The 57,799-nt window shown below is 39.2% G+C and overlaps 3 protein-coding genes across 3 annotated transcripts; all 3 read left to right on the top strand.

The window, feature by feature from the left end:
• Positions 1–9,849: 9,849 nt before the first annotated feature.
• On the top strand, positions 9,850–13,470 carry LOC124088815 (olfactory receptor 10D3-like). Its single transcript, XM_046438593.1, has 2 exons — positions 9,850–10,754; positions 13,368–13,470. Exons 1-2 carry the CDS (start codon positions 9,850–9,852, stop codon positions 13,468–13,470), a joined length of 1,008 nt encoding a protein of 335 aa, XP_046294549.1.
• A 1,234-nt stretch (positions 13,471–14,704) lies between these two features.
• LOC131423953 (uncharacterized) lies at positions 14,705–16,866 on the top strand. The gene is made up of 2 exons (XM_058577156.1): positions 14,705–14,754; positions 15,864–16,866. The coding sequence occupies exon 2, from the start codon at positions 16,048–16,050 to the stop codon at positions 16,864–16,866; it is 819 nt and encodes a 272-aa protein (XP_058433139.1). The 5' UTR covers positions 14,705–14,754; positions 15,864–16,047.
• On the top strand, positions 14,748–16,575 carry LOC131423952 (endogenous retrovirus group K member 113 Gag polyprotein-like). Its single transcript, XM_058577155.1, has 2 exons — positions 14,748–15,928; positions 16,500–16,575. The coding sequence occupies exon 1, from the start codon at positions 14,834–14,836 to the stop codon at positions 15,872–15,874; it is 1,041 nt and encodes a 346-aa protein (XP_058433138.1). The 5' UTR covers positions 14,748–14,833; the 3' UTR covers positions 15,875–15,928; positions 16,500–16,575.
• Positions 16,867–57,799: the final 40,933 nt, after the last annotated feature.

The raw sequence follows: 57,799 nt of genomic DNA, 5'->3' as shown, positions 1-57,799 counted from the left end.
TCATATTTATTGAATTTGACCTAGTAAAATTTTGTTAAAAACTTTGTATCTTTGTTTATAAGGGATGGAAATCAGTAACTCTTTATCTCCTAATGTCTTTGTCAAGTTTTGGCATCCAAGTAATGTCGCGACCCCTTGCCCGCAAGGAAGACGCAACTCAGGAATCTTTTTTCAGCAGTTTATTCAGGCCCTTGATATTTCTTCTTCTCCCTCTCTGATGCCCCTCCCAGCCTTAATAAAGCATCCCAAGCCCCAATGCAAAGCTGCCGCGTGGAGCTTTCTCACAGGGTGGTGAAAAATCATGTGCCAACTCTCCCAAATAAGGAGTTGTTTGTCACAGACCACAGCGGAGCCAGCGCCATCTTGTAATGGCGACCATAGTCTGCAGAAACGGCAGAAGCGGCTCACCACAGTTCCCCCTTTCTGTTTTCTTAAAACAATACAGGCGAGAGTAGAGGTCCTATCCCACTGTGCAGAAGTGGCTGCATAGTATGGCTCAGTCCTAAGGAGGGCCCTTCCCCAGATCTGAGGCCATATCAGCCGACGCCTTTTTTCGTGGGGCGGGGCGTGGACGCGTCTAACCCGCATGCAATAGGACATGCTCTCCTTGAGGTCCACGTCAAGGATCACTCAAGTGCAGTGCCTTGCCTCGCATCCTGTATCGTGACGATGGTGGACGAAGGGGGATAGCTGAGGCTGAACTGTGGCTGTTTATAACGACAAACAAGTTGACAGCACCCTGAAAGAAAGGCACGGACTTTAAGACGATAGAAAAGCACTAGTGTGGAAACCCATCTGCGTGCAATGGCAGTAAGACCGGCAGAGTGCAAGGGCTTTCCAACACTAAGAGAATAACAAGGAAAGTCATGTCGATCCCAGTGCAATGTTATAATAACTTGGGGTGTAACGACCATGACAAAGGTTTACTGCTTAAGATGCGCAAGCCAGACTTGAGGCGAGTTGCCATTTTCTAAAGCTGCAAGAGCTTGTATGATCATAGCCTTTTCTTGTGCATGGCAAGTTTTAAGGCGACAGAGAAGCCACAAACAGAGCACAACACTGAAGCAACACATTGCACCAAAAATGCCTACTCCCACCCACTCTTTGAAGAAGGAAAAAGCAGAAGATATCCAATCGGTGAATTGACCCAAAGTCACGGGATCGACACGGGTACTGTTCAAGACAGCTATCTGGGTTAGTTGAGACTGGATCATGTTTTCTGCTTCCATGGACCAGGTTCCGGATGGATACTCCCCGATGATGTGGGAGGCATTTCTGGAATCATAAAATCTGACAGAGGTTATACATAAATGTGCACGTTGATCAACACAACCCAAATGTACTAGGTCAGACAATTCCTCAACTTGAGCTTGAAGCAGATCTATCCTTTGATTAGCAGCTAGAATCCCAGATAAAATGTGTTGATTAATTCTACTTTGAGATTCAAGTATGGTGGATGTTTGTTGAATAACCAGATTAATAGTGGCAGCAGTTTGTACCTGGCTGGCCATGGCTACTCCAGCTGTAACTGCTGCAGCAGCAGATACCGCCACAGCTGTCACTATAGCTGCCGTAATTCCAAAATCTCTGCGGACTCTAAGTAGCTCAACAATGGGGAATTTATCTGGGTCCGCAATGACTGGGATTGGGACAAAAGTTGGAATCTTCATAACCACTGCTACAGTCCAAGAACCATTCCAACACTCAGACAAATAACAGGTAATATTAGAACAATTAAGCATCCCCTGTAATGTAACATTAGCCAAAAGAAACAGGAACGGAGATTGGAGACAGACTACTGTGGAGGGTAATGTAGCATTAGATAATTGTGAATTATTTGCAGAAATTTTAAGCCTCCTACCTCGCTCCGAGTCTTGGGTACTGCCAGAAACATTAAACAGCCAACTTTGGACTCCTAATATTTCCCTGGAGAAACACAAGCGCGGACTAGACTAGCCCAATCTGAGGGAGTCATGCAAAATCTAGTAAGTCCCTCCACCTGAGTGAGAGTGAAAGTGGCATCTATGCCATAAGTGCGGACAGATTCTACCAAGGTTTTAATTATCTTAAAGTCTAAAGGCTCATGATATCTTCCCCTGTTATTGTCCTGAAATACAGGGTATGCAAGTCCCATATCTGTATTAACTGTCCTCCAAACTTGTGCATGAAAAGATCTCCCGGAACCTTGGTTCCCCCCCACATACGGAGGTGGGGCAATCCGCACCATATCTTCTTCTAGATATTCTATTTCCTCCTCCTCAGAGTTTTGTTGACCGATGTTAACTCCTTTCCCCTTCTTACAGTAGGCCTGCGTGCCCTGTGTCTCCTTTTTCTTCTTTTTCATTTTTATCTTATGTAGTTGTTGTAACAATATATCAAGGTCCTCAGAACTCTCTGAGTCGCTTGTGTTCTCAGGCGTTTTTAATTCGGTCAAGTCTGGGTAGAGCCTCCTCCTATTTTTATCTTCAGGCTCTTTTGCCTTCTCACTACTGTTACTTTTAATACTCTCTGCCACTCCACTACATGATCCTTCAGATTTTTCCTCATGCAGTTGCTCAAGAATAGCTTGACCCTCACTCACAGCTTCCTGGCATTTACCATCTGTAAGGCAACCACGGACCATTTTCCAAAGGGGGATCACCCCACCCTCTAATATGCCCTGCTCAGAAGCAAAGTCAAGATCTTTGCCTAATTTATCCCAACTAGGCACAGTAAGGCTGCCCGAAAATGCAAACCACGGTGCAGCGATATCTATCTTCTGTAAAAATCTCTGTAAAGTACTATGTTTCACTTCCAGTCCCTTGGAACGTAACAGGCCATCTAGGGCCAGGAGAAGCGGACTTGAAGATGCGGCACCCATGACACAACAACAAAGGAAGCACAAAAAAAAGAAAGCGAAAGTAGGAGCGAAAGTACACAGTGCAGCTGCAATAAAATGTAAGGCTCTCTCTTTCATTACAGAGGAGCTGTCCCGCTTTGGTCGCGGATCCCACTTACTAGGGACTAACCCCGCTTTGATCACGGATCCCACTTACCTGGGACTAACCGGTGCACCACCCCTGACTGCTGAAAGTTCTGGTTCCCGGGTCTCGGCGCCACTTGTCGCGACCCCTTGCCCGCAAGGAAGACGCAACTCAGGAATCTTTTTTCAGCAGTTTATTCAGGCCCTTGATATTTCTTCTTCTCCCTCTCTGATGCCCCTCCCAGCCTTAATAAAGCATCCCAAGCCCCAATGCAAAGCTGCCGCGTGGAGCTTTCTCACAGGGTGGTGAAAAATCATGTGCCAACTCTCCCAAATAAGGAGTTGTTTGTCACAGACCACAGCGGAGCCAGCGCCATCTTGTAATGGCGACCATAGTCTGCAGAAACGGCAGAAGCGGCTCACCACAAAGTAATATTAGAATTTCAAAAGAGTTGAGAAGTTTCAACCTACTCAGTTTTTTAATAGACTTTATATGAACTTGTTAGTTTTGCTTTGTAAAAATGAACTCCTGGACCATGTCCCCTCAGGTCAGCAGGATTGCTGAGTTCTGCTGAAGATCCTGCAGTCCAGAGCATGCCTCACGGCATGAAGGCTCACCTCATTTGTTTTCCTTTCCCTGGGATTGCAGGATTCTGCTGCCTGCTGTCTAAGGTCTGAAAACACCTGTGTAGATACATTTGGGGTGTAATTTCCTACTTATTTAGGACATGAGGACAAACCCAATACTTACTACATCATGGGCTAGAATAAAACAATCTGTAATTCAATTATTTTTATTTTAGTCATTTGCCTTTGTTATGGGTGATTTTTAGATTCACCCCGATTTTATTCAGACACCTCACCTTGTGTGAAATTGATCCCCTTCCACATGACCCCTCTCACATAGAAGGCTAACACCTGCACCCACACCCACTCTCACCCGGACCACAATATCTTTGATCTATGGCACTAATGCAAGATTGCTTTTTTGAGAGTGTAAGTTTTGCTTTTCTGAAAATGTAATTTCAGAAAAGAAATTAAATAGAATGTTACTATTTTGTAGTCTATTAAGTTTCCACTTTTATGAAATGTATCTTGTGATTATGATTGCTTCTCCTTAAGGTTTTAAGTCTTATAAGCTTGTTCCTACCCTCAGTCAACATCAAGGGGTTGCAGAACTGTTTGGTCTCTGCGCTCATGACCACTGGCCAGCAATATAGCCTTTGTCTTCACTTCCAAGAGACCTGGAGATTTATTTGGGAATAGTGCCTTAACACCTTGAGTTGTAAATATAAAGCATATAGACAAAAGTACAGAACCATACATTTATTATAAAGTAAACACCTCTGTCCATCCACCCAAATTAAGAAATTAAATATTGACAGCTACCTTTGAGCCCTCTTGTCCCCCTTTGAATGTAGTCCTCTCCATCTGTCATCATGACTTCTATGGTTATCCTGGTGTCTTAGTAATTTTAATGGTATCTCTAAATGACATCATTAAAATTTGCCTTTTCAAATTTTGTATGTGTAGACCACAAAGTAGTACTATTACTTAAAATTATACTCTGAAGACATGTAATATTGCTATACATAGCTGTGAAAATTCTTTTCATTGATATTCAGTGTGCTATCACAAAAGATAAATGGTATCTAAATATTTGGCAAAAATTCCGCCTTGACCAGAAGAAGATAGACAATCGATAAACAAATATATGAAAATATGTATTACATCTCTAGTAGTTAGTGAAATGCAAATCAAAATTATTCTAAGATTTTATTTCACATCAGCCAGAATGGCAGTTATCAAGAATACAAACAACAATAAGTGTTGGCAAGGATGTGGGGGGAAAAAGGCATATTCATACATTGCTGGTGGAACTGCAAATTGGTACAACCATTATGGAAAGTGGTATGGAGATTCCTTAGAAAACTTGGAATGGAACTGACCCAGCTATTCCACTCCTTGGTCTATACCCAAAGGACTTAAAAACAGCATTCTTTAGTAATGCAGCCACATCAATGTTTATAGCAACTCAATTCACAATAACTAAACTGTGGAAGCAATCTAGATGCCCTTCAATAGATGAATGGATAAAGAAACTGTGGTATATATACAAAATGGAATATTATTCAGTCTCAAAGAAGAATTAAGTTATGGTATTTGCAGGTAAATGGATGGAGTGGGGGAATATCATGCTTAATGAAGTAAGCCAATCCCCCAAAAACAAAGGCCAAATGTTCTCTCTGATAAGTGTATGCTGATTCATAATGGGGGGGCATGGGAAAATGGAGGAACTGTGATTAGGTAAAGGGGAGGGAGGTGGGCATGGGGGGCAGAAAGATGGTGGAATGAGATGGACATCATTACCCTAGGTACATGTGTGACTGTACATATGATATGTAACTACATTGTGTACAATCAGAGAATTGTGTAAAATAAATCAAAATGCATTCTGCTGTTATATATACTTAATTAGAATAAATTATAAATAAATTAAAAACATTTTGTGGGGCTGGGGTTGTGGCTTAGTGGTGAAGTGCTTGCCTTGCATGCATGGGGCCCTGGGTTTGATCCTCAGCACCACATAAAAAAATAAACAAATAAAAGATACTGTGTCCATATACAACTAAAAAAAAAATTTAAAAAAACCATTATGCCTTAAATACTACTAAGTGTCCTGATGCACACGTGCCTGAATATCTACAGAGAAACTTCTCTATTATGACGAAAATACCTTGTAGATTATTTGAAATTGACATATCATTTTGTAACGTCATTCTAGAAATTTATTCTCTCTTCAGCAATTTATATAAGTTCTAGTAATTAATAATTCTGACATTTAGTTGGAAAACATTTTATTACAATTTTAATTTCTTTAATTCTGAAAATGGATGAATAGGTTTTCTGTATTTGCCATTAGTTCATTCATATTGTGAAGGCTGGCTTAGTCATTTGCCATATTAGATTCCTTGATTCTTTAATACAAATTTTAGAAATTATTTTCTTATTTCAAATATGAATCTTGGTAGTAATTTATACTCTAATTAATTTCTCTTTCACTTTTTCCACTTGTTTGATATCTATTCCATTTGTCTGTCTTATCCTATGTCAAATCCACACTGTTTTTGTCATTTAAAAGAAAAATAATAAACAGAAGTTGCAAATATAGTTGACCAGAGGAATAACCAAAAATGAATATTAAAAATAGTTGTTTGTTAGTTGCATATGAAAAAAACTTAAGATTTAAAAAATACATTACTACATAATAATGGAAAAACTAACTCTTACAAACACCACTATTAACAATTTGACAAAAATCTTCAAAACCATAGTGTCCATCAAATTTATAGTATTTATATGTTGGTGAAGTTATCTTCAGTGCAGTCTTACAAATAGACAACTATATCATCATAGTTCATTATGCACACCTACACATCTATCTATATATATCTTTCTATCTGTACTTTTTAACTTTGATCAATTATGGAAACTACTGAAAAACTAAACATCCAGAAAAATGAAGATGGTGGAGTCAAGAAGGCATACATACAATATGTAGAACAAAGGCTAGCACTAACAATGATAGCTCTAACAACTGGGTGATATGGAGGATATTTTGAGAATATTTGGAATTAAAGTTAGGATAACCAAAGAGATGTAAAACTGCATATATAGTGTGATCGCACATAGTTAAAAATAGACCATAACCATGGGGTAGAAGGATTATAAAGAAGACACTAAAATGCTAATATGGGTATTAGCAGGAAATGTGGGGTTATTTTTTTTTAGAATATGTACCAAATAATTTATAAACTTTCAAACTACTTCTTTAATGATTAAGCCAGATTATAAAAGAATGGGAGAGGGAATGGAAAATGACATAAGGAAAGAGAGAAAATTCTGTAATTATTCCCTTTGCTCCTTCATGCTTCTTGAGTCTGGGAATTGGACCACTGGGGATATTGTCTCCCAAGAATCCCAGTCCATTACCGACATTAACGATTTCCAGGTTGAAGTCATTATAAATTCTGAATTTAAGGACCCGACTAATATCAGGGCAGAGTGAGGAACGTACGTCTTGGATTTGAGAGGAAAAAGTGCCAAATCTTGGCTCTACACCATGGCATCTTAAGCAAAATAGAGTTCAGGCTTTAGGAACACATTTTTTTTTCTGGCCTAGAAACTTTAGGAAAATCACTCCTCACCCACATCACACGTGTTTTCCATCAGCTGGTAGGTGTCTAAAGCTCTGCCTGCTTCTATTCATCTTTTTCAGCTTCCACTGCTCTCTTTACTTTCCTCCATCCTCCTGAGGTGCACTCAGTGCCGGTCATTTCACCTGCTCAACCCAGGCAAGGAGGAGACCTGTGGGCCTGAGGAGACTCTTATCTGTTGTGGAGTTCAGTGAACCAGTAGTGAGCCAGCACAGAGGAAGCCATGGAGCAGGAAGTGTGTGTGTGTGTGTGTGTGTGTGTGCGTGCGTGTGTGCGTGCGTGTGTGCGTGCGTGCGTGTGTGAAGAATGGTTGGTAGGGGAAGGTGGGTGACATGGAAGGACACAGGTTCTCTGTTCAGGGATCCTATTTTGCAGTTAGCATAAATATTAGAAATCATTGCCAGTAAACATCTAGTCATTTATCAGTATAAACTTCCCTTGATCCTCAAATTATTTTTGAAAATATTAGTGAATATGGTAATAGTGAAGCTCAAAATGTTTGTCTAAAGTTAATGTTTTAAAGTTTAGAATCTAGTATTAGAAGAAAACATCTAATTTGCCCTCTTTAAAAGAGACTGACTCTATCTGTTTCCCTAAGATGTGATCCTCATATCCTCTGTGGTAGGAAATTCAGTGTTTCCCCCAAATTCCTCTTTATGGTGAAGTAAAACCTGATCTTAGAGAGTTTTCCTTTGACTGGTTGTACATCCTTTCCTGAGAAAAGGTTCGGATGAAGATATGGTATTGAAAACTGCAGAGGGCAGTGAGGAGGATCTTGAAGATTTTGCCTAAAGCAATTTGTGACTTGTACACTTTGCCTGGTGCAGGTTTGGAGCAGGCGTCTGTGCTGGTAGTACTACAAACTGGTTACTGAGCTAGAAACAGAAAAGTTCAGACTAAAGGGAGACTTTATGCACCTCTAACTTACAAAAAGTTCTTTTAATTCTGCCAGGATATTTATATAACACACTGTTGAGAGTCTGAAAAAACAACATTTCCCTAAACTTCTTTCCTTCTCTGCCTTTTAAATCATACAAATCCTATAAATATGTAGTTTCCATGTGATGATTAAAAAATAAGTAGAATCATTTAAAAATCCACAGATTCTTTAGTCTGTTGTAATTGTAACTTCATCACATCTCAAGGCTTTTGCTGTCCCCATAGTATCATTGCCTCAGTGGTACATGGTTGAGATTTATTTGTTTCATCTTATTACCTATTTACTACAAAAACTGAAGCATTGCATATTCATTATCTCAGTCCTCACAAAGATCCCATGAAGCAGGAAGTACCCAGCTTTCTTTTTAGCAAATGAAGCTAAGTTGCTGGAGGCCTGAGAGGAAGCAAAGGTAGAGTCAGTAAAAATCAGTTTCATGTACCTCCAGGGAAAGCTCTTCAAGAGATGGTACTTTATTTTGCTTTTCTATTTCTAGCAAACAAATAGATAATAAATGTGTTTGATATTAAATTTGACTGCCATGGCCCAGACTCAATGTAAATAGCATTTTGTGCTGAAATAGAGACTTCCTGTCCATATCTTTGCTGGGATTTCAATGGATTCAAACCCCTTTGATAGAACCAGCCTCACACAGGCCTGGCAGCAATAGTCTGAGCAGCAATAGTCTGAGCAGACCCCACCTCCTTCACCTCTTCATTCTTTCACCAATTACTCTTACTGAAATTTTATCCATGACATAAGACTTTATTCTTACCAAAATTTAAATAATGAAGGAAAAGCTAACAGAGCAGAAACCTAAAAAGTGGTATTAATAGATTTATTAGATTATTCCTTGAGTACAAATCCTGTTCACAGCTGAGGAAACTTAGCTATATCTTGTGGAAATATAGAAACAGTAAGATAAAATGAGATGAAAATAAAATCCCAGAAATTTAGGATTCAAAAAATATAATTCAGGTTGTTTCTCAAGTTTATCTAGTGCATGTATTAACTAATACACTCAATAGTAGGCATGCTTTTGAAATTGCCATTGTTTGGCCTATACTATGTAGAGAAAAACTCACTGAGCACAGAATGTCTAGTGGTGTGCTGTGGTTATTCTGTCACCCCTGCAATGTCTTCTTCCAGACCCAGATCTCTTTTCCAGGGGTGTGAGTGGGTTGTAATTATGAGTTGTGTGTTCCTGTTTGAATACAAATGATGGAGAATATAGACTACTGATGAAAGTAAAATACGTAGTAGGTTGCAACATTCCTGCTTGGGTTCAAACTTTAATGTTCACATATTTGGGTCATTGCCTATTTACAAACAAACTATGGCTTGACTGATTGTAAAATGACATTGTACCTGTAACAAATACCTGTAACAAACTTTTCTTGGGGAAGGTAGATGGCTCTGAAATACACCAGTGTGTTTGATGATCAACCAGATCAGGAGAAAGTAAATAAATTGCAGATAAGTTTTGATTACTGTAAGATATTTGCTAACTATAAATTACTGTTTCCTCACTTAACAGGAAGAAACTGAGGCCAAATTTGACACATAATTTAACTACAAGTCTAGATTAATTACTGGTCTCTTTCCCTCCTCAGTCTTCTTGCTGGCACCCACTGCCTGAGGAAGAAATCACTCTATGGGGAGGGTGTTCTCAGATCCTCCAGGTCTTAGATCATGATTATTGCTTTGCTTCCAGGCCTCCCTGGTGCCCAAGCATGAACAACTACACCTCTGTGAAGGAGTTCATCCTGTTGGGAATTCCTCACACTGAAGGGCTGGAGAACATGATCTTTGTCCTGTTTCTGGCCTTCTATCTCTTTGCCTTGCTGGGGAACCTGCTCATCTTTGTCACCATTCTGGCTTCATCCAGCCTGCACACCCCCATGTACTTCTTCCTGGGAAACCTGTCAGTGTTTGACATCTTCTTCCCTTCTGTGAACTCCCCCAAGATGATGGTCTCCCTGGCAGGGCGAAGCCGCACCATCTCTTACCAGGGCTGTGCCTCCCAGGTCTTCTTCTACCACACTCTGGGTGGCACTGAGTGTTTCCTGTACACAGTGATGGCCTACGACCGCTTTGTGGCCATTTGTCACCCCATGCGCTACACTGTCATCATGAACCAGAGGATGTGCACCAGCCTGACAGTGTGCACATGGCTGGGGGGCTGTGTGCATGGGAGCATCCTCACGTTTCTCATCTTTAAGTTGCCCTACTGTGGGCCCAATGAGGTGGACAGCTTTTTCTGTGACATTCCAGTGGTTCTGTCCCTGGCCTGTGCAGACACTTCTCTAGCACAGATGGTGAGTTTCACCAACATAGGTGTGGTTGCCCTGGTGTGTTTTCTTCTTATCCTCCTTTCTTACATCCGCATTGTTCTCTCTATACTGAAAATCCATTCCTCTGAAGGCAGGCGCAGAGCCTTCTCCACCTGCAGTGCCCACCTGACCTCCATCCTCTTGTTCTATGGACCTGTGATTCTTGTCTATCTCAGACCTGCTTCCAGCCCCTGGCTGGATTCTGTTGTCCAGGTGTTAAACAATGTCATCACTCCTTCCCTCAATCCTTTGATTTATTCCTTGAGAAACAAGGATGTGAAAGTGGCTCTGAGGAAGATGGTATCTTGGGTATGAGACACAAGAGCAATGCCTCTCTGATGTTCTTTGGGTGAGTTTTTCAGATCTACTCCTTTTATACCAGGATTATTGCCAAATAACAAACAGGGCACAGTCACTATCTCTCATTTTTTGAGAATTGCAACACTCACGTCATCTGAATTTAGTGGACTTGGGCACACATTTATACCTTCAAAGAAGCTTCTTCCTGTTAACCTAACATTTCCTCTTTTTATAATTTGCCAAAACAACATATCTCTTCTGCTCTGCACTCTGTATTTGATGGAATTCTGCTTTGATTGTTTATCATTAAAATTGCAAGTGTCTAGAGGCCATGGCCTGGTTATTCCTCCATGTCTTTCTTCCTTCCTCTCCAAATTTATGGCTTTTTCTGTTCTTCAACAGTGTCCCTTTGGCTATTCTATAAATCTAGGTTTTAGAGTTGACAAGGTTGAAATTTGTAAGAAAACTACACATTTTAGCAAATATAAGTTTATACTGTCTACTGAGATAAAAACAACCTCATTGAGAACAAAAAAGAATTATGTTTCTATGGATCCTTTAGGATTGCAATCCTTCCAAGAGACACCAAATTGAAGTAGCCTGGAAAACATGTTTCAAAATATTACAGAATGGTGGCTGTTTTTATAGCTTTAAGAGAAAGTCTGTTGGAAGTCATGTGCATTGTTTGTCAAGATTTGTGTTGGATGTGTCAAGCGCACACTGCCTTATAAGAAAAGCATCACGAGGTCTCAGGAAGCATGGGAGCTGTTTCACACACTATCCTCAGTCCAGTTTACCAGGTCAGCATGAACCACGGTGGCTTTGTGCAGAGACAGTTCTATTCAAAGTTTCAGCCATGGTTGTGCCTGGAGCTTGGTTTAACAAGGTGTCCCAACTCCATTTTACGTTCTCCAAGTCAACCTGTTTCACGTTTCTACCATGACAGCACACAGTTTAGAACCTCTCTGGCTTTTACCAAGGTCATCAGAGAATTATGTGCTGAATTTTATTCATTGTGTTTCAAGGGAGAAGCTGGTCACTGATCTATTTGTATAAAATGGGAAAATAGATTTTTAAAATCCATTTGGAAAGACTTTTAGAACCAAAGATTTGTATCCTGGGCAGGCACTCCTTATTTCCTGAAAATCTAACATGTGTCTAGTTAATTAAAGTTAAGTCATTATTGTAGTTTCTAAAATTGCCATGATGCCTTTATGGGCAACTCTATTGTCTTTGTTGAAAGTTCTTGAATCCCCTGCACCATCTATTGTATTATAGTATATTCTGTTATACTGCAACATATCAATTCAAACCTTGCCAACTTAAATCAAAATTATTCATTATCTTAGGCTTGGATGGTCAAGAACACTGAAATTTTCACTACCATTTTCATAATATCTTCTCTTAACATCCCTCTCCAAGATAGTCCCTTTCTTCTCTTAGTTGATTGTTCTATTGCTTAATCATTTCATCAGCATGACATGGAAATTGTGATACCTTTATTATCATTTCAAATTATTCTATGATTCTTAAATTATTATTCAACATTGAAAACACTGACTTTTCTAGAACATAGTTAAGTCTGACATCTATTTAGATTCATCCACTCCAATTCTTAGAACAAGAGGTAATGTGGAAAACCTGCTTATTAGGTATACAACAGTGTTAAAAGTAATTAACACGTATTGATTAAATTAATCAAAGTTTTAAGAGGTATACTCTATGATATATTCGTTTTATAGCTGAAGAGAATAAAAACAGAAAATAATCACATCTGAACCTATAATGAAATATTTATTCTTTCTTCTAGTATCCTGCTTTGTAAAAAGAACTAAAAAATCATAAATTCTATATAATTCTCACATCTAATTTTCTCCATATCATTCATTGTTATATTAATTTGCATATGTAAACTAATGCAATCTGCAGCACATCTCTTTTAGTAGGTATGATTTCTCCCCATAATTATATATGGAAGAATTAAGATACATATGGAAAATTGTCTGATGATACAGAATATATATAGGAAAGCAAAATAGATAACATTCACAGAAATAGGCAATGAGTGAAAAATAATAACTTCAACACTTTGTACTCTCTATATATGTATGTATGTGTATATATATATATATATATATATATATATATATATCCATTCATTCATAAGTCTTTGATTCCTCATTTAACTTAAAATTCTAGTGTTAGAAGGAATCTTGGTAGAATGTTTGCGAAATGACCCATGCAAAGACTAAACTGGCAAAAGCATTTAGAGCGCCATCTATGTGTGATATAAATCAAGCTTGTATATGCAGTTACCTGATTTACTACCATAGTTGATAATATCACCACATTGGCTTTCATAAACAACATCTGTTATCTTATATGAAGGTTCTTGGATCCCCTGCACCATCTATATATGACATTGTATTGGATATTTATTGTAATGCGACAAATTCCTCCAAAACTTGGCAGTGTGGAACAAAATAATTTATTATCTTAGACTATGTCTGATGGTTAATAATACTAGTATAATTTAGTTAGTTATTCTTAGCTGGGACTTAGAGGGTTGCAGTCACTCTGTCAGCCAGGGCAACAGCCATCTAACATAAAGTCTCCTTGCAAGATGCCTCAGTACTGGGCCATAAGCAGGAGGCTTTAGTCCCTCATTGCATAGGGACTGTGGGCTCACTTGGTCCAGCTGAAATGAAGCCCACCGAATAGCTTAGGAGGGTGTGGTGACCGAGTCGAAAAGAGACCTTCGGAGATCAGTTTCAGAGAACTAGATCCACTTTATTATTGCGTGGGCAAACCTTTTATGCATAGCCTGTTACTGGGCAAATTATCTGAGGGCCATAATAATCCAATGAGCTAACAATACCCTTAGGAGTAGCAACTAATGGGCTAATAGGTCAGCAACAAAAAGCAAAAGGGAAGGAACATGCTGTGCACCTGAGGGAGGCCAGGTTATCATGATGATGGGGCTGAGTGTGGTTAGTGTTCCAAACACAATATCCAGATTCAGTGTGCTGAACCCTGAGGGCCCCTCACATAGTCAACACAGGCTGCTTTCCAACTCACGGGCCCAACAAGGGGCCTCTACATATAACCACTTACATCTTCTCACACCATGGCAGCTGATTACCTCATAGTAAGTGATATAAGGAAGGGTCTCAACAGAAGCTTGCAGAACATTTTATGACCTATTCTCCATAATCACATGCAGTCATTTCAGCTTTTATTTTCTCTTCATTAGAAGGAGTCAATAAATCCAGCCCATACTCAGTGGTAGAGAAATTAGGCTCCATCATTTGAATTGAGTGTCATTAAATTATCAAGACATTTCTAACCATACCGATTGTCACATTATTTAATCATATTTTTATTGGAATACTATATGTTACAAATTATTTTATTTGCTAAAGATACATCCTGCACTACTCATTACTTTACCACCTGGCTTTCCTTAGAGTGTTCACTATATTACTCTGCCTTTGTGAGAACTATGTATATTTGAGACTTTCACCTGATTGTCTACCAGATGTTATTATCACCACATTTTCTTTTATGGGGAACATTGTTTTCCTTTTTGTAAGTTCTTGGATTTTCTGTGCCATATATGTATGGTATAGTATTATATATCTATTGTAATGTGTGGTGAGCCGCTTCTGCCATTTCTGCAGATTATGGTCGCCATTACAAGATGACGCTGGCTCCGCTGTGGTCTGTGACAAACAACTCCTTATCTGGGAGAGTTGGCACATGATTTTTCACCACCCTGTGAGAAAGCTCCACGCGGCAGCTTTGCATTGGGGCTTGGGATGCTTTATTAAGGCTGGGAGGGGCATCCGAGAGGGAGAAGAAGAAATATCCAGGGACCTGAATAAACTGTTGAAAGAAGATTCTCGAGTTGCGTCTTCCTTGCGGGCAAGGGGTCGCGACAAGTGGTGCCGAGACCCGGGAACCAGAACTTTCAGCAGTCAGGGGTGGTGCACCGGTTAGTCCCAGGTAAGTGGGATCCGCGATCAAAGCGGGGTTAGTCCCTAGTAAGTGGGATCCGCGACCAAAGCGGGACAGCTCCTCTGTAATGAAAGAGAGAGCCTTACATTTTATTGCAGCTGCACTGTGTACTTTCGCTTCTACTTTCGCTTTCTTTTTTTTGTGCTTCCTTTGTTGTTGTGTCATGGGTGCCGCATCTTCAAGTCCGCTTCTCCTGGCCCTAGATGGCCTGTTACGTTCCAAGGGACTGGAAGTGAAACACAGTACTTTACAGAGATTTTTACAGAAGATAGATATCGCTGCACCGTGGTTTGCATTTTCGGGCAGCCTTACTGTGCCTAGTTGGGATAAATTAGGCAAAGATCTTGACTTTGCTTCTGAGCAGGGCATATTAGAGGGTGGGGTGATCCCCCTTTGGAAAATGGTCCGTGGTTGCCTTACAGATGGTAAATGCCAGGAAGCTGTGAGTGAGGGTCAAGCTATTCTTGAGCAATTGCATGAGGAAAAATCTGAAGGATCATGTAGTGAAGTGGCAGAGAGTATTAAAAGTAACAGTAGTGAGAAGGCAAAAGAGCCTGAAGATAAAAATAGGAGAAGGCTCTACCCAGACTTGACCGAATTAAAAACGCCTGAGAACACAAGCGACTCAGAGAGTTCTGAGGACCTTGATATATTGTTACAACAACTACATAAGATAAAAATGAAAAAGAAGAAAAAGGAGACACAGGGCACGCAGGCCTACTGTAAGAAGGGGAAGGGAGTTAACATCGGTCAACAAAACTCTGAGGAGGAGGAGGTAGAATATCTAGAAGAAGATATGGTGCCGATTGCCCCACCTCCGTATGTGGGGGGGAGCCAAGGTTCCGGGAGATCTTTTCATGCACAAGTTTGGAGGACAGTTAATACAGATATGGGACTTGCATACCCTGTATTTCAGGACAATAACAGGGGAAGATATCATGAGCCTTTAGACTTTAAGATAATTAAAACCTTGGCAGAATCTGTCCGCACTTATGGCATAGATGCCGCTTTCACTCTCACTCAGGTGGAGGGACTTACTAGATTTTGCATGACTCCCTCAGATTGGGCTAGTCTAGTCTGCGCTTGTGTTTCCCCAGGGAAATATTAGGAGTCCAAAGTTGGCTGTTTAATGTTTCTGGAAGTACCCAAGACTCGGAGCGAGGTAGGAGGCTTAAAATTTCTGCAAATAATTCACAATTATCTAATGCTACATTACCCTCCGCAGCAGTCTGTCTCCAATCTCTGTTCCTGTTTCTTTTGGCTAATGTTACATTATAGGGGATGCTTAATTGTTCTAATATTACCTGTTATTTGTCTGAGTGTTGGAATGGATCCTGGCCTATGGCAGTGATTATAAAAATTCCAACCTTTGTCCCGATCCCGGTTACTGCAGATCCAGAGTCTTTTCCTATTGTTGAACTGATTAGAGCCCGTAGAGATTTTGGAATTACGGCAGCTATAGTGACAGCTGTGGCGGTGTCTGCTGCTGCAGCAGTTACAGTTGGAGTAGCCATGGCCAGCCAGGTTCAAACTGCTGCCACTATTAATCAGGTTATTCAACAAACATCCACCATACTTGAATCTCAAAGTAGAATTAATCAACACATTCTATCTGGGATTTTGGCTGCTAATCAAAGGATAGATCTGCTTCAAGCTCAAGTTGAGGAATTGTCTGACCTAGTACATTTGGGTTGTATTGATCAACGTGCACATTTATGTATAACCTCTGTCAGATTTAATGATTCCAGAAATGCCTCCCGCATCATCGGAGAGTATCCATCCGGAACCTGGTCCATGGAAGCAGAAAACATGATCCAGTCTCAACTAACCCAGATAGCTGTCTTGAACAGTACCCGTGTTGATCCCGTGACTTTGGGTCAATTCACCGATTGGATATCTTCTGCTTTTTCCTTCTTCAAAGAGTGGGTGGGGGTAGGCATTTTTGGTGCAATGTGTTGCTTCAGTGTTGTACTCTGTTTGTGGCTTCTCTGTCGCCTTAAAACTCGCCATGCACAAGAAAAGGCTATGATCATACAAGCTCTTGCAGCTTTAGAAAATGGCAACTCGCCTCAAGTCTGGCTTGCGCATCTTAAGCAGTAAACCTTTGTCATGGTCGTTACACCCCAAGTTATTATAACATTGCACTGGGATCGACATGACTTTCCTTGTTATTCTCTTAGTGTTGGAAAGCCCTTGCACTCTGCCGGTCTTACTGCCATTGCACGCAGATGGGTTTCCACACTAGTGCTTTTCTATCGCCTTGAAGTTCGTGCCTTTCTTTCAGGGTGCTGTCAACTTGTTTGTCCTTATAAACAGTCGCAGTTCAGCCTCAGCTACCCCCCTTCGTCCACCATCGTCACGATACAGGATGCGAGGCAAGGCACTGCACTTGAGTGATCCTTGATGTGGACCTCAAGGAGAGCATGTCCTATTGCATGCGGGTTCGACGCGTCCACGCCCCGCCCCACGAAAAAAGGCGTTGGCTGATATGGCCTCAGATCTGGGGAAGGGCCCTCCTTAGGACTGAGCCATACTATGCAGCCACTTCTGCACAGTGGGATAGGACCTCTACTCTCGCCTGTATTGTTTTAAGAAAACAGAAAAGGGGGAACTGTGGTGAGCCGCTTCTGCCATTTCTGCAGATTATGGTCGCCATTACAAGATGACGCTGGCTCCGCTGTGGTCTGTGACAAACAACTCCTTATCTGGGAGAGTTGGCACATGATTTTTCACCACCCTGTGAGAAAGCTCCACGCGGCAGCTTTGCATTGGGGCTTGGGATGCTTTATTAAGGCTGGGAGGGGCATCCGAGAGGGAGAAGAAGAAATATCCAGGGACCTGAATAAACTGTTGAAAGAAGATTCTCGAGTTGCGTCTTCCTTGCGGGCAAGGGGTCGCGACAGTAATGCAACAAAGTCCTCTAAAACTTGGTACCTTAGAAGAAAATTATTCATTGTCTTACTCTGTCTCTGGTGGTCAAGAATACTGAATTGGTCTCTGCCATTTCTATTGCAAATTCTCTAAACATTCTGTTCCAGGACAATCCCTGTCTTCTCTTAGTTGATAGATTTTATGGCTTAAATTACTTCATCATCATGAAACAGAGACTGTGATGCTTCTATCATAATTTTGGATTGTTTGATGATTCATAAATCATTATTCAACATTTTAGACACTGTCCTAGAACACAGTTAAGTCAGAAAGGCTTAGCCATTAGAATAATATCAGATATTTACTGACAGGCACAGTACTATCCAAATAGGACATAGTAGTGAATAAGTTAGACGTGGTCTTTATACTTAGTGGATAAAACATATTTGATGATTTAGGCAAGTAATAAATTTTCTTTTTCTTTTTTAAAAGTTTTATTTTATTTTATTTTTTTATTTTTTTTACCATACAATTTATTTTTATTTTTTTTAGTCATACATTACAGCAGAATGTATTTTGACATATAATACATACATGGGATGTACATACATCAATCATATTGTCTATTCTATTCTGCTGCCCTTCCTATCCTCCCTACTCCTGCTCTTCTCTCCCATCATTTCTCTCTATCCAATCTAATGTGACACATTTTTTTTTCTTTTTCTCATTACAACATCATATATGTATTCTGTATAACTATGAGGGTCTCCTTCCATCTTCCGTGCAACTCCCCTTCTCCCTCTTTTTCCCTCCCACCTCTCTTCCCTATTTAGTGGTAGTCTTCTTCTCATGCTCTTCCTCCCTATCCCATTTTGAGTCATCCCCCTTATATCAGAGAAGACATTCTGCATTTGTTTTTTAGAGATTTGCTAACTTCACTTAGCATAATCTGCTCTAATGCCATCCATTTGCCTGCAAATGCCATGATCTTGTTATTTTTTAGTGCTGAGTAATACTCCATTGTGTATAAATGCCACATTTTTAAATCCATTCATCTATTGAAGGGCATCTAGGTTGGTTCCACATTCTAGCTATTGTGAATTGTGCTGCTATAAACATTGATGTGGCTGTGTCCCTGTAGTATGCTCTTTTTAGGTCTTTTGGGTATAGTCCGAGAAGGGGAATAGCTGGGTCAAATGGTGGTTCAATTCCCAGCTTTCCAAGGAATCTCCATACTACTTTCCAAATTTGCTGCACCAATACACAGTCCTACCAGCAAAGTATGAGTGTACATTTTCCCCCGCATCCTTGCCAGCACTTATTGTTGTTTGACTTCATAATGGCTGCCATTCTTATTGAAGTGAGATGGTTTCTTAGAGTAGTTTTCATTTGCATTTCTCTGATTGCTAGAGATGGTGAGCATTTTTTTGTGTATTTGTTGATTGATTGTATATCCTCTTCTGAGAAGTTTCTGTTCAAGTCCTTGACCCATTTGTTGATTGGGTTATTTGCTTTTTTGTTGTTTAACTTTTTGAGTTCTTTGTATACTCTAGAGATTAGAGCTCTATCTGATGTTTGAGGGGTAAAAATTTGTTCCCAGGATGTAGGCTCCCTATTCACCTCACATATTATTTCTCTTGCTGAGAAAAAACTAAAAAAAGTTTGATTCTTGGTTTTAACTCTTGTGCTATAGGTGTCTTATTAAGAAATTTGGGGCCTGCCCACACGTGATGAAAATTAGGGCCAACTTTATCTTCTGTTAGACGCAGAGTCTCTGGTCTGATTCCTAGCTCCTTGATCCATTTTGAGTTGACTTTTGTGCATGGTGAGAGAAAGGGATTCAATTTCATTTTGTTGCATATGGATTTCCAGTTCTCCCAGCACCATTTGTTGAAGATGCTATCCTTTCTCCATTGCATGCTTTTAGCGCCTTTATCAAATATAAGAAAGTTGTAATTTTGTGGATTTGTCTCTGTGTCCTTTATTCTGTACCTTGGTCTACCAGCCTGTTTTGGTGCCAGTACAATGCTGTTTTTGTTACTATTGCTCTATAGTATAGTTTAAAATCTGGAATTGCGATACCACCAATTTCACTCTTCCTGCTTAGAATTACTTTAGCTATTCTGGGTCTCTTGTTTTTCTAGATGAATTTCATGATTGCTTTTTCTATTTCTGCAAGGAATGTCATTGGGATTTTGATGGGAATTGCATTGTAAAGTGCTTTTGGTAGTATGGCCATCTTAATAATATTAATTCTACCAATCCATGAGCAAGGTAAATCCTTCCATCTTCTAAGGTCTTCTTCTATTTCTTTCTCCAGGGTTCTGTAGTTTTCATTGTATATCTCTTTCACCTCTTTTGTTAAGTTGATTCCCAGGTTTTTTTTTTTTTTGAGGATATTATAAATGGAGTAGTTGTCCTCATTTCAATTTCAGAGAATTTGTCACTGATATACAGGAATGCCATTGATTTATTGCTATTGATTTTATATCCTGCCATTTTGCTGAATTCATTTACTAGTTCTAGAAGTTTCTTGGTTGAATTTTTTGGGTCTGCTAGGTATAGGATCATGTCATCGACAAATAGTGCTAATTTAAGTTCTTCTTTTCCTATATTTATGCCTTTAATTTCTTTCGTCTGTCTAATTGCTCTGGCTAGTGTTTCAAGAACTATGTTGAATAGAAGTGGTGAGAGAGGGCATCCCTGTCTTGTTCCATATTTTAAAGGGAATGCCTTCAATTTTTCTCCATTTAGAATGATGCTGCCTTGAGGCTTAGCGTATATAGCTTTTACAAAGTTGAGGTAATTTACTGTTATCCCTAATTTTTCTAGAGTTTTGAACATAAAGGGATGCTGTATTTTGTTGAATGCTTTTTCAGCATCTATCGAGATGATCATATGGTTCTTATCTTTAAGTCTATTGATGTGGTGAATTACATTTATTGATTTCTGTATATTGAAACAGCCTTGCATCCCAGGGATGAATCCCACTTGGTCATGGTGCACGATCTTTTTAGTATGTTTTTGTATCCGATTTGCCAGAATTTTATTGAGGATTTTTGCATCTAAATTCATTAGGGATATTGGTCTGAAGTTTTCTTTCTTTGAAGTGTCTTTATCTGGTTTTGAAATCAGGGTGATGTTGGCCTCATAGAATGAATTTGGAAATACTCCCTCTTTTTCTATCTCCTGAAATAGATTGTAGAGTATTGGTATTAGTTCTTCTTTAAAGTTCTTGTAAAACTCTGCTGTATATCCGTCTGGTCCTGGGCTTTTCTTGGTTGGTAGTTTTTTGATGGCTTCTTCTATTTCCTCACTTGATATTGGTCTGTTTAGGTTGTGTATATCATCCTGACTCAATCTGGGTAGCTCATATGCCTTAAGGAATTTATCGAAGGCAAGTAATAAGTTTTCCACATGCGATGGGGATAAAGACTTGGAAGAAAAATAGAAGAGGGGGATGGGAAAATGTAGGTTGAGATAAAAGCAACAATGCCACGCATGGAAGGGACCTACAAATCTGGTCAAAAGAGGAAACCCAAAGTGCTCATCTGGAGACAAAGTATGTTGCAAATATTATTCCATTTTTGCCTCTGTAATGTCAAAAAGGGCTAAGTTAAAACACTTTTATTCCTCCCATTGTCACTATGAAATTAATTGAAATGAAAAATTTGAAATGAATTTAAGTGACACTGTAAAAAATGAATTCTGATGACTGTCTTTCTAAGTAATTTAAAATACTTCATTATAGCCCAGGGACCAATTTCTTATTTCCTAGGAAAGGACAGATTTCTATTGCCAGAAATTTCACTGTAATGAATTCATTATTTTAAAAAAAGTAAAATTGAACATAATTTTAATGCATGACCTACTTTTCCAACTAGTCTGCAACATTTTGATGTCAAAGGTATGAAGAAAATATCTTCCTTGCTTTAAGAAACTTCATTCAGTATTCTTTGCATTGTTCATACTTCTGCCAATCTGCCCTGAACTTTACAAATCTATTCCTATCAAACCAGTGAAATAGCCAGTGGCAATTGACTCTGGATCAGGATTGAGAAAAAAAAATTCTATTTATCTCAGGAAGACTTAGCTCTATTTTATGTCTCGAGGGATGGGCAGGTCATAGCTTCCTGCGTGACTGTTGGGCTAGCTCTGGCCCCTTCAACAACAGCCCTATGTCAGCCCAATTCAATCAAACATCATGAGACCCATTAAGTCAGCTCACTATCACTTAAAATATCCACAAATTTCTATTATATGCTTTTCCCCCCTGAAATGCTAAAAATTTGATCTATTTCTTATTTCTTCAGGATTGCCAACCTTCAGTATTATCTTCAATTTACTGATGTTTGAGGGGATAACAAGTAACACTCTTATATTTTTTCTCATGTCTGGGGACAGTAGGATAAAACCAATGGTGTCAGACTTTTTGAAAATAACAATTTAATACTGATAACTAAGTTTCTATAATTACTAAATTAGAACATGTAGTTTAGACCTGGCACTAACTATGACATTTTCCCCAGAGAATGCATTTGTTTCCTTTTTGTAGTTTCCTGAATCCTCCTCAGAGATTTTAGTGTAGATTTTATTTTGGCTCATATCTCCAAATGGGTGATGTAGCCCACTGTGGTTATGTCAGGCTTGTCAGTTTCTAAGCCACATGAGAGCATGATAGTTTATTATAAACAAGCAAGATGGGCATCAGGGACCCATGTGAAGTGAATACACGTGTAGGTTAGGAAGGATCCAAAATTCCCACACAGTGGTAGCTGCCATTTCAATAAAATATTTCTATTCTTAGTGAGTGGTAGTTAAAATAACTAACATCTGGGGAAAAAACTAGTTTTTTCCACCCAAGTGTGCTGCATATATAAATCTCTGTATTGGATTGACCCAATGAACTATAGAAAGAGTCCCTTTGAAACACTAAGTAGTGAGAGTAAATAGATAAATGACAGAATTAGATGTCTGCAGGAGTCATTCAACAACATAGTTTGATTTTATGAGGCTTACCATGGATATGAGAAAGAAGATATTATGATCTTTTTAACAAGTCTTAACAAATAATTACAGCCTTTGGTAGTAGAACAAATCAGGAAATACACACAAAGGTTTGTATATGAATATTCATAGGAATATTGAAAATATTTTAAAAACTGGAAACATTCCATATGTCCATTATTTGGTGAAAAGATAAACATAATGTTGTGTTGTTATGAGTGAAATATTACACAGAAATAAAAAAAGAACAAATTATTTTTATATTCTATAGCATGGATATACCTCAACAATATCATGGTAAATGAAACAGCCATATTTGACAAGCAAAACATTATGTTATTTCATTCAAATGAATGACAATTGTATATACACCAAAAGAAAATTAGTGCTTTGCTGGTAATGGAAGTAGTACTGAAAACTGGTTGCAAATGGACCCCTGGAAATTTTGGGGATGAAGGAAATGTTTGAGATTGTAGTAATGCTTGTACAACGCTATGAATGTTCTGAAACAATTGAATTTCACACTTAGAACTGGCCTGTAAATTTTACCTTCATAAAGCTGCTGAATAGTAAAAAGGAAGTAGACTTTTTACAAATAGAAAGTGTATATTTCATGTCTAGTGGAGAGGAAATAGCAAATGTCAGGCAGATCAACCTGTTGAAAGCTATACTGACACAGTGAGGAAAAGTGGGTTAAATCATTGTAGAAGGAGACTTGTGGTTATAACCATCCAGTTCACTCTGCTTTATGTGATAATAACCAAGCATTCCCCTAAGAAAGTGTTTTGCTTAAAATGTAAAATTATCCCATTTACAAAAGACTATGCTGAACCTTTAACACATGCATTCTAACAAATATGATATTACATTTCTTCTTGTAAATCTATATACAAATATATTCAAAGTTTTGTGTGAAACAAATCTTTTGATAGTAATGTCCCAAGAACCTGATTTGTCCATCTAACAAATACAATATATATCTCTATGGGTACTTTTTAAAGGAATGAATGATTTGTAAAGTTTAGAAACATATTTATAATAATGAATGCAATTTGGGGCTGTATGCTACTTATAATTTTATATTATTTCTTGAGGTTGTGCTGAAAACATAAGTTATAGGAAATTGAAAGGAAATGTTTTATAAAACAATGTACAGATATATGGTTGCTAATGCTGTTTTCTAGCATATGTGTATGTAATAGAAATGGTTACAAATAATTCCTGGAATTACTGAGATGCAAAGTAAAGTGTCTATTTATAATAGGAAATTTTTTAAAAAGATGATTGGGGAGCACTGCTAATTAACATTCTTTCCATGTTGGGCTGATTTTCCTTCTGATTTTTATAGTGACTCAGAAGAAGAAAGTGAGATGATAAACTGAAACTAAGTAATTAATTCATTTCTATTTTATTTTCCACAATTCATGCATGGAGCTGTTTAATATAAGACATAATATAAAATAATTCACTTTGACTAGATGAAGATGATAACAAATTTGAGGTCTTGAAATGCTTCTAAACTTAAGCCAATGATTTGGGGGCCAAGAGGCAACAGGAGAAAAATTAAAATCTTAGCTATGGTGCAGGAAATAGAAATATTCATGCAATGGAAAATTGTTCATCAAAAACAATAAGGCAAAATATGTGTTCTGTACATGCAATTACAGAGAAATTTCAAAACATTATGCATGGTGAAAGAAGCCAGAAAGTAAGAGAGAACAGATATTTTACAATTCTATTTAACATAGATGTCCGAATGAACAAATATATACAGAAAGGAAATAGGTTAATAATCATCTAGGGCTGGTAGTGCTAATGGGCCCGATTACAAATAGGCATAAAGTTTCTTATTAATCTGAGGGAAATGTAACAAAATTATATTGTGGTGAGAGCTGTACAGCTCTGTAAATAAATATTCTCTACAAATATTCCCTGTAAACATAAATTCATTGAATTGTACACTTAAAATTGTAAGTTTTATGATGTATGAATTATGTTACATGAGTTATACAGTTCACATAGGACTCAATTCATTAAGTGTCCAATTCAATATTTTTAGTATATTTTTAGATATGTATATCATCAACAAAGCCAGTGTTAGAACATTTTCATCATGACAGAAATAATTCCTGTACCCTCTTGTATCCTCTTCTCCCATGACCTTCATCCTAAAACACTTACCTACTTTCTGTGTCTGTAGACTGGCCTGTTCTACCATTTCATCAAAATAGGATCACATTATATATGAGTTATATCACAAAAAGTAGTTTCACAAATAATAATCACTGTTAGTCAAAAAAGTTAAGTTTTTATAATGATCCACCCCATGCTTTCTTTTTAAAAATTCTTACTTCTTATTTATTTGGTTAGGAGCATTAGCTTTCTTTTTTTTTAAAAAAAATGGCACATATTAATTATACATAATGGTGAGTTTATTGTGATATATATATATATATATATATATATATATATATATATATATAAACCATAAGTTAATCAAACTTGCTCCCCAACAATCTTCCACCCTTCCTTCTTGCCTCCTTATTTCTCTTCTATACCCTTTTTTTTAATGATCCTTCTCTCTGAATCTTGCTTATTTTGCTCAGAATTATCATCTCTAAGTCAATCCATTTTTTCCTTCCTTCCCTCTCTCCCTCCCTCTCTCCTTTCCTCTTTCCTTTATTTCTACCTTTTTTTTTTGTACTAGGAAGTGAACCCAGGGGTGCTTAACCACCAAGGCACATCCCCAGCCCTTTTAAAATATTTTATTTAGAGTCAGGATCTCATTAAGTTGCCTAGAGAGTGGCTAAGTTGCTGAGGCTGGCTTTGAACTTGTGATTCTACTGCCTCAGCCTCCTGAGCTGCTGGGATTGCAGGTGTGTGCCTTATATACTACTTTCTTTATTCAATTATCTGTTGACAGACACCTGGGCTGATTCCCTATTGTAGTTAGTGGAAATTGTGCTGCGATAAAGATGAGAAGCAGCTATCTCTCAGGTATGAGGCTTTTAATTTCTTTGGATAATTACCTAGGAGAGGTATAGCTGGATCATACTATAATTCTGTTTTAAATTTTTTAAGGAACTCCATTCCTGGTTTCCGTAATGGCTGTACTAACTTACATTGCAAACAACCATGTACAAGTGTTCCTTTCCTTACACATCCTCACCAGCATTTATCAGTATTTGTGTTCTTGGTAACTTCCATTTCAACTGGAGCGAGATAGAATCTCAGAGTACTTTTGATTTGCCTTATCCTCATGGCTAAAGATGTTGAACATTTTTTAATAGATGTTTGCCATTTGTACTACTTCTTGTGAGAGAGCCTTTTCATTCCATTTGATTATTTACCGATTGGATTATTTGTACATTCTTTTTTAAAAATATTTATTTTTAAAGTGTAGTTGGACACAATACCTTTATTTTATTTACTTATTTTTATGTGGTGCTGAGAATTGAACCCAGGGCCTCACATTTGCTAAAGTGCTCCACCACTGAGCCATAGCCCCAGTCCCTTCCTATGTTGATTTTAAAAATTTCTTTATATATTCTGGATGTTAATTTTTTTTGTCAGAAGAGTAGCTGGCAAAGATTTTCTCTCATTCTGTAGGTTGTTTCATCATTATTATTTCCTTTGCTGTGCAGAAGGTTTTTAGTTTGGTGCTATACCATTTATTGTTTTTTTTTCTTATTTCCTGATGAACAAGTGTCCTATTTAGGAAATCTTTACTAGATTCTATATGTTTAAATGTATCTCCTAGGTTTTCTTCTAAAAGTTACAAAGTTTCTGATTTTATAATGCAGTTTTTGACCCATTTTGAGGTGGATTTTGTATATGGAGAGATGGGGATCTTGATTCTTTTACTATAGATATACAGTTTTCATAGTACTACTTGCTGAAGAGTCTCTTTTTTCTCAAATATATATTTTAAGCACCTTTGTCAAGAATCAGATGACTGTAACACTATGGGCTTTTTCTCTGTGTCTTCTATTCCATTGGTCTGCCTATCTGTTTTTATGCCAGCACCTAGCTTTTGTTACTATGACTCTGTAGTATAATTTGGAATTGTGCATTATGGTCATGGACAGTATTCCTTTGGCTGAGGATTGTTTTGGCTCTTCTGGGTCTTTTCTTTTTTTCATGTGCATTTTAAGATTCATTTTTCTAGTTCTGAGCAACATATCATTGGTATTTTGATGCATATTGTGGTTATTTTAGCCATATAATTCTTTATTCTTTCTATCCATGAATATGGGAGGTCTATCTTCTGGTTTCATCTATTTCCTTTTTTATTGTTTGTAATTTTAATTATAGATGCTTTTGACCTCTTTGCATAGGTTTATTCCTATGTCTTTTATTTTTTAAATGATTGTGGAAGGAATTTTTTCCTGTTTTATTGTAAGTAGATTCATTATAAGTGTATAGAAAAGCTATTAATTTTTTATGTTGAATTTGTATTCTATTACATCTCTAAATTTGTTTGTTAGCTCTAGAGGACTTCTGGAGGAAGTTTCTTCTAAGTATACTATTATGTCTGCAAACATGGTTGATTTTCTTTCTTCCTTTTTATTTGAATCTTTTTTTTTTTACTTCTTTATTTTATTCCATAACCTAATTGCTCTGGCTAAAATTTCAAGTGTGACATCAGAATAATGAAAGTGAACCTCCTTGTTTTGTTCTTGACTTTAGAAGAAATGTTTTCAGTTTTCCCCCATTCAGTATGTTATTGGCTTTGAGTTTGTTGTATAAAGCCTTTATGATGCTGAGGATAGTTCTTTCTATCTCTAGTTTCTTCAGGGTTTTTATCATAAAGCGGTGTTGAATTTTGACAAAATCTTTTTCTGTATCTATTGAGATGATTGTGTATTTTTTGTCCTTGATTCTATTTATGTAGTATAATATGTTTATTCTAAGAATAAAACCAACTTAATCATGGTGTATGAAATGTTTAGTGTGTCATTGAATTTTATATGCCAGCATTTTTTAAAGGATTTTTGTTTCTATGTTCACAAAGAATATTTTGTGATTTTCTTTCCTTGAATTGTCCTTATCCAGTTTTGATATCTGGAATATCTTTGTTACATAGAATGTGCTTGAAAGCACTCCCTTTTTATGTCATAGAATAATTTCAGGAGTACTGGCATTAGTAATTTATGTTTCTGCTAGATTCATCTATGATTCATCTGGAACTGACCATTTTTATTGGAAGAGTTTTTATTACTTCTGTTATAGTTAAAGCTTCGTCCCAGGGTTTCATAAACTGACTTCCAGACCACTCACATATAATCGAATCAAGCCTTTATTGAAGCACACCGGTGGTGGCTGACCAGAACATAAAGCTGTTCCCCTGATCAACCCCTACAATTGCAAGGGCACTCCTTATAAGCCTGAAAGTCGCAAAAGGGATGTTCCGGGGGTCTAGCCAATGCAAGCAAGCCAGGTTACAGAAGTGGGACAGTGCAGTCAAGCGGTGGGAAGCCTAACCAATCACAGTTAGCCCAGTCACCCCAGTTACAGAAAGAGAGCCCCATTACCCTAGTTACAGAAACAATACCCCATTAGGTAGTTCTGTGTTCTTAAAGGTTTCCATAGCAAAAGGAAAAGAACATCTTGCCCCAGTCATGATTCTTCTACGTGGCATGGGTGTTTTACAGGATGAAGTCATAAAACAAAATGGAGTCACATTTGCTCTTACTATCACACTTCTTCAATCTAATATCTTTTTATTAGTGTATTTAGATTTTCTATATTCTTTTGGTTCAATATTAGATTTTATGCATCTAGAAAATTATCTACTTCTTCTACCTTTTATCATTTATTGGAATGTAAATTTTCAAAATAGTCTCTAGTGATCTTTTACATTTTAGTGCTTTCTGTTGTAATATCTTCTTTTTTTACAGCATTATAAATTTTGGTTTGCTATTTTTGTTGGGAGTCACCCTGGCTCCAAAGACTAACTTCCCCATCCCCCAAGAAGAGCTGTCCAATGGTGAGACCTGCTGGCTTACATGATCCTTACCCACCAATCAGATTAGCCCTGCTGGCTCACCTGATCCTTACCCACAAATCAGACTAGCCCTGCTGGCTCACCTGACCCTTACCCACCAATCAAAAAGCACCCCATGCCAACTGTCAAACCGCCCCCAGCTCTATAAATATGCAGAGCTGTTCCTCAATAAACGGAAATTTTCTTCGAGGACAAGCCTTGATCATTCTTTTATTGGTGCTGAAACCTGGGAGGAAGAATGCCTCAGAGCTCGAGGGCCCCCTCTCTCAAGGCTTGCCATCCTCGTCCACTCTTTTGCGTGCTGCTACTACTCACACAACACCGGCTCTTCAGTAGGTGAGTTCCCCTATTGGGTATCCAACTTCAGACGGGCTATGCAGGGGCTTTGACTAGGATCGCCTGGCAAACCTGTGACGCCCAATCTGGAGGAGAGAACGCACCCCACCATGACCTTCATGGTTACGGTGGACTCTCTGGAACCCGGCTCATGAGCGGGAGGTCCTGAGGGGTGGAAGAACAGGCATTCCCCCCCCCCCGTCTCTTAACCACACTTGTCCCTCTCCTGACCTATGGGGGCCTCTTCTTCCCTCCCTGCAGACTCCCCCTTATTAAATTCGGCACACAAGATTGGCCTTACTATCAATTAGACATCAAAGTCAATGGCCCCAGGAGGATCCCGATCCCGCAATTCTCAGAGATCTGTTTAACTTCTGCATGTGCTCGAAAAAGTGGAAGGAGATGTTGAGGCTTTTTCTCTTCTTCAATCTTACTCCTACCTATCCAACAAATCTCTTTGCCCACCTGTGGGGAGGAAAGCAACCCACCACAGGCTTTAAGGCTATGGTGGCCCTCAGGGACTCCTTCCTTGGCAGATTCGAAAGTCCTAGTCCTCTCACCTTAAGACTCAGCCGCTAGAGAGACACTTACCCTCCCCTTCCCCTCCCCTTTTTCCGGCCCTGGGAGTATCCGGCCTCTCCAGGAGGGGTCCAAAAAAGCCTTGGCCAAGGTCTCCCACAGCTCCATCCAGGACGAGAGCTTCAACTGTCAGGATTTGGGGACGACCAATCTCTGCAGCTCGAACCTGCCACTTAGGCACTCCTGATTTTTTGGCTCTAGCAGGGATGCCCCCTTTGCCAATAAATCAGTTTCTTCCTTCTCTGTGTCCTCTTCCCTCCTCCTTACATGGGTAATGTGTCCTCTCTGCTGGTCGACTCTCCCCTACAATGCCTCTTGGATCAAATATAGCACCCAGGCCTGACCCACTTATCCCTTAGACAACCAAAGCAGATGCCCCCTTTTTGGGTCCCTGGATCCCTCCATTCTAAAGGATCTCTTCCAGGCTTTCTTCTTGCTCCGATCCAATCCTGTTCTCTGCACCTCTTGCAAACCTCTACAAATTCTTCTAGCCCATCCAAAGGGCACTCAATAGATAACACAGTTCTCCTACTTAATTTCTTGGTCTTCAAGGGATATCAGGCCTCTCCACAAAAGGCCCAAATAGCATGTATCTAGGGTTCTCTATCTCTCAAGGGAAAAAGGCCATTACAGTAGACAGAAAACAGCTTATTGTGTCTATACCTACACCAAAGACCAAAGATGACTCTCCTTCTTGGGTTTGGCTGGGTACTTCAGGGTCTGGATTACTTTTGAATTTCTCCCTCCTCACCAGGCCACTATATAATCTAGCCAAGGGCCCCCAAGATGAACCTCTACCCTCAGTGGTAGGGAAGACTTTTACAAAAAGGCCCTCATCTGGGCACCCGCCCTGCATCTCCCTGACCTCTCCCAACCCTTCACCCTCTATGTAAAAACAGGGACAAAGTCTGGGCATTCTGGGTCAGGATGGCCCCACATTTGCAACAGTGGCCTACCTATCCAACCCCACCATCAGGGGCTAACCCCCATGCCTCAGAGCCCTAGCAGCAACCCATGACCTCCATGAAGAAGCACACAAGCTTACCTTTGGCTCCCCACTAACCATCTCATCTCCTCACCATCTAAAGGATTTCCTCACTTACAAGGGACTACAGTCACTTCCTCCTTCCAGGATTCTATCCCTCCTTGTCTCTTCTTGAAAATCCCTCTATCTTTTTTTAAGGCTGCTCTCTATTAAACCCTGCCTCCCTCCTCCCATCTTCTTCCTCACAAGATCCTGTCCACAAATGCTTGGAGGTATGATTTTACCCTGCCCTTACCAACATTTCTGAGGGACCCCTGCCCTCTTCGGACCTCGTCTGGTTCTCAGATGGTAGCTCCTTTATAAACGAAGGGATTAAAGTAGTGGGGTATGCTGTCATTTCCCTCTCATCCATCATAGAGGCAAAACCTCTCCCACCCAATTCCACCAACCAACAAGCTGAACTCATAACTGCCACAAGGGCATGCAAGCTAGCGGAGGGAAAAACCCTCTCCCTATATAATACGTCTTCCAGATCCTGATCTCCCACGCAGCCATTTGGAAAGAAAGGGGGCTATTGACCACAAGGGGGAGGGCAGTCATTAATTCCACACTTATTTCTGGCCTACTATGAGCCTCCAGGCTGCCTTCCCAACTGGGAATAATCCATTACGGGCCCACCAAACTGATTCCTCCCTAACTACTATGGGGAATTCCAAGGCCGATCAAGCGGCTCAATCAGCCGCCCTATAAAACTTTACCTCCTCTCTGCTACTCTTTCTTACCACTGGGGATCGGCCCCCAAATCCCCAACAACTCTTCCAGTTTCTTCACTGTCTATTCCATTCTAGTCCACAGAGTCTCACTACTTTCCTTCACTTCTTTTTCACCCTTTCCCCACACAATAAGACCCTCCTACAACAGACCACTTACACTTGTCAGATCTGCCACAGAACCAATACCAATACTCCATTAAAACCTAAACCTTTCCCTTATCACCAAGCCCGCGGTCATACCCTGGCTGCAGACTGATTTCACCAACATGCTCTGAGTGAAAAACAAGCCTTTCCCACTTCTAACAAGCAGGGCTCTATGGTAGTTGAGTCATATAATCACCCATTTCGCGATGCCCACTTCTATCCAATCAGACAATGGCCCAGAATTCACCTCGAAGATAACTCAGGGACTGGCTCACGTGCTATCACTCCCTTGGCATTTCCATTGCCCTCACCACCCCCAGGGTTCCAGAAAGGTTGAAAGGACCAATCGGTCCCTTAAAGAGACCCTCAGCAAGCTCACCATGGAATTAAATCTGGACTGGGTAAAAGTGCTCCCATTGGCTTTATTGCATATTAGGGCCTTGCCAAAGAAGACTTCTAATCTCTCACCTTTCAAAGTTATGTATGGCCATCCCCTCATTCCTCCCAGATTGCCTACAGAACCCCTACCGATCTCCGAAACTTATGCCCTGCCCCTCCTCTTCCATCTATGCTCTGAACTCTGGCACTATCAAGACTGGCTCCTTCCTGACCTCAGTCTCTCTCAAAACCCTACCTCCTTAACACCTGGTCAACTTGTTTACTATTGCCCACTGGGGGAAAAGCCCCCTCTAAAACCAAAATGGAAGGGCCCTGCTCAAGTGACACCCTCAGTGGCCAAACTCAAACTACCTAATAACCAACTTACCCCATGGATTCATATTTCTGGGCTTAAGCCCAGCACTCCTACACCTTCATCAGAAGAGCCAATGATCATCACCTGTCATTAAGTACTCTTGTCAATGCTCCTCATCATTTCTGGCACCTCTTGGGTCCTCTCTTTGCCCTATGTCTGAAGATTCAAGGCAAGTGACCCTACGGGCCCCCTCCAGCCAACCCACCCCACTTGCTTGAATCTGGCCAGTAGTGGGACCCTTGTGTGTTGTTCTTCTGACAAACCACTTAGGTGTCCAGAGCATGGTGACCTCTGAATAAGTGTGATCATAAGAGAGCACTTTACCAGTTGCCTTCTGGGCCTAAGGAGGAACATGTGTGTTTTGTTTACCCTCCCAGTTTCTTAAGAATTTCATGTATCAATATTTAAAGTTAAGGTGTTTTACATAAAACCTGGATAGAGCTGACTGCTCTCAAAGGGGAAATATGGTAACAATAGGCCACCATCCTCCCTTGGCCACCTTTGAGAAGGCAAAGAGAGAAGCAAGCTGGTACACCCAGTTAGGAGAAAGTTTGAAGAGCAGCCTTAATAGAGAGGGGAGGGAGCTAGATTGGACTAGAAATGAAGAGTGGAATTGAGGGTGTTAGGTGCAGGACAGGCTGGTCTGCAGGTCATGCCAAACAAAGTTAGCTGCAGGATGACATGACTTCTCAAACCCTGTGTCTGGTTCTTTATCACCTGTTTGCTTCAAGCCCAAATGCCCAAGCTCCCACTCAAGGCTGAACACTTAACCCCCCTTGTGCCAACAAGCAGCTTACAGACCCAGAGACCCCATTATATTTGGGCTATAAAAACTCCCTGTGCCTGTTCCTTCCTTTTATCATAAAGTTCATTCAGACTCAGGTGGGTAAAATTTCTAATCAAGCTTTTAACCAGCTTCTCAGGAATTACCAACTCCTGGCTACTGATGATACCTCCAGTCGAGACCTATGCTGAATGGACTGACATCATCATGGATCTGTGGTGGCAAGGAACCTTCTTGATAACGGTCTTCTCTGCCCTCCTGTGGGGGCTTCTTACTTCCCTCCTCTCTTTCTCCCACACTGCCTCATTTCAGCAGGAAGCAGCCAGAATGAGTCAACACCCACTCTCATTTAATAACAAAGAGGGGGGATTGTTGGGATTTGCCCCGGCTCCAAAGATTAATTTCCCCATCCCCCAAGAAGAGCTGTCCAATGGTGAGCCCTGCTGGCTCACATGATCCTTACCCACCAATCAGACTAGCCCTGCTGGCTCACCTGATCCTTACCTACCAATCAAAAAGCACTCCATGCCAACTGTCAATCTGCCCCTGGCTGTATAAATATGCAGAGCTGTTCCTCAATAAACGGGCATTTTCTCCGGCGGCAAGCCTTGATCGTTCTTTCAATTTTTTACAGGGTTAGTTTAACTAAAGGTTTTTGCTATCTTGTCTTTTCACAGAGCCAACTCTTCATTTCATTAATCCTTTGAATTTCTCTCCTATTCTCTATTTTATTAACTTTAGCTCTAATCTTTACTATTTTTTTTCTTCTTGATTTAGGAAGAATTTGTTCTTGTTTATATAAGACCTTGATATGCAACATTATGTCATTTATTTGCAATATTTCTGATTCTTTAATGTTGGCATTCATGGCTATAACTTTTCTGTCAGAACTGCATTCAGTGTGTCCCACAAATTAGAACATGTTTGCTTCTATTCTCATTTGATTTGATTTGATTGATGCATGATTATGATATAGAATAGTGGGATTTGTTATTATGTGTTCATACATGCACATGATATAGCAATATAATTTTGTCAATATTGTTCCCCTTCCTCCACTCCTTTCTCTTCTGGTCCCTTTCTTTTATTCTTCTGGCCTCCCTCTTCTATTTATAACAATGCTTGCATCACTATAATGAAACCAAATTGATCATGATGTGCAATCTTCTTAATATGTTGCTGTATATAGTTTTCTCAAGGATTTTTGTATCTAAATACATTGGAGAAATTTCTTTGCATTTTTGTTTTTTTGACATGTCCTTCCCTTGTTTTGGTATGAGGGTGATACCAGCTTCACAAAATTTAAGTGAAATTGTTTTACCCATTTCTATTTCATTGAACAGTTTGAGCATTGGCATTAATTCTGCCTTAATGTGTTGTAGAATTCAGTTGTGAATCCACCTGGTGCTGGGCTTTTCTTTGATGGAAGGCTTTTTCATTACTGCTTTTGTCTCATTGCCAGTTATTGGTCTGTTTAGGTTTTCTATGTTTTCTTGAGTCAATTTTGAGAGTTCAAATGCATCTAGGAACATATATATTTCCTTCAGGTTTTCCAATTTTTTGGAGTATAAATTTTCAAAACAGTTCCCACTGATCCTCTGGATTTCTTTGGTATCTGCAGTAATTTCTCCTTTTTCATACCGATTTTATTGATTTGGGTCTTCTTTTTCTTTTGTTTAGTTTATCTAAGGGTATATCTATTTTGTTTATGTTTTCAAAGAACTAGTAATCCTTTCAGTGAAAAATTTTTTTATTCTCTATTTCATTGATATAGCTCTCATCTCAATTATTTCCTTCCTTCTACAGGTCTTGGAATTGATTTGTTATTGTTTTTCAAGGGCCTAAAGACACACCATTTTGTTGTTTATTTAGTATCCTTCTGACATTCTTATCCAGACACATGGTGGAAAAGTGTGGTGGGGGAAAGCAGCTCAGAATATGACAATGAGTGAGAGAGAGAGAGAGAGAGAGAGAGAGAGAGAGAGAGAGAGAGAGAGATATCAATCTCCACTCACTGAGGACAAAATACAAACCTCACAACACCAGAGATCTACCTCCTTTAACCACAATCTATCTACCCAGTTAGTCCCTATCAGTGGATTAATACACTGATTATATTAAAGCTCATAATACAATCATTTCATCTCTGAATTTTATTTTCTCCTACAAGACCTTTTGAGGGGAACCTTATATCCAAACCATAACAGGCATTTAATTATAATATATCTGGGAGAGGTTCTTTTTGATATTGCCTATTTGAGGTTTATATTTTTTCCAGTTTTTGAATCTCCATCTTATTCCCAAGGTTTGGAATTATTTCCCTGAAAAAATTAACCATTCCATTAGCATGCATCTTACTACTCTCCTTTATTTCAGTGATTCTTTTTTTAAATTTTTTATTCTAATTTATTATATATGACAGCAGAATGCATTACAATTCATATTACACATATAGAGCACAATTTTTCATATCTATAGTTGAACACAAAGTATATTCACACCATTCATGTCTTCTTACATGCACATTTCTTTTATTTATTTTTTATTTATATATGTCTGAGGGATGCATTATAATTCTTATTATATATATAGAGCACAATTTTTCATATCTCTGGTGTGTACATAGTATATTCACACCAATTTGTGTCTTTATACCTGTACTTTGGATAATAATGATAATCACATTTTTCCATCATTAATAACCCTTGCTCCCTCCCTTCCCCTCCAACCCCTCTGCCCTATCTAGAGTTCATCTATTCCTCTCATGCTCCTGTTCCCTATCCTACTATGAATCAGCCTCCTTATATCAAATAAAACATTCAGCATTTGGTTTTTTGGGATTGGATAACTTCATTAAGCATTATCTTCTCTAACTCCATCCATTTACCCACAAATGCCATGATTTTATTCTCTTTTATTGCTGAGTAAAGTTCCATTGTGTATATATGCAACATTTTATTTTATACATTCATCTTTTGAAGGGGCATCTAGGTTGGTTCCACAGTTTTGCTATTGTGAATTATGCTACTATAAACATTGATGTGGCTGTGTCCCTGTAGTATGCTGTTTTTAAGTCCTTTGGCATTAGACAGAGGAGAGGGATAGCTGGGTCCCTAATTTTCCAAGAAATCTCCATACTGCTTTCCATATTGGCTGCACCAATTTTCAGTCCCACCAGCAGTGTATGAGTGTACTTTTCCCCCACATCCTCACCAACACTTATTATTGTTTGTATTCATAATAGCTGCCATTCTGACTGGAGTGAGATGAAATCTTAGTGTAGTTTTGATTTGCATTTGTCTAATTGCTAGAGATGTTGAACATTTTTTAATGTATTTGTTGATTGATTGTACATTATCTCTGAGAGGTGTCTCTTCAGGTCCTTGGCCCATTTATTGATTGGGTTATTTATTTTTAGTGTTTAGATTTTTGAGATTAATGCTCTATCTGATGTGTGAGGGGTAAAGATTTGTGCCCAGTATGTAGGTTTTCTATTCACCTCACAGATTGTTTCTTTTGCTGAGAAGAAACTTTTTAGTTTGAGTCCATCCCATTTATTGATTCTTAATTTTAATTCTTGTGCCACAGGAGTCGTATTAAGGAAGTTGGGGCCTAATCCCATGTGATGCAGATTAGGGCCTACTTTTTTTCTATTAGACACAGGGTCTCTGATTGTAATCCTAAGCCCTTGATCTATTTTGAGTTGAGTTTTGTGCATGGTGAGAGATAGGGGTTTAATCTCATTTTGTTGCATATGGATTTCCAGTTTTCCCAGCATCATGTGTGGAAGAGGCTATCTTTTCCCCAATGCATGTTCTTGAAACCTTTGTCTAATACAGGATAATTATAATTTTGTGGGTTAGTCTCTGTGCCCTCTATTATGCACCATTGGTCTACCAGTCTGTTTTGGTGCCAATACCATGTTTGTTTGTTTTTTTTGTTACTATTACTCTGTAGTATAGTTTAAGGTCTAGTATAGTGATGCCACCTGCTTCACTCTTCCTGCTAAGGATGACTTTAGCAATTCTTGGTCTCTCATTTTTCCAGATAAATTTCATGATTGCCTTTTCTATTTCTATCAGGTATGTCATTGGAATTTTGATCAGAATTGCATTAAATCTGCATAGTGCTTTTGGAAGTGTGGTCATTTTGATAATATTAATTCTGCCTATCCATAAGCAAGGTAGATATTTCATCTTCTAAGGTCTTTTTTGATTTATTTTTTAGGGTTCTGTAATTTTCATTATATAAATCTTTAATCTCTTTTATTAAGTTGATACCCAAGTATTTTATGAAGCTATTGAAAATGGGTTAGTTTTCCTCATTTCTATTTCTGAGAATTTGTCACTGATATACAGAAATGCATTTGATTAATGGGTGTTGATTTTATATCCTTTTAGTAGCTGAATTCTTTTACTAGTTCTATAAGTTTTCTGGTGGAACTTTTAGGGTCTTCTAGGTATAGAATCATATCATAAGCAAATAGTGCCAATTTGCATTCTTCTTTCCTATGTACATCCATATGTAAATCCATTTAATTTCTTTCATCTGCCTACTTGCTCTAGCCAGTGTTTCAAGAACTATGTTAAATAGAAGTGGTGAAAGAGGGCATCCCTGTCTTGTTCCAGTTTTTAGAGGGAATGCTTTCAATTTTTCTCCATTTAGAATGATGTTGGTCTGGGGTTTAGCATAGATAGCCTTTATGATGCTGAGGTACATTCCTGTTATCCCTAATTTTTCTAGTGTTTTGAACATAAAGGGGTGCTGTATTTTGTCAAATACTTTTTCTTCATCTATTGAGATGATCATATGATTTTTATCTTTAAGCCTATTGATGTGATTAATTACATTTATTGATTTCCATGTATTGATCAACCTTGCATTTCTGGGATGAATCCCACAAGATCATGGTGCACGATCTCTTTGGTGTTTTTGTAATCGAATTTCCAGAATTGTATTGAGAATTTTTGCATCTATGTTCATTAGAGATATAGGTCTAAAGTTTTCTTTCTTCGATGTGTCTTTGCCAGGTTTTGGAATCAGAGTGATATGCCGCAGTCTGGCTGGGCACAATCAGGAGCCACTTGTCAAAAGAAACTAACTTTATTTTTAGAACCACACACAACAAACAAAATAGTCTCTCAGGAAAAACCCTCAGAGCCTCAACTGCCACCACCGGCTTTCCACAAGCCTCTCTCTCCCACACAAGCTTCTCTCCACCTCCCACAATCCTCCTGCTCTTGAGGCCGATTGGCTGGGTCACGTGGGCGGAGCCAAAAAAGTCCCCCAATGAGCAGCTCCGTGGTCTGAAAGGGCAGGGAAACAGTCCAATGAGCATCACCGCAGAGGAGCCAATCAGCTAGATGTTGCTGGGGCCGAGGAGCCAATCAGCTAGATGTTGCTGGGGCCGCTGTGAGCCAATCATCAGCCAGCAGCTGGAAGTTTGCTGGCAGCTGGAAGTTTGCTGGGGCCCCTTTGGCTGTGGCTCTCAACATCTCCCCCTCTCTGTTTAAACAACAAGTATGTGGCTTAGGGACCGTGCCTGTTAGGCAGTCCAATTCAACATATGGTCCTTACCCGTCATCGGATGAACTGACCTCTAGGCGTCAGCCTCCTGTCTTAGGTTGGTACCACTGCAATTGGATCATACCCGTCACTGACTACCGGTCCAGCATACAGCCATACTTGTGGATAGGCCTTTGCACCTGTGGGGGGGTGAGGTTCTTTGCCTCACCTCTGTTGGCCCCCAAATTTTAGACCATCACTAGTAGAGGAGGATGCATGACATTAAGCCAATTGAGGGCTCCTTTGAAAAATTGTACCACCGGTGACATCATCAGCAAAAATACCCCAACACTACCACAAGTCACTGCACCAACAGATAGTTCACAATGCATACAGGTGAGCTCACAGTGTGTCCAGGCAAGTTCTGCAAGCAGTTCAGTGATGGCTATTGTAGAAGCTGTAGATTGGTTTTATCTTTGACTTCACCAGCACTGGGATGAAGATAGGAATTCTGGCAATAATGGCTAAAGAAAAAATTATGTAACATTACAGAAGGCACTAAAAGAAAACAATTTTCTTAACAATTTACATTATCTTTAAGAGAATTATTAAATATAATGAAAAGGAAAGGTGAAAGTAAACAAACAGATCTGTTAACCTTCTTTTTTGTTTACATATTAAAACAATCCTTAACAGTTGTTTACCCAATTTAAATTAAACCATATAAATCACGTGAAAAAAAAATATTTGGATCCATTTTATCATGAGTGCTCATCATATATGATATATGGACATACGTACATTCAAACATATAACACAAAACACAAGTGTGCACACATAATATAATACATACAACACATAACATTATAGTAAAGGCCTTATAACTTTTTACAGGTGAAATCTCCATTGCAATGCTTAAAAACTCTATAGTCAAAAAATAGAACTGATCAGCAAAACATTAACCTAGGTCTGTATGAGCTCAAAAAACAAAATAGAACTTCATGATATGGCAAAGGGCAATAATAAAATAGATATTGAAAAAAGCATCCTGGTTCTGTTGCAGATGTAAGAATAGCCAAACTGGAGTTTTGGATATCAGTTGTTATGGATTTGAGCCAAATCATCTTTTTGGTCTGTAGAAATCGCTTTAGTTAATCTTTCTGGAATCCAAATCGGCTGCTGTTCTCCCTGTGGAAACACATAAACAGACCCCCGACTCCAGACAATCACTGGGTCAGGACCTTGGTTAATCTCTCTGGAATCCAAATCGGCTGCTGTTCTCCCTGTGGAAACACACAAACAGACCCCCGACTCCAGACAATTACTGGGTCAGGACCTTTCCATTGTCCTGTTAGAATATCCTTCCAAAGTACCTTGGGCTTATGTACATTTTTTGGACACATATGCCTTTCTGCAGCACTAAGTCCTGATGAATCCAAATTTAAAAAGTTTAGAGTAAAAAGGGTTATTTTAAGTTTATCTTTGGGGAATATATACCCCTTCCCAATTCCTTCTTTTTGCTTTAATAAGTACATTTTAATAGTTTGATGAGCTCTTTCAACTATGCCTTGTCCCTGTGGATTGTATGGGATTCCTGTTATATGAGTAATGCCAAATGTTGAGCAAAATTGTTTAAAAGAGGTAGAAGTATAACCAGGGGCATTATCTGTTTTTAACTGTTTTGGAACACCCACAGTGGCAAAATTTTGTAAGCAATGAGCTATAACATCTTTAGTTTTTTCTCCGGCATGAAGGGAGCCCATCAAAAATCCAGAAGAAGTATCAACTGTAACATGCAAATATTTTAATTTTCCAAATTCTGGCAAGTGTGTAACGTCCATCTGCCAAATATGGTTAGGTATCAATCCTATAGGATTGACTCCAAGATTAACTTGTGGTAAAAAGGTCACACAATTTTGACATTGTTTTATTATTTGTCTAGCTTGTTCCTTAGTTATTTTAAAACGCTTTTGTAAAGTATTAGCATTGACATGGAACTTTTTATGAAAATTTATAGCTTCTTCTAGTGTAGAGAAAATATGTATGTCATGTGTAGTTTTATCTGCTAAATCATTGCCCAAACTAAGGGCTCCAGGCAATCCTGTATGTGCCCTGATATGTCCTATAAAGAATGGATCTTTTCTGTCCCAGATTAGACTTTGTATAGTGGAAAGCAAAGAGAAAACAGTAGAAGAAGGGGAAATCCTACCAGCATCTTCAAGAGATACTATAGCATTAACTACATACTGACTATCAGAAAATAAATTAAATACAGAATCTTTAAACATCACAAAAGCTTGTAAAACTGCATTAAGCTCTACCTTTTGAGCTGATTGTTTGGGTACTAAAAATGTAAAAGTTTGATCAGGGGTAACTACTGCTGCTGTACCATTATTTGACCCATCAGTGAATATATTTGGAGCATTTATGATAGGTGTTTTTCTTGTCATTTTTGGAAAAATTACAGGATGCAATGACCAAAAAGACAATAAAGGATTAGATGGTAAGTGGTTATCAAATGAAACATTAGATTTACACATGATTATTGCCCAAGTATTTAACTCATTAGCTAACTCATCAATTTGATTCATAGTATATGGAGTAATAATTTTATTGGGAGAAATTCCAAACACTCCCTTTGCTGCTTTTATTCCTTTGAGTATTAATTGTCCTACAGCCTCAGGATACCTAGTAAGAATAGTGTTAGGAGAATAAGATAAATGTATCCATAATAATGGACCTTCTTGCCAAAATACTCCTGTAGGAATATTTTTTGTTGGTAGTACAATAAATAATAAAGGCAAACTTATATCAATTCTATCCAAATGCATATTTTCCATATATGTTTCAATGATTTTTAATGCCTTTCTTGCTTCAGGCGTTAACATTCGGGGTGAATTTGGATCTGATGGACCTTTTAGGATATCAAATAAAGGTCCCAACTCTCCTGTTGGTATACCTAAATAAGGCCTTATCCAATTTATGTCTCCTAATAACTTTTGAAAGTCATTAAGTGATTTGAGTTGATCTACTCGTATTTGAATTTTTGGTGGACGGACCATGGTTGAGGATAATAGAACTCCTAAATAATTAATTGGAAAATTTAATTGTACTTTATCTATTGCTATCTCTAGATTATAATTTTTTAATAAGTTTGTAAGTGTGGCATAACATTCTAGCAATGTGTTTTTATCTTTGTGTGCTAATAATACATCATCCATATAGTGAAATATTTGTAGTTCAGGATTTTGATTTCTAAGTGGCTGGATTACTTTGTTAACATAAATTTGACACATAGTTGGGCTGTTAGCCATCCCTTGAGGGAGTACTTTCCATTCATATCTCTGATCAGGACCTTCATGATTCAGTGCAGGGATAGTAAATGCAAAACGTGGACTATCCTCAGGATGAATTGGAATTGAAAAAAAACAATCTTTAATATCTATAACTAAAACATACCAGGTTTTTGGCAAAGCAGACAACTGAGGAATCCCTGATTGAGCAGGTCCCAAATAACCATCTCATTATTAATGGCTCTTAAATCTTGCAGTAATCTCCATTTACCAGATTTCTTTTTGATGACAAAAATGGGAGTATTATGGGGAGATACAGAAGGTTGTATATGTCCTTCTGCTAATTGTTGTTTGACCAGGTCATGGGCTGCTTGTATCTTTTCTTTAGTCAGGGGCCACTGAGGAACCCATACTGGTCTTTCTGATTTCCAAGTAATTTTTATTGTCTCAGTGGCCCTTTCTGAAAATCCAACCCATGTCTGTCTCTCCCTTGATCTATTTGTATTGGTGCTGCTATACCTTGTTCTTGTTTTTCTAATCTTTTTCCTTTCCTAAAACCTTGTCTAGTCATAATAGTGGGTGCATTTTGGTTGATGTTATTTGTTAATGTCAAACCTAATTGATCTAGGACATCTCGTCCCCATAAATTTACGGGAAGATGATCCAATACATATGGCTGTATAGTTCCTTCACATCCTTCAGGATCCTTCCAATCTAATACCATTGCACTTCTATGGGGATTAGTCGCCACTCCTAGGCCTCGAAGCGTTTGAGTGACTTGTTGTAATGGCCAATGTTTTGGCCATTCTTGACGAGAGATGATGCTAAGGTCTGCACCTGTATCCAGTAGCCCATTAAATTCATGTCCTTGAATATTTAGTTTTAGCATGGGGCGAGAATCTAAATTTAAAGAAAGCATAGCCCAATCTACACCTGTGGAGCCTAATCCCTTGGAACCTCTTTCTACAGTACGACTGGAAAATTTATCATGTAGGCTGGGTATTATTAGTAACTGTGCTATTCTATCTCCTGGTGAAATTACTGATATACCCTTTGGAGAACTGGCTATAATTTTTATTTCACCTTCATAATCGGGATCAATTACCCAGGACTTTTCATAAGTCCTTTTAGAGTAGAAGAGCTGCGTCCCAATAATAAGCCTACTGTTCCTTTGGGAAGAGGTCCTTTCACCCCTGTGGGAATGATTTGAACTCCCATCTCTGGAGTTAGTACTGCTCTGGCGGAGGCGCAGATGTCCAACCCTGCGCTCCCTCTGGTTTGTCTGATGAGGGATCTGATGGACAATGTGTCCTGGGCACTACCCTGATGGGGTTGCTGGGTTCCTCCAGTGCTCCGTATATTTGTGGTTTGGGGCCCCGGAGCATTGGGCCCCCCTGTCCATTTTTTGGCAATGGAGCCCAATGCCTTTCTCCACGATATCGTGGATAAACACCTGGTCCTTGTTCGTTTTTTGATAATGGAGTACCCTCTATGGTGGTTTGAGAATGGCATTCATTAGCCCAATGTCTCCCTCTACGGCACCGTGGGCAAATACCTGGTATTCTACTCCTTTGATACCTAGTTTTGTTAAACCCTCCTCCAATGGGGCAATTCCTTTTAAAATGTCCTGTTTGTTCACAATTGTAGCATGTTCTTGGCCTGGCATCTAAAGCCTGTTTTACTGCAGCTGCCACAATTTGCCCTTGTTCATTAATGTCTCTGGCATCTAAAGCCTGTTTTACTGCAGCTGCCACGACTTGCTCTTGTTCATTAATGTCTCTACATAATTTAATATATGTGTTTAAATCTTCATGTTTCCATGGTCTAATGATATCTCTGCACCAACGATTCGCTTGCTCATAAGCCAGGTGTTTTAGTAATGGCATTGCTTGTTCTGTATTCCCAAAAACTCTGGTAGCTGTTTGAATAAGCCTATCTACAAATTCAGCATAAGGTTCATTAGCTCCTTGTATTACCTTAGATAATTGACCTTGTAAACCTCCATGTCCTTGTAAAGTCTTCCATGCCTTAATTGCATCTGCAGCAATTTGTGCGTATACGCCAGGATCATATGCAATTTGTTGCTGCTGATCCTCATAAGGTCCCTTTCCTAACAACATATCTAGATTTCTCTGAGGATAACCAGCTGCTGCATTTCGCCTAGCCGTCTCCTTGCAAAATTCCTCATTGGCAACCTTCCATAACAGGTATTGTCCTCCATTTAGCACAGCTTTACACATATTAGCCCAATCTGCTGGCGTCATGTTCAAGTTGTTAATGGATTCGACCAAGCTTACAGTGAAGGGTGCTTGAGGACCATAGGTTGTTACAGCCTCTTTTAGCTGCTTCACTGTTTTGAAATTTAAAACTTGGTAAAATCGCTGCCCTCCTGCCTCAAATACAGGGCATGTTAATATTTGAGACCTTGTCTCAGGATCCCAACTATCAACTGCGGGGGTTGGGGGCCTCCCAGCATATGGAGGTGGCGCTGTTAGTTGGACACTTACGCCCTCTGGTGATAGAAAGGTGTTAGTAGCAGTCTCCTGTAGAGGTGGTGCTGTTGGTTGGACACTTACACCCTCTGGTGATACAAAGGTGTTAGTAGCAGTCTCCTGTTGTAACTTTCCCCCTGATGGCTTTTTCTGTTTTACACTTTCTTTTTCTGTCTGACTAGCTTGAGAGGCCTTCTCTTTTACTTGAATCTTTTCCTCTGTCTGACTAACTTGAGAGACCTTCTCTTTTACTTGAATCATTATGTCTTCTCCTTCCTCTACCATTGTCTGAACTGAAGGCTTTGGACTAAGCAAACAAGATACGAATGTCCACAATGGCAATGTGCCAACTGGCAGAGTCCCTGGGCTTTTCTTTTCTATTCTTTTTAAATCTTCACCATGATGGTTCCATTGTGATATATTTAACAACTCCTCCTTAAAAAGCCATGGGCTACATTTTTGTATTGTATCAACGTATGCCCTGATTGTTCTTGATTTTACTGAGATGCCTCCTTCCTCTAACAATTTACTTAACACTCTTTCAGTTTGTTTTTTACTAATTTCTGATCCCGTATTTCTACTATAATACAACCCAACAAGATAACGCCTAACAAAACTGAAACTGAGTGAAACAAAATTGGAACAACACAAAATCATTATAATAGCCTCCTGAAATGTCCATCCGTCCTTTCTCCCTATCTGTTCCTCAGATGTGAGCGGTTTTTCTTCCATCTTACACATCTCCAGGGACAGGCAACTTAAAACAAAAGTGAAACAAAATAACAAAAGAAGAATCTTAAAATGGCTACCCATCCTCTCGCCCTGCCCTCAGGGGCGAGCAGTTTCACTTACCCTCAGTCGCTCCCCGTGCGAGCCACCAAATGCCGCAGTCTGGCTGGGCACAATCAGGAGCCACTTGTCAAAAGAAACTAACTTTATTTTTAGAACCACACACGACAAACAAAATAGTCTCTCAGGAAAAACCCTCAGAGCCTCAACTGCCACCACTGGCTTTCCACAAGCCTCTCTCTCCCACACAAGCTTCTCTCCACCTCCCACAATCCTCCTGCTCTTGAGGCCGATTGGCTGGGTCACGTGGGCGGAGCCAAAAAAGTCCCCCAATGAGCAGCTCCGTGGTCTGAAAGGGCAGGGAAACAGTCCAATGAGCATCACCGCAGAGGAGCCAATCAGCTAGATGTTGCTGGGGCCGAGGAGCCAATCAGCTAGATGTTGCTGGGGCCGCTGTGAGCCAATCATCAGCCAGCAGCTGGAAGTTTGCTGGCAGCTGGAAGTTTGCTGGGGCCCCTTTGGCTGTGGCTCTCAACAATATTGGCCTCATAGAATGAGTTTGGAAGTGCTGCCTCTTTTTGTATTTCCTGAAATAAATTGAAGAGTATTGATATTAGTTCTTCTTTAAAGGTCTTGTAAAACTCCGCTGTGTATCCATCCAGTCCTGGGCTTTTCTTGTTTGGTAGACTTTTGATGGCATCTGTTATTTTGTCACTTGAAATTGATCTGTTTAGATTGTGCATATCCTCTTGATTCAATTTGGGCAAATTATATGATTCTAGAAATTTGTCAATGCCTTCCATATTTCTTATTTTATTGGAGTACAAGTTTTCTAATTATCTTCTGTATTTCTGTAGTGTCTGTTGTGATATTTCCTTTTTCATCATGTATATTAGTTATTTGAGTCTTCTCTCTCCTTCTCTTCATTAGCATGGCTAACGGCCTGTCAATTTTATTTATTTTTTCAAAGAACCAACTTTTTGTTCTGTCAATTTTTTTCAATTGTTTCTTTTGTTTCAGTTTCATTGTTTTCAGCTCTGATTTTAATTATTTCCTGTCTTCTGCTTTTTTGGGGGTTGATTTGTTCTTATTTTTCTAGTGCTTTGAGATGTAGTATTAAGTCAATTATTGATTTTTTCTTCTTTTAAGGAATGAACTCCATGTGATGAACTTTCCTTTTAGAACTGCTTTCATATTGTTCCAGAGATTTTGATATGTTGTATCTCTGTTCTCATTCACCTCTAAAATTTTTAATCTTCTCCTTGATGTCTTCTGTAACCCATTGTTCATTCAGTAGCATATTATTAATTTTCAGGTGTAGGAGTTGATTTTATTTATTATTTTATCATTGGTTTCTAGTTTCATTCCATTATGATCTGATAGAATGCAGGGTAGTATGTCCACTATTTTATATTTGCTACGAGTTGCTTTGTGGCATAGTATATGGTCTATTTTAGAGAAGGTATTTGGCATATATATGGTCTATTTAGATCCATGTGCTGCTGAGAAGAAAGTATATTCTCTCGTTGAAGGATGGAATATTCTACGTATGTCAGTTAAGTCTAAATTATTGATTGTATTATTGAGTTCTATAGTTTCTTTGTTCAGCTTTTGTTTGGACGATCTATTATTTATTTAAAATTATTTCATTGTGGTCTATTTGACTCTTGAACTTGAGAAGAGTTTGTTTGATGAATGTAGATACTCCATTGTTTGTCTTGTTGGTGTATGGTAACTTTGAGCAGTATGTAGTGTCCTTCTTTATCCTTTTTTATTGACTTTAGATTGAAGTCTACTTTATTTGATGTGAGGATGGAAACCCCTGCTTGCTTTCACAATCCATGTGAGTGGTATAATTTTTCCCAACCCTTCACCTCCAGTCTGTGAATGTCTGTTCCTATGATTCTCTTGGAGGCAGCATATTGTTGGATCTTTTTTTTCTGATTCAGTCTGCTAGTCTTTATCTTTTGATTAGTGAGTTTAGGCCATTAACATTCAGGGTTATTATTGAGACATGATTTGTATTCCCAAACATTTTTGTTTATTTTTGGTATTTAATGTGACTTGGTTTCTCCTCTGATTAGATTTTCCTTTAGTGTAATTCCTCCCTCTGTTGATTTTCATCATTGTTTTTTATTTCATCTTTGTGGAATATTTTGCTGAGGATGTTCTGTAGTGCAGGCTTTCTAGTTGCAAATTCTTTTAACTTTTGTTTATCATGGAAAGTTTTATTTTATCATCAAATCTAAAGCTTAGATTTGCTGGGTATACAATTCTTGGTTGGCATCCATTTTCTTTCAGAGCTTGGTATATGTTGTTCCATGATCTCTTGGTTCTGAGTGTCTGAGTTGAAAAATCTGATGAGATATGAACTGGTCTCCTCCTGTATGTGATCTGATTCCTCTCTTTTGCAGCTTTTAAGATTCTATTCTTATTCTGTATGCTAGGAATCTTCATTATAATGTGACTTGGTATAAATCTGTTCTAGTTTTGTACATTTGGTGTCCTGTAAGCCTCTTATATTTGGTTTTCCAATTCATTCTTCATGTTTGGGACATGTTCTGGTATTATTTCATTGAAGAGAGTGTGCATTCCTTTGGTTTGAAACTCTGTGCTTTCCTCTATTCCAATAACTTTTAGATTTGGTCTTTATATGCTATCCCATCATTCTTGGATATTCTGTTCATGATTTCTTACTATCTTCTCTGTGTTATCAACATAATTTTCCAGACTCTATACTTTATCTTCAGTATCTGATGTTCTTTCTTCCAAGTGATCTAGTCTGTTGGTTATGCTTTGTATTGAGATTTTTATTTGGTTTATTTTATCCTTCATTTCAAAAATTTCTGACTTTTTTTTGCAGAGTCTCTGTCTCTTTCATGAAGTAATCTTTTGCTGCCTGTATTTGCTCTCTCATCTCCTTCTTGGAGTGATCAAATTTTGCCTATATTTGCTCACTTAGGTCATTCTTTAATTCACAGATCAGTTTAGTTATGAATCTTCTGAACTCTTTCGCTGACATTTCATTAACTTCACTGTCCATGGGTTTTTTTTTTTTTATAAATAAAAGAACTTTATTTGACTCCTGCAAAAGAAAAAGGGGGCAGGATTCAAAAGCCTCAAGCCTTTTCATAATTGGCGTTAATCTATTCATGGGGGTGAGTGTCAGAACATCTCAGACCCCACCTCCCAACACCATTGCATTGGAGATGAAGTTGGCAGCACGTGAACTGTGTGGGCAACGTTAAAACCATAGCAAAATATAAACAGTAAGAGGTTTAAAAACACAGGTCTGTTTTCATTCATTTTAAGGCAACATATATCGAATGGGATGACAATTAAATGAAGAGGTTATTGCTTAAAAATGTCCAGGCAGTAAACCCATCTTGATGTTGAGAAAAACATCTGCTGAGCCAGAAAACCAATGCCATCCTTTCAGTCTGTTTGCCCACTGCTTCCAGGATGCAGTCCCTTCCTGCTACCTTCAGTATTAAGGAACTGCTCCAAGCACCATTTTCACTCAACTGGGATCCTGCTTACATCCTTGTCTCCTGAAAGTCTACTGCTAATACAGTAGCAAATAGTCAAATCACAACTCTCTTTCAATAAAACATCCCCCAGCCACTTCCTCCTCGCTAAAAGTAAAAGCTGACAGAATTCACAAAGGTCTATCAGGCACTCTGGTCTGGAGTCCCAGGCTTCTTTGACCCCTACTGTCCCTCCATTGCAATCACAGGTCCTCAGCTTGGACCATTCTTCTCCTCAAGACACCTGTGTCTCCCCTCCAGGTCTCTGATCCAATGTCATCTTCTCAAAGAGGCCTTCCCTGATCACCCAATTTAAAATTGTAGCTCCTCTCCCACCTCTTCTCAAATGTTTTTCTTTCTTTTTTTTTAAAGCTTGCTGTTTATTTATCATTTTTTTTTTAATTTTTTATTGTGGGTTGTTCAAAACATTACAAATTTCTTGACATATCATATTCCACACTTTGATTCAAGTGGGTTATGAACTCCCACCTTCACCCCATACACAGATTGCAGAATCACATCAGTTACACATCCATTGATTTACAAATTGCCATAGTAGTGTCTGTTGTGCTCCGCTGCCTTTCCCATCCTCCCCCCTCCCCCCTCCCCACCTCTCCCCTCCCCTCCCCTCCTCACTCTCTACCTCCTCCACTGTATAACCCTGAGGGTCTCCTTCAATTACCATGCAATTTCCCTTCTCTCTCCCCTTCCCTCCCACCTCTCATCCCTGTTAAATGTTAATCTTCTTCTCCTGCTCTTCGTCCCTACTATGATCTTAGTTACTCTCCTTATATCAAAGAAGACATTTGGCATTTCTTTTTTAGGGATTGGCTAGCTTCACTTAGCATAATCTGCTCTAATGCCATCCATTTCCCTGTAAATTCTATGAATTTGTCATTTTTTAATGCAGAGTAATACTCCATTGTGTATAAATGCCACATTTTTTTATCCATTCGTCTATTGAAGGGCATCTAGGTTGGTTCCACAGTCTTGCTATTGTGAACTGTGCTGCTATGAACATCGATGTAGCAGTGTCCCTGTAGCATGCTCTTTTTAGGTCTTTAGGGAATAGACCAAGAAGGGGAATAGCTGGGTCAAATGGTGGCTCCATTCCCAGCTTTCCAAGAAATCTCCATACTGCTTTCCAAATTGGCTGCACCAATCTGCAGTCCCACCAGCAATGTACAAGTGTACCCTTTTCCCCACATCCTCACCAACACTTGCTGTTGTTTGACTTCCTAATGGCTGCCAATCTTACTGGAGTGAGATGGTATCTTACAGTGGTTTTGATTTGCATTTCTCTGACAGCTAGAGATGTTGAGCATTTTTTCATGTACTTGTTGATTGACTGTATGTCCTCCTCTGAGAAGTGTCTGTTCAGGTCCTTGGCCCATTTGTTGATTGGGTTGTTTGTTCTCTTATTGTCTAATTTTTTGAGTTCTTTGTATACTCTGGATATTAGGGCTCTATCTGAAGTGTGAGGAGTAAAGATTTGTTCCCAGGGTGTAGGCTCCCTATTTACCTCTCTTATTGTTTCTTTTGCTGAGAAAAAACTTTTTAGTTTGAGTAAGTCCCATTTGTTGATTCTAGTTATTAACTTTTGTGCTATGGGTGTCCTATTGAGGAATTTGGAGCCCGACCCCACCGACTGTAGATCGTAGCCAACTTTTTCTTCTATCAGACGGCGTGTCTCTGATTTGATATCAAGCTCCTTGATCCATTTTGAATTCACTTTTGTGCATGGCGAGAGAAAGGGATTCAGTTTCATTTTGTTGCATATGGATTTCCAGTTTTCCCAGCACCATTTGCTGAAGATGCTATCTTTCCTCCATTGCATGCTTTTAGCCCCTTTATCAAATATAAGATAGTTGTAGTTTTGTGGATTGGTTTCTGTGTCCTCTATTCTGTACCATTGGTCCACCCGCCTGTTTTGGTACCAGTACCATGCTGTTTTTGTTACTATTGCTCTGTAGTATAGTTTGAAGTCTGGTATCGCTATACCGCCTGATTCACACTTCCTGCTTAGCATTGTTTTTGCTATTCTGGGTCTTTTATTTTTCCATATGAATTTCATGATTGCTTTCTCTATTTCTACAAGAAATGCCGTTGGGATTTTGATTGGCATTGCATTAAACCTATAGAGAACTTTTGGTAATATCGCCATTTTGATGATGTTACTTCTGCCTATCCATGAACAGGGTATATTTTTCCATCTTCTAAGATCTTCTTCTATTTCTCTCTTTAGGGTTCTGTAGTTTTCATTGTATAAGTCTTTTCACCACTTTTGTTAGGTTGATTCCCAAGTATTTTATTTTTTTTGAAGATATTTTTAATGGAGTGGTTGTCCTCATTTCCATTTCAGAGGATTTGTTGCTGATATACAGGAATGCCTTTGATTTATGCGTGTTGATTTTATATCCTGCCACTTTGCTGAATTCATTTATTAGCTCTAATAGTTTCTTTGTAGAGCCTTTTGGGTCTGCTAGGTATAGAATCATATCATCTGCAAATAGTGATAATTTAAGTTCTTCTTTTGCTATTTTTATGCCTTTAATTTCTTTCATCTGTCTAATTGCTCTGGCCAGTGTTTCGAGAACTATGTTGAACAGAAGTGGAGAGAGAGGGCATCCCTGTCTTGTTCCATATTTTAGAGGGAATGCCTTCAGTTTTTCTCCATTCAGAATGATGCTAGCCTGAGGCTTAGCATAGATTGCTTTTACAATATTGAGGTATGTTCCTGTTATCCCTAGTTTTTCTAGAGTTTTGAACATAAAGGGATGCTGTACTTTGTCGAATGCTTTTTCCGCATCTATCGAGATGACCCTATGGTTCTTATTTTTAAGTCTATTGATGTGGTGAATTGTGGTGAGCCGCTTCTGCCGTTTCTGCAGATTATGGTCGCCATTACAAGATGATGCTGGCTCCGCTGTGGTCTGTGACAAACAACTCCTTATCTGGGAGAGTTGGCACATGATTTTTCACCACCCTGTGAGAAAGCTCCACGCGGCAGTTTTGCATTGGGGCTTGGGATGCTTTATTAAGGCTGGGAGGGGCATCCGAGAGGAGAGAAGAAGAAATATCAAGGGCCTGAATAAACTGCTGAAAGAAGATTCCCGAGTTGCGTCTTCCTTGCGGGCAAGGGGTCGCGACAAGTGGTGCCGAGACCCGGGAACCAGAACTTTCAGCAGTCAGGGGTGGTGCACCGGTTAGTCCCAGGTAAGTGGGATCCGCGACTAAAGCGGGGTTAGTCCCAATAAGTGGGATCCGCTATCAAAGCGGGGTTAGTCCCTAGTAAGTGGGATCCGCGACCAAAGCGGGGCAGCTCCTCTGTAAACACAGAGAGAGCATTACATTTTATTGCAGCTGCACTGTGTACTTTCGCTTCTACTTTCGCTTTTGTTTTCTGTGTTTCTTTTGTTGTGTCATTTCGCTTTTGTTTTTTGTGCTTCTTTTGTTGTTGTGACGACAGGGACGCTCCCCTGTAAAAGGAAGAGAGCGGGGAATTCATAGAACGGAACGCTCCCCTGTAAAACGAAGAGAGCGGGGACTTTTGTACTTTCACTTTCTTTATAGCTCTAAAAACATTATGGGAGTTGCTTCTTCAAGCCCAATTTTGTTGGCCCTAGATGGGTTGTTACATTCAAAAGGACTTAAGATAAAGCAGAGTACTTTGCAGATGTTTTTAAGAGAAGCTGATATAGCGGCTCCTTGGTTTGCTTTTTCAGGGAGTCTTACGGTTCCCAGCTGGGACAAATTAGGGAAAGATCTAGATTTCGCTCATGAGCAAGGTACCTTGCAGGGTGGCGTTATACCACTTTGGAAGTTAGTTAGAGGATGTATAACAGATGGTAAATGCCAGGAAGCTGTGAGTGAGGGTCAAGCTATTCTTGAGCAATTGCATGAGGAAAAATCTGAAGGATCATGTAGTGAAGTGGCAGAGAGTATTAAAAGTAACAGTAGTGAGAAGGCAAAAGAGCCTGAAGATAAAAATAGGAGAAGGCTCTACCCAGACTTGACCGAATTAAAAACGCCTGAGAACACAAGCGACTCAGAGAGTTCTGAGGACCTTGATATATTGTTACAACAACTACATAAGATAAAAATGAAAAAGAAGAAAAAGGAGACACAGGGCACGCAGGCCTACTGTAAGAAGGGGAAGGGAGTTAACATCGGTCAACAAAACTCTGAGGAGGAGGAGGTAGAATATCTAGAAGAAGATATGGTGCCGATTGCCCCACCTCCGTATGTGGGGGGGAGCCAAGGTTCCGGGAGATCTTTTCATGCACAAGTTTGGAGGACAGTTAAAACAGATATGGGACTTGCATACCCTGTATTTCAGGACAATAACAGGGGAAGATATCATGAGCCTTTAGACTTTAAGATAATTAAAACCTTGGCAGAATCTGTCCATACTTACGGCATAGATGCCGCTTTCACTCTCACTCAGGTGGAGGGACTTACTAGATTTTGCATGACTCCCTCAGATTGGGCTAGTCTAGTCCACGCTTGTGTTTCCCCAGGGAAATATTAGGAGTCCAAAGTTGGCTGTTTAATGTTTCTGGCAGTACCCAAGACTCGGAGCGAGGTAGGAGGCTTAAAATTTCTGCAAATAATTCACAATTATCTAATGCTACATTACCCTCCGCAGCAGTCCGTCTCCAATCTCCGTTCCTGTTTCTTTTGGCTAATGTTACATCACAGGGGATGCTTAATTGTTCTAATATTACCTGTTATTTGTCTGAGTGTTGGAATGGCTCCTGGACTACGGCAATGGTTATGAAATTTCCAACCTTTGTCCCGATCCCGGTTACTTCAGATCCAGAGTCATTTCCTATTGTTGAACTGATTAGAGCCCGTAGAGATTTTGGAATTACGGCAGCCATAGTGACAGCTGTGGCAGTGTCTGCTGCTGCAGCAGTTACAGCTGGAGTAGCCATGGCCAGCCAGGTACAAACTGCTGCCACCATTAATCAGGTTATTCAACAAACATCCACTGTACTTGAATCCCAAAGTAAAATTAATCAACACATTTTATCTGGGATTTTGGCTGCTAATCAAAGGATAGATCTGCTTCAAGCTCAAGTTGAGGAATTGTCTGACCTAGTACATTTGGGTTGTATTGATCAACGTGCACATTTATGTATAACCTCTGTCAGATTTAATGATTCCAGGAATGCCTCCCGCATCATCGGGGAATATCTATCCGGAACCTGGTCCATGGAAGCAGAAAACTTGATCCAGTCTCAACTAACTCAGATTGCTGTTTTGAATAGCACCCGTGTCGAACCAGTGACTTTGGGTCAATTCACCAGTTGGCTATCCTCTGCCTTTTCCTTCTTCAAAGAGTGGGTGGGAGTAGGCATTTTTGGTGCAATGTGTTGCTTCAGTGTTGTACTCTGTTTGTGGCTTCTCTGTCGCCTTAAGGCCCGCAGTGCTCACGATAAGGCTATGATCATACAAGCTCTTGCAGCTTTAGAAAATGGCAACTCGCCTCAAGTCTGGCTTGCGCATCTTAAGCAGTAAACCTTTGTCATGGTCGTTACACCCCAAGTTATTATAACATTGCACTGGGATCGACATGACTTTCCTTGTTATTCTCTTAGTGTTGGAAAGCCCTTGCACTCTGCCGGTCTTACTGCCATTGCACGCAGATGGGTTTCCACACTAGTGCTTTTCTATCGCCTTAAAGTCCGTGCCTTTCTTTCAGGGTGCTGTCAACTTGTTTGTCATTATAAACAGCCACAGTTCAGCCTCAGCTATCCCCCTTCGTCCACCATCGTCACGATACAGGATGCGAGGCAAGGCACTGCACTTGAGTGATCCTTGACGTGGACCTCAAGGAGAGCATGTCCTATTGCATGCGGGTTAGACGCGTTCACGCCCCGCCCCACGAAAAAAGGCGTCGGCTGATATGGCTTCAGATCTGGGGAAGGCGCCTCCTTAGGACTGAGTCATACTATGCAGCCACTTCTGCACAGTAGGATAGGACCTCTACTCTCGCCTGTATTGTTTTAAGAAAACAGAAAAGGGGGAACTGTGGTGAGCCGCTTCTGCCGTTTCTGCAGATTATGGTCGCCATTACAAGATGACGCTGGCTCCGCTGTGGTCTGTGACAAACAACTCCTTATCTGGGAGAGTTGGCACATGATTTTTCACCACCCTGTGAGAAAGCTCCACGCGGCAGTTTTGCATTGGGGCTTGGGATGCTTTATTAAGGCTGGGAGGGGCATCCGAGAGGAGAGAAGAAGAAATATCAAGGGCCTGAATAAACTGCTGAAAGAAGATTCCCGAGTTGCGTCTTCCTTGCGGGCAAGGGGTCGCGACAGTGAATAACATGTATTGATTTCTGTATATTGAACCAGCCTTGCATCCCAGGGATGAATCCTACTTGATCATGGTGTACAATTTTTTTGATATGTTTTTGTATCCGATTCACCAGAATTTTATTGAGGATTTTTGCATCTAGGTTCATTAGAGATATTGGTCTGTAGTTTTCTTTCTTTGAAGTGTCTTTGTCTGGTTTAGGTATCAGGGTGACGTTGGCCTCATAGAATAAATTTGGAAGTTCTCCCTCCTTTTCTATTTCCTGAAGTAGCTTGAAAAGTATTGGTATTAGTTCTTCTTTAAAGGTTTTGTAAAATTCTGCTGTATACCCATCCGGACCTGGGCTTTTCTTAGTTCGTAGTCTTTTTACGGTTTCTTCTATTTCCTCAGTTGATATTGGTCTGTTTAGGTTTTCTATATCCTCCTGACTCAATCTGGGCAGATCATATGACTTAAGAAATTTATCTATGCCTTCACTATCTTCTAATTTATTGGAGTATAAGGATTCAAAATAATTTCTAATTATCTTCTGTATTTCTGAAGTGTCTGTTGTGATATTGCCTTTTTCATCCCGTATGCTAGTAATTTGAGTTCTCTCTCTTCTTCTCTTCGCTAGCATCGCTAAGGGTCTGTCGATTTTGTTTATTTTTTCAAAGAACCAACTTTTAGTTTTGTCAATTTTTTCAATTGTTTCTTTTGTTTTCGATTTCATTAATTTCAGCTCTGATTTTAATTATTTCTTGCCTTCTACTTCTTTTGCTGTTGTTTTGCTCTTCTTTTTCAAGGATTTTGAGATGAAGTATGAGATCATTTATTTGTTGTTTTTTTCTTTTTTTAAGGAATGAACTCCAAGCAATGAATTTTCCTCTTAGAACTGCTTTCAATATGTCCCATCGATTCCGATATGTTGTGTCTGTGTTTTCATTTATCTCTAAGAATTTTTTAATTTCCTTCTTGATGTCTTCTATAACCCATTGATCATTCAGTAACCTATTGTTCATTCTCCAAGTGATGTATGCTTTTTCCTTCCTTCTTTTATCGTTGATTTTCAGTTTCATTCCATTATGATCAGATAAGATGCATGGTATTATCTCTACTCCTTTATATTGTCTAAGAGTTGCCCTGTGACATAATATATGATCTATTTTTGAGAAGGATCCATGTGCTGCTGAGAAAAAAGTGTAACTGCTTGATGTTGGGTGGTATACTCTATATATGTCAATTAGGTCTAGGTTATTAATAGTGTTATTGAGTTCTATAGTTTCCTTATTCAACTTTTGTTTGGAAGATCTGTCCAGTGGCGAGAGAGGTGTGTTGAAGTCTCCCATGATTATGGTGTGGTGGTCTATTAGACTCTTGAACTTGAGAAGATTTTGTTTGACGAACATAGCTGCACCATTGTTTGGGGCATAAATATTTATGATTGTTATGTCTTGTTGGTGTATGGTTCCCTTAAGCAGTATGTAGTGTCCCTCTTTATCTCTTTTGATTAACTTTGGCTTGAAATCTATTTTATTTGATATGAGTATGGACACTCCTGCTTGTTTCCGAAGTCCATATGAGTGATATGATTTTTCCCAACCTTTCACCTTCAGCCTATGTATGTCTTTTCCTATCAAATGCATCTCCTGTAGGCAGCATATTGTTGGGTCTTGTTTTGTGATCCATTCTACTAGCCTGTGTCTCTTAATTGGTGAGTTTAATCCATTAACATTTAGGGTTATTATTGAGATATGGGTTGTTCTTCCAGCCATATTTGTTTATTTCTGTTACTAAACATGGTTTGTTTTCCTCTTTGATTATTCCCCCCCCCTTTACTGTCCTACCTCCCACTGTTGGTTTTCATTGTTATTTTCCATTTCCTCTTCCTGTAATGCTTTGGCGAGGATGTTTTGAAGAGATGGTTTTCTAGCTGCGAATTCTTTAAACTTTTGTTTATCGTGGAAGGTTTTAATTTCATCTTCCATCCTGAAGCTTAATTTCGCTGGATACACAATTCTTGGTTGGAACCCATTTTCTTTCAGTGTTTGAAATATGTTATTCCAGGATCTTCTAGCTTTCAGAGTCTGCGTTGAAAGATCAGCTGTTATCCTGATTGGCTTACCCCTAAATGTAATCTTCTTCCTTTCTCTTGTAGCTTTTAAAATTCTCTCCTTATTCTGTATGTTGGGCATCTTCATTATAATGTGTCTAGGTGTGGATCTCTTATGATTTTGCACATTCGGCGTCCTGTAGGCTTCTAGGATTTGGGATTCTGTCTCATTCTTCAAGTCTGGGAAGTTTTCTCGTATTATTTTATTGAATAGACTGCTCATTCCTTTGGTTTGGAGCTCTGTACCTTCCTGTATCCCAATGACTCTTAAGTTTGGTCTCTTAATGTTATCCCATATTTCTTGGATGTTCTGCTCATGGTTTCTTAACAGTCTTGCTGAGCTGTCTATGTTCTTTTCCAGTTGAAATACTTTGTCTTCATTGTCTGATGTTCTATCCTCTAAGTGTTCTACTCTGCTGGTAGTATTCTCCATTGAGTTTTTCAGTTGGTTTATTGCTTCTTGCATTTCTAGGATTTCTGATTGCTTGTTTTTTATAACCTCTATCTCCCTGTATAGTTGATCCTTTGCTTCCTGGATTTGTTTGCGTAATTCGTTGTCGAAGTGATCTTTCATTGTCTGATTTTGCTGTTTAATGTCTTCCTTGATACTCCAGATCATCTGAAGCATGTATATCCTGAATTCTTTATCTGACATTCCATCTGCTGCAGCTGTTACCTCTTCTAAAGTTGCGTTGACCTGCATTGCTTGTGGTCCTTTCTTTCCTTGTCTTTTCATACTGCTTGCGTATCTTTCCTGCAGGTGCGGGCGGC

This window comes from Marmota monax, unplaced genomic scaffold (assembly GCF_021218885.2).
Source record: "Marmota monax isolate L192 unplaced genomic scaffold, Marmota_monax_Labrador192_F-V1.1 WCK01_AAM20220418_F8-fsc00081, whole genome shotgun sequence".
Taxonomy (NCBI): Eukaryota; Metazoa; Chordata; class Mammalia; order Rodentia; family Sciuridae; genus Marmota; species Marmota monax.
The sequence above is the reverse complement of the archived record's forward strand: the minus strand, read 5'-3'. Positions and strand labels throughout refer to the sequence as shown.

Bases quoted from the DNA above. Each gene is read 5' to 3' on its own strand.
- LOC124088815 (XM_046438593.1), top strand. From the start codon at position 9,850: ATGAACAACTACACCTCTGTGAAGGAGTTCATCCTGTTGGGAATTCCT. The intron at 10,755-13,367 runs TTGGGTATGAGA...TAAAGTCTCCTT, and splicing joins GCTCTGAGGAAGATGGTATC to GCAAGATGCCTCAGTACTGG.
- LOC131423952 (XM_058577155.1), top strand. From the start codon at position 14,834: ATGAAAGAGAGAGCCTTACATTTTATTGCAGCTGCACTGTGTACTTTC.
- LOC131423953 (XM_058577156.1), top strand. From the start codon at position 16,048: ATGCTTAATTGTTCTAATATTACCTGTTATTTGTCTGAGTGTTGGAAT.